The following is a 64,185-nucleotide window of genomic DNA, read 5'->3' on the forward strand; positions in this document are numbered from 1 at the left end:
GATTTGTGTGTCAAAAGGTTACAATTCTTGTCAAAGATTAACAAATGGGGGTAAAAACATGTTACGGCCAAAGCCAATATTCAATCTCAGTTTTTTTTTGCTTACTTAAGATGTTAAAGATCTATTTATTCCTTTTTTACTAAGTAATTAATCTTCAATCGATCTTAAGGACCATAGAGTACAGCAATAAGACAAATACACGGAAAGCTACTGATGGTATTTTTTTTTATGTACACCATTTTGGCTCTGGTGGTTGTTTGTAGCATTGGTGAGGATTCAAACTAATAAAGATAGAATTAACTTTTAGGCACTTCAAGAGATGCGTTTAAGTCGGAACGCTGAATTTGTAAAAGTACGTAAAACCCATTGCATTTCACATTTAATGGACTAAACCAGAGATAGTTGTTTTTGGTTACCAATATTTGAGAAATTGGGAACAACAGTGTACACTCCTTAATCCTTTATTATATCTAAGTTAGCTCTAGGATAGAAACAAAGCATTTCTTTCACCGCCCCCTTTGAAAATCAGTTATATTTCAGAGCCCCCAAATTTTTATTCAGCCCTAAAACTTAAAAACCACAATTTCATAACTTTAATTAATTTCAATGCCCCCCATTTTTTGGGCCTCATATCGCCCCCTTCTAGGTTTCAAACGCCCCCAAGGGGGCGTTATCCCCCACTTTGGGAAACACTGATTTAAGCCATAACATGCCTTAAATGTGTACAAATGTAACAAATCTTTGGAAATGCTAACCGAGTACAAGACTCTTGTACTTCTCAAATGTTCAGCATTTCTCTCCAAAATTTTGAAAATATATAAAGATTTATTAATTATTATGTACTAAGATCACGCAAATGAACACATGCTTGTCTATCTTGAAAATTTAATTTAAAATCTATAATATTTCAAATGCATTAAATTAAACATATTAATAACTATACCAGATATTAAGCGGTTTAAACATGTACCTTAAATTTATATTCACAATGAATAAACCACATTTCATTATAATTCTAAGAAAATATATTTAAATTAAACATTTAACTTGTTTGTGACATACAAAATGGACCAATTATTACGACACAATTTCACATTAAAATCCACAATTAAATATATAAAGATGGGAGATTAAGACCTAAAATTTTAGCCTAGTGTTCATATAAACACAGTTTGTAAGCACCTCATTCTTACCTTAGCACATTCGAAGGCAATCCATAATTTTCTAAATAATTTGTGCGGCCGTAATATTTAAATTAGACCGAAACTAGACAGATTAAAAATATTTCTTCAGGGATACCATATTTAAAAAATCGAAAATGTTTATATTCCGAAATTAAACACGTTGTTTTTTCAAACTACATTCACCCTGCACGGATTTAAAATGTAGTATTTGCTGGCACTTTTTGTTTTTAAGTTGGCATCACTGAATCACTGTTTCACATGTCACAATTTTTTTTTATGTCACTAACTATTGTAATCCTTGTCGCATCTATCATCATGGTCCCAGTACTTCTGGTTCCTGGGTACTTCGGTAGCATGTCTCCGGGGCGGAGTCTTCCCGGAGTTGCCTTGATCCTGACTGTCACCGCTGTTCCGTCTGTTCATTCTTGAACCGGTAGTACTTTGTCGTGATTCACGCGAGCTTCTTGATACTGAACGGAACTTCTCTCCTTTATCTTCATCATCATTGATATTATCCTTGGACCGTTGTCTGGACCAATTACGTTGTCTGTTTTTATTTGAATCTTCTTTAATATCGCTCTTCTCTTTGCGCCAGTTTTCTACAGGTTTATTGTTCCTCGTATTGCTTGTTTTTTGGATTTCATTGTTAACTTTTTCCGGGTTAGGTTTAGGTGGTTCCGTTGTATACTGAGGTACAAAATCCCCTTGTGGTGTAAAGTTTTGATTGTTGGAGTATTGGTTTTGTATGTAAGCGCCATCACCTTGTTGCAGGTAGTTGGCATAATTATCTTGGTAATTAAATCTAGTCGGAGGTGGGTAATCAGGTACTGTGACTGGGTATGTTTGCTGCAGGTTTGGCGGCATCACATTGGGATTGAACATTGGGTCAATTATCTCCTCTTGTTTCTCTTCCTCGGCCTGTCTCCAAGAATTTAAATCATATCTTTTGGAGAGACTCGTCTTGGCAACTCTCGAATCAAATGTTTCTTGGGATAACGCTTGTTCCTGTCTTAGGAGTCCAGCTCCTGCACCTAAAATTGGTCTTAATTTAGGCTTTGGGTCATCATCGTGATTGAGGCTGACCTGGGAGAGGTTCTGCCCCACTTTGTCAGTGCTGACATCGGAGCTGCCGTCAGATCTGTACTCCTCTTTCTCGGGACTCTTCTTCCAAGATCCATAGCTGACTTCACTGAAGCTCTCCTCGTTACTGAGGTCTAGATGTGCGGCGTAGAACTGCTGCAGCGTGTTTGGGAGTGGTAGGAACTTGTTAAGACACAGGTCTGCTGATAAAAGAAGCCAGATGATGTTGACTGGCGGAGGACTGAGCAAACGCAGTTTGATGGATATAGACAGTTCATCTAGTTCGTGTGACATAACTGATAGAAGTTCTCGACCATTTTGCATGAGCTGAAATCAAAAACATTTCATATTAATAAAACTGTTAAATCTGAAATGGATAGATTGTGTGAAAGAGCTGAAAGGCTGATAGAGATGTATGGAGAAGTACATACTGTGCCGACCCTCCATAGGGGTAAGGGCCAGTTGATGATGAAAAACCATTATATATTTATTTTTAATGCACCTACGCCATTATTTTTTTATAGCATTTTGCGCACAGACATCCACAATTATAGATCCATTGCCTACCTTTAATTAAAGAAGCAGGGGACACACAGAAAGAGAATATTTCCCCTTACTATGCGTCCCCTGCTCGGGTCGGTAGGGAAAGGGGACAAATGTACCTGTGTTGCCAGACTGCGATGTGCGCGTACATCATCAGAGGCCAACAGAGCTCGCATGTATTGCAGAAGAGGACTTGCCAAGATATGCACTTTGTTGCCATTACATAGACGTGCCTCTGAAAAGTTATAAAAATATAATTGAAAAAAAAAAAAAATTAACAATGTAATGTCTATTTAGGTTAATAAATTATACATCATCCATCCATTCAGCCTCGTAACGCCCACTGCTGGGCATAGGCCTCCCCCAAAGATCCCTACAATGATCGGTCCTGTGCAACCCGTATCCAGGATACTCCCGCAACCTTGACCAGATCATCGGTCTATCTTGCGGGAGGCCTGCCCGTGACCGGCATCCCAGTACTTTGCCCCATCGTCCACTTAAAGTTTACAAATCTTCGGGCAATATCTGTTATTTTGGTTCATTTTTGATGTGATCGCAGAGAGATTCCAAGCATTGCCCTTTGTGACTTTGAGCCGCCTAATGTCGCCCACAGTGAGGAGCCATATCTCAGTTCCGTATTATACATCATCATCATCAGCTCACTATACATCCCCACCGAGGGGCTCGAAGCCTACAATTTAGGGATGACTAGACCATAGTCAACCACGCTGGCCAAGTGCGGGTTGACTTCACACATATCATTGAATTTCTTCTCAGATATTTGCATCACAATGTTTTCCTTCATCGTAAGAAATTACTCATACGGAATACATCTTACGGAAATTATACATACCGGCAAAATAATCTCCCATTAAGTTGGCAGCATTTATCAAGTACAGTGGATTTGATCGTTCCAGAACATCCAATTCTAAAATAAACAAAAAAAAACTCCGTTATTATACGTATACTACGCATACTAACTATATATAATTGTATATATACGTATACTAACTTGTGAATGTCCCTTGCATGACTATATTGAGGAGGGCACCTCGCAGCAGCTGCTGACGCTGCTGGCGGGTGAAGGAAGCCCCAACAGCTGCCAGCTTGCGTGACGTCACCGCACTCTGCAACGCCGCCGCACGAAACGACGCGAACGCCATACTGGAAAGAAAAAATATTTACATCATAAATGAGCATACATATTTAAATTGTACAAATACAAATATACTTTATTGTACATTATCATGGAGTTACAAAAAAAAGTACAGGATTTTCACAAAAGGCAGTCTTATCGCTTAAGCAGTGATCTCTGTCGGACAACTTTTGGGTAGAAATTAAGCTCAGTAAAACCAAATCGGTATCCACACAAATAGTGCCAAAAATAAAAACAATAGAAATAGTAATAAAAATTGAATAAAATAATAAAATATTTCAGTTATTCCACTATATATATACAATCTTATATATATAAAAGAAAGTCGTGTTAGTTACACTATTTATAACTCAAGAACGGCTGAATCGATTTAGCTGAAAATTGGTGGGCAGGTAGCTTAGAACCAGGAAACGGACATAGGACAATTTTTACCCCGTTTTCTATTTTTTATTCCACGCGGACGGAGTCGCGGGTAAAAGCTAGTAATATATAAATATAATACCTTCATGAGAATGTTGATCATGTTATAGCCAAATTAGATCTGCAGATAGTTTATCGTGTGACATGTTTTATAAACAATTCAATACTTTCACTGCATCAAATTGTATTTAAGTAAGATTAAGAAACAATTTATTTATAGCTAGTTTAGTTTTTTTTTTTATATAAAAATATATCACTTTGTATTTCACATCAATAAATGATTATAAATTATAATTAAAGATAACAATAATACAATAAATGTATAAATAAAACTTACTGTAATCTTGTCTCATCTGTGCACATATTAGTTACTGTTGTTTCAAAGTTACGCAGCTTTCTATTGAATTGGATTCCATCTTCACCCGGTGAAAATTGTTCTAGCTGGAAAAGAACAAAAAATCAATATATATGTTAAAAATAACAGTTCATCATCATCATATGTCCCCACTGAGGAGCTCGGTGCCTATCCCAAGTTAGGGGTGACTAGGCCATAGTCAACCATGCTAGCCCAGTGCGGGTTGACTTCACACATATCATTGAATTTCTTCTCAGATATGTGCAGCATCACGATGTTTTTCTTCACCGTAAGAACGTCGGATAAATATACATATGTAAATCGAAAAACAAAATTGGTACATGGCGGGATTCGAACCCAGGACCTGCAGATTGCAAGTCAAGTGCTTAACCCCTGAGCCACAGACGCTCCAAAAATAACAGTTGCTATTAAGAAATGTTGCCACTGTAAAATAATCAAAGATGTCGGAGCAAAATCAAAGATAGGGCATTAATAAAGAAGTACAAAGTATTACGTACCAAGGCTAGCAGTGGCAGAAACTGTTCATCAATATGCAGCAACTCCTTAACTCCTGGATCCTCATCATCAATGCTCCGGCACAACTTGACTGGCTTTAAATCCATATCCTCTTTGTTATCAACCTCACCTTCCTTCGCCATTATTTCTACTTTGTTAATATCTATTTTTGTTGGATCTGAAATAATTAAAATAATATTAATTACTAGTATTGGCTAAATGTCATATTGATGCACTTCATACCAGTTTATTACTATACTAGCTGTCTCCTGCGACACCGTCCGCGCGGAATATATAAAAAAAACGTAATAAGTAGCTTATGTGTTCTTCCAGACTACATTCTAGATCTATGCCAGATTTCAAATATCCATTCAGCGGTTCCTGAGATACCCTCAAACAAACATCCATCCATCTAAACATTCACACAAAAAAATATGAAAAAGCAACATTGTGTAATATGGCATTTTAGCAGTAGAGAGTAGTTTTTTATATGATAAGGGATTAAAAAGCTGTGGGATCCTTCATAAAAAGAAGAACCCAACACCCATGTGCAAAAACACCAGAGGAATTGCAGATGTGTTGCCAGCCTTTAAGGAGATGTGAGTTTGTATACCTGTGGTCCTCGGGCTAAGCTCAGCGAGGGTACGCGCGTCGCGTTCGTCCGGGTCGCCGCCGGGCCGCGGCTCGCGCAGGTGGTGCCGCCCCGTGTAGCCCCGCCCGCGGCCCAGTGTCGACATCCTTTGCACCTGACAAACAACAACTGTTATCTGTACCCATACAAAGCGAAATATTTACTGTTGATTTCACCCTATCAAGATAACCCGGATAAAAGCTCCATCACAATCTCTTTTACGAGCCCAAAAAGACAAACATAAAAATACAGGTTTATAAAGGTGGATGATAAATTTGGAACCAAACCAACAAAAAGAGCCTCTGAATAGGTTACTTTTCATCAATAGATTAACCCTTTTTTTTCAGTCACCCAAAATAAATAAAAAAGTAAATCAGAATTTTAAAAAAAATTGCCATAGTTTCATGTTCCATAAGAACAAAGAAATATACTAGTATTTCAACATTGACATTGTAATGACATCTTCAGTGGTATATTAACTGATGGGATTTCAGAGAAGAGACAACAGATAAGAAAAAAAACCACTATACACATCTCCTGTGTATCCTCTATTTCATAGTTAGTATCATTATTTGTGATATTGGTTAATTAAATTTTTTAAATCTATATATATAAAAGAAAGTCGTGTTAGTTACACTATTTATAACTCAAGAACGGCTGAATCGATTTGACTGAAAATTGGTGGGCAGGTAGCTTAGAACCAGGAAACGGACATAGGATAATTTTTACGCCGTTTTCTATTTTTTTATTCTGCGCGGACGGAGTCGCGGGTAAAAGCTAGTTAGTTAAAAAAATAACTTAGTCATTTTTAAAGTTTTATTTTATTAATATAAAAAATTGTGTATAATAAATCAGTGATTCCTAAAGGGGTGGATATTGAACTTAAAGCATTGCTAATTCTCACCCTGTCTTCTTCTATTGATCTAAGTCAGAATAAATAATAATAATTGATCTTAAAAGTATGTAATTTAGCCATGGGGGTCTGAGGTAACAGTTCATTTTGGGAAAAGGGTCATTTGTCCAAAATAGTTTTCGGATCCCTGGTATAAATAATTGTGTCAGATATTTTTTTTATATTAAAGTGACAACTAACCTTATTAGATCCCAAATATGGGAAGAAAAAAGCCTATCATTTAAATTGAAATTAAATATATGTGAATACAATGCAACAATAATTTAATTGTACAAATGTTTTTAAAGTTATTTTAGATTGGAAGTTTTTATGAATGGGGAGATAAAATTCTGTAACTGTGAATCTTGCATAAAACAAAGCTATTGTGTGGCGCGAAAAAGGCTTTATTATATGACGTCTTTAAGATGACGTCAATCGTCATATGTAAAGGCCACGTGTCGTCATATGTTAGTAGAACATATTCCAAATACAAATAAACATACGCTGCAAAGTCACGGAGTACGCGTTATCACAACCTTCTATCGATAAACGGAACTTGACAAGAATTATTTAAAAGAGTCAATAAACTAATAAATTACATTTTATTACTTATAAAAACACAAAAACAAAACCTTTCCCAACTAATGATTTGACATGATTGCGTTAAAATGACAAAAATAAAGTATATTTATTCTGATGAGTCTTGGAACGCAAACACAACGATTGACGCAGATGAATAAATCAAACAGTTTATAATTTTCCATCATGTTTCATTTATAGCATCTCATTCTGTTGACATGCACACAAAATTTAAATCTTATTTAAATGCCATTGGCTTACCGGTACACGATTGGATGACGAATTTCGAAAATTACTTTTTTTATTCCCTTACACCTGGCGAAAGTTATATGTTTGGTTAACTGATTGAAAAAAGATTACAGTGTATGTTTTACATTAATATGAACGTTTTCACTTACCAAAGGTTATTAATAAAACAAAATCCGTTATTTATTTCCTAGCTGTTTCGTACGGTTGTCATGTACATATATTTCACTACCATATTGGCGACGCTAGTGACTCTCTAGTCACAAAAATGAAATCATAGACAAAACAAAGTTTTGACGTTTTACCGATTCCGGAAAATTATTCTATTTTCGGAAGCGCAGAATGCTGTTCGATTTCGCCTATTTATATAAGGCCAAATGACGTTTAGGATAATATATGCTACTTTCTTGTGTTCTGTTGTAACTGTCGAAGTAATATAAGGGCAATTAATCTGAACGACCAGTTTGGTGATGTACTTTTGGATTTTTGGTCATATAGTTTGCCAATTGCCAAACATCTGGCTCGATATTTAAAACTGTAGACCGACAGACTATTGGGCATAAGTAAAACTAAATTCGGACAGCATTTTTTTTCTTTGTCTGCAAAGGATTTTTTCTGAAAAAAATTAACTACCCAGTCTCACTATTCAAACCTAGTAAAAATATGTTTCTTAAAAGAAAACTAATAGAATTCTGAAGAACCGACGATTTTTAAGACATTGTTTTACGGTTGTTTACCGGTTGATGGTTGCCTTGCCGATCGAAAACGATATTGATGTTGACAAGTCTATGACACGGTAATAATAATACCGTGAGTGAGAGAGATACAGTTATACACAATTCCTGTGACGTGACAAAGACAGGGATAACTATCTTCCGTCCCTTTCTGCGTACCAGGGTTTGGGCTTTGTTTGGAACAAAGGTTGTCCCCTACAAACAACCTAGGTTGTCCCTAACAAAGTTTGACATTCGTGCTATTTTTCGAAAATTGTGAGTACTTAGTGGCTGTAATTGTGCAAAAATATTTTGATATTACAGTTTTAGTACGGTAAAGTTTATAAAACATGGTATACTGCTGTATCGTCGGTTGTAAAAGCCGTAGTGAGCGAAAAGAGAAAAACATAACCTTTCACTCGTAAGTACTGAAACTACGCACTTATTCACATGTATTCATACAAAATAAGGAAGAAAATACAAACTAGTTGTTCTTTACAGTCTTTGTAATAACTAATATGTTAAAATACGGGTAAAATCAGCTAAAATAAAATAGTATTTTTCGAACATTATGCGCCCAAACGCAGATGTCATTTGTGTCAAATAATATACTGTAGATCTGGGAAACAAGCGGCCATATTAAACTTCTTTTCAAATTGGTTGGTTATTACCCGTAAAAATAATACCACCATCTTGTTGTAAAAATTACCCTGAATTTAGGGGAAATAAATTATAGTATGTATAATGTATATAAATGAAACAATTCACATTTTTTATACTATTTTCAACAGATTTCAAAAGGAGTTTTTAATTCTGGTATATGCAGTGTTTTTAAATATTTGATACTTTCTTATCCCGTTGATTTTAAAGAGTATGCTTTTTAATTTGTCCCATGTAAATTTTGTTTCTTAGAAATTACAATCAAAATAGTTTAATATTAAGTAGTTTTACATGTAGTGTTCACTGTAATGATATACAGAGTAATTTAAAATTATATGACTATAATATTGGTATGTTTTTTGTAGCTTTTTATGAAGACTTAGGGCTTCGTGCATATCGAAGAAAAATAGGACATCGTTTGAATGCTCGTCTAATGGACCTAAGACTGAAGAGATGCCGCGCTTTGTTGAAGCAGTACGCGGGAAAAAAATATCGGGAAATTCTTTTTTTGGAGTCACTCAAGACATCCTTGATTAAGGCAGCCGCCGATATTGACATGGACCTCGTTCGTGCTGTGATAGACGACTGGCCGAGCAGATTGAAAGCCTGTATTCAAAATCACGGATGTCATTTTGAATAAACTTTAGTGTCATAAGAATCTATGTTTTGTTAAGTTCATTTTGGTATATAAATGGTCACATAATGAATAAACTTGTTTCAATTATTTTATATTAAACATGTAACAGAATTTATGACCTGACTAAGTATTACTAAAAAAATCTGTTTATGTAATCTTAGTCACATAAACAAAAACTACGCATTGTTTTTTATATTTATTACGTTTATTAATTACAATTTAATTGGGAATATAAAAATTGGTCTATATTAAATTATATCGTAATTATTCATTTTCGGGACAAAACAAATAACTGGTAACCCCAATCCTCTCACTTATATATAGGTATAGTCTATAGTACTCTCTATCTGTCCCTTACGGGTGAACGCGCATGCCATATCTATATAATTCTTCATCTGAGGATGTTGATGAAACGTTTGCTTTAGACCATAGACAGGGGTGAGGTAAATGTGTTGAAAGAGGGGGTGTGTTTCAGCTTTCAGATTCAGCCTTTGGTGAATGTGCGATTCTACGTTTTTCAAATGTAATATTAAAATTATAATCCTTATCTACGCAAGAAAGTGAGGTGGAATATTTTTCAATGTCCTCTCTAATAATTATTTCAGTCTCTTACGCCATTATTTAATTAGAAAATTAATATCAGTGCTGCTGGTGTTTGAATTATATATTTTAATATTGGTTCATATTATACTTTAGAGAAATATTTATATTTAAATCAATGTAATAATTATTTAGTGTCATCAAGAACGCAATAAAATATTTTCTAATCGAGCGTAAAAAAAATATTATATCTTCTTAGGAATTAAATTTCCTTTACCAATCGAAGGAGAAAACATTATAACGATGTCGGAAGGGCAAGGGGAACCGAATCAGAACAGAAAGGAGAGTGTGGCGAATGCTAACATACCAAGCGATAGTCCTGTGACTGATCCTGGCCATGTGAGGACCGGTAATGCCGATGGGGCCGCCGGAAAATTCGAGGGACAGCGCGGAAAGTCTGGAGCCTTAAAGAAGTCCGCCAGATATCGCAGCAGATCTCTATCAGCGTCATCCGCCGACTCTTACAGCTCTACCTCATATACTGGTAAGATTATTCTTGATATTTTTTTTCTTATCTGTATATGGTGCTGAAGAATTTTGTGCCAGTTAGCAAAACCTGGTAATTGCGTTCCTTTTTACATTGCTAAATTGTGATTTGGTTGGTTAAATTTTTTATTATTAAAACACTATCTCAAATACTATTAAGTGGTAAGCGTGGAACCAATAATAAATTTGGGTATATTTAACAAAACATCAGCAAATTGCTTCTCTTCATTTGTTCAAGTTAATGAGTTCACAATAACAAGAGTGCTTAGTTAAGTCATTTCTACTTGCTAACTTAGCTTGTGTCATATTTTGGATATAATAAAACTAAGTATAGATAAAAAACAAATACTGTTGCAACTTAAATAAGTTATTTTGCTCAAGCTAAAGTAAATACTAGAAATAGTTCAACATTATAGTGAGACCTAGAATGATACTCTTATGCCTAAGTAACTGGTAGAAATATATAACTGTGTAAGTTGTTATGGAAATGTGGGGAGATATTTAACTTGAAATAAAACAATAATAAAAATAAATTGTAACTATTTTTATTCAGTCTCTTTTGGGAAAATAATAAGAACTTTCATTTGGAAGATTCAATAATGAATAAAAAATATAATTTATATGTAATTCTTAAATCATTTAAGTAAAAGATAAGGAAAATCAATACAAATTTCTGTGTAAAACTCATTGCTTACTCACAAACTGTATAACTTCATCTTACTAATCTTATAAATGTAAATGTTTGGGTGGATGGATGGATATTTGTTACAAGGTACCTCCAGAAGGACTCAACGGATCTGGATGAAATTTGGCATAGATATATAACATAGTCTGGAAGAACACATAGGATAATTAATGTTTTTTTAAATTATGCGTGGATGGATTCGCAGGTGACAGTTAGTAGCTAAATAAATGTGATTTAATTTTTACTGCCTATTGTTTATTTTGCATACTGTTCAAATTATATACAATGAAACATGCAATTTGTTACGTTACTTATACAGAACTTAAGATTTTTGATTGTTTAAACACTGTATCAAAATAAATCTATACTAAAAGACTTCCTAAGTGAAGAATGACTCTGAGTATGGTAGTTAATGTTTTGAGGAAACATGTATTTATAGACATTACTAATCTCTACATTTGGATAGGTTGGTGCTTGGAAATTATAGTTTTTGCTCTGTGACTTAAACATGCTTGTTAATGTTACTGAGAGTTAATCATGTCTCTATTATTGGTTCAAATCCTAAACACTGCACCAATCGCGATCGTGAGCGGCAAAATGGCGAAAATTAAATAGGCACAAAATATCATGTCTCATAGCCTGTCTGTTTATATAGTTCAGTGCCCAATATTTTTTTTTTATTCTCAAGACATTCCAGCCAGGATTAACAAGATTTTCGAACCCTAATGTTATCTCTATTTTTTTCACAGGGAATGAGAGGAATAGTAGTATTGTAATGGTGACCACAGTATTAGGCTTAATGTTTAAATTCTAATTAGAATTATATCCAGTTGCACAATTTATACGTCTCTGCCTCGTATCCATAATACCACGTCAAATGACGTCGATAAACACACGATCTAATTTCGGCTCTATGGGAAGACGTTTCCGTTGAATGTCCTCGTGAATCAATTGCAGTTTTATGACGTAGTAAAACGCAAATCGAGTTGTAACAGAAATTTTATGTGCGTGCAACCAGTAGCAAAGTATTTATGCTATAACCGTATTTTATAGTCCGTATAATAAAAACACTGAAATGTTGTGTTCCTGAAGTTAGCTACGCATCTTCTACGCGCTTTACACGAGAGAGCGAGAGTGTGGGAGTGAGCGAGAGGTATTTACAATAGAGTACGAGTTGTGATAGAGATAGATAGTCTTGCTTATATGAAATATTGCGCTCCTTTTGATACTGACTTCATTAGTAGAGATACGTTTCTGTGTGTTTTAGCAAGTTATAGTTCGGGAAGAACACTTTGGTTTATTTTTATATAGGGATTGAATAAGCGTAGGTGATAATTTTATACGTAAAATTTCGTTCAAGCTATTACATATGGATTAAATACAGTGTAAACTCTTTATAACGTTATTCTTTATAACAAAAACTCCCTGTAACGTTGAAGTGAGCCCAATTTGCATGGTTTGCGTTAAAACCCACATATTGAAAAACTCTTTATAGCGATACGCCATTCTCTATTACGAAGAAATGTGTTCATATTTGTAGACAGTAAATATTTATTATCGGTATTATTGTTTATGTTACGTTATCTTGTTAATTTGGTTGTTTTTTGTTCACTCCATATAACGACAACTCTCTATAACGACAAAAATGCTCAGTCCCATCAGTTTCGTTATAAAGAGTTTACGCTGTATTAAACTCAACTTTAAATTCATGACTATGTACTGAAATATCTACTTTATGCATAAACACATCCATTTTTATTGAAGGTACTTATGCAATCGAGCGATAATAATGACGCCTGCAATTTATATCTTTGCGATTTATAACTTGTGGTTGATCATAATCTCATCGAATATAACCAACCATTATAGTTTCCCGTTGGGCCGATCGATTTACCGATCTATCGGTCCAAAGGGAATATTTATTTGATTCTACGTTCTCAATCGACCCAATGACAAATTGCCTAAAATGGCAAAAAGTTACCATTTGGCCGATTAGATCGATCGGCCCAATGGGAAACACCTCGAACTACTAAACTTAAATTTACCAAATGGAACCTATTTGTGAGTACAGTGACGTAAGCAAATCGTTTCGTTACGAGTAGCTTGTACGTATTATGAGAAAAACGTAACCTTTCGTTCAATGTATATATATATTCGTACAATATATGTACAAACATTATATAACAGTTATTACATAAGTCTTGATTATTCCAACAAAGATTTGTTTCTCAGATGTATTCCATATCTAAAAAACGTTTTAAGGACTTCATACACTGGTATTGAATTAAAAAAAAAAAACAAACTGGTTGTATCTCTGCGTCATTCTAAGGAATAAAACGGATATAAATTGATAATCGTGGATTTCTAAGACCAAAATCTCCGTTTAAAACATATTGCTATCTCTGTTTTGTCAAAAATAATGACAGGGATGACGATATGTTTTATACAGACATTTTGGTCTTAGAAACCAACGATAAGCCGTTTAAGACTACATCATTACCTAATGGAATGAATACATTGATTGATCTACTAAAAGCATTTCGCCTTTAATGGAGCATAAATAATTATATTTATTTATTCATATTATTTTCCACAGTTTAATAAATCCAAGGTAAATATACCGAGAGCTCATTGTTTAAATTACCATAGCGAAGCGAGGACGGTACAGAAAATAACGTAGCTATTAGGCGCTTCGTACACAAGTAAATCGTCGAAAGTCTCGAGAATCGCGTTGCGCTCGCTATGTACACGCAACGGTGAATCGTTGACGCCAGTCGTATATTCGGTCAGTACAGGCACAGCGACAATACATCAACTGTATAGATTTGCTAAACTATCTTGAAAATCGATCAGGGACATCCACGACGATCTTGACAAAGTGGTTGCGAACGACTGTCTTTGGCGATGACAGATAGATATGTCGGCGACGCGCGCTGTGTATGAAGCTCTATGTGTGTATTGCATATGTCGCTTAACGACTCAAATCGCCTGGTTCCACAGACTTACATTGCCTTGTGTACAAAGGGCCTTAGGTTTATGTGATACTAACGTTATTCTATCCGAGGTTATTGTATAAAGGCGATGGTTAAAGCAAATCTTTTGACAGTTTCTGTTACCCTAGTACAACTGCCGTAATCGTTTAAACAGTCTTTAGTTTTGATTTATCATATATGCTAAAGGCTCGCTTAGCGACTGTTAAAACAGCATTGAGTGTGGCCGTAAAACGTCATTTAGAAATGCCACAATTCCTAAGGTGACTTTCCAATGAACTTCATTGTGAACGAAAAGAGTTAACATGAAAGGTAAATACTACGAAATTGAAACGTTCGTTTATATATTTATATTAAACAGTGTACACTATACACAATTACAACATATAATTTACTAACTGTCGCCCGCGACACCGTCCGCCCGGAATTAAAAAAATACTTAGTTAGTAGCCTATGTGTTTTTCCAGACTATGCTCTACATCTGTGACAAATTTCATCAAGATCCGTTAACCCGATCCGGAGATACCTTCAAACAAACATCCATCCATCCATCCATTCATCCAGACATTATTAGCATTTATAATATAAGTAAGATTTACTTTTGCATATGATATGCTTTGATTTTTTGTTTATTTATAAAACTTTAACACTTTAAATTATTTGAAATAAATTTTAAAGCTGAAATCAATCTCCAGGAAATCTAAAATTTCTTCGAAGTTTTAAAAAGAAACCTTTTACGGAAAGAAACTTGAACCGTCAGTGATTTCAACCTTGGATTGACGAATGAGGGGGAAATAAAAAAATGTTTCCTGAAACAAATTCAATATAATTCAATTTGTGATTGAGGTCAGAGTCTTTAAGATGTTTGTTGACGCAAATACTAAATGTATTATATAAATTTACTCTTATATATATGTAGACTAGCTGTCGCCCGCGACTCCGTCCGCGCGCAGTTAAAAAAAAAAATTATAGCGGTATGAAAAATAGATGTTCGGAAGTAGAGGTCCGATTCACAGACCTACTGAATATGCTCACAAAATTTCATTAGAATCGGTCAAGCCGTTTCGGAGGAGTTTAACCACAAACACCGCGACACGAGAATTTTATATACGAGTATGAGATATATATGTATATGTACATGTACGCGTGTACCTTGTTCAATTAAAAATAAAACGTGTAACTAACTGGTGACCAAGATTGTCCAGACCTTAGCTAATCAATTTTCTTGCAAGCAAGCATTTCGTTGTGCTTGTTAAGCATGGAAAATGATTCTTTAAAAATCTCTTTATTTAATTTTTGCTTGACTAAAAGCTTTCTTGTTCTAAAATTTTCTTGTTTATTTATTCATACTTCCATAGCCTTATTTGTAAGTCAACCATCTTTGTCGTTATACGTTTGATGAAAAAAATTTCAAATATAGCTTGAATTTGCTAGAGCGTAATAATGTTCGTAAAATATATTAAATCTAAGTATGAAGCGTTTTCGATGAAAGATTTCGAATATCAATTTAGATAATTATATAAGACTAGCTTTTGCCTGCGACTAGGTCGATGCAGAATTTAAAAAAAAAACTTAATAAGTAGCCTATGTGTTCTTCTAGACTGTGCTAAATTTCATCAAGATCCGCTGAGCCGTTCCGGAGATACCTTCAAACATCTGCATTTATAATATTAATAAGATTTTGTATGTATTTTGCTCAATAATATGATGATTGAATCGCTAGTTATATGTTGTTTTTTGTAGGAATGAAAAGAGGATGGTAATTCGTTATATATCCGTCTAAGACGGTTTAAATGCGTTATTATCTGAAAGATCTTTAAGATGTAATAAGGTATTGGTACCTTTGTATATTGCTATTCGTGATGTTTAACTTGAGGTCAAATGTCGACGTAACATTGTATAAGCTCCCAGTACAGATCTTTGTACAGATTTCACCGTCGCATTGCGGTACTATGTTAAATTGATATTAAGAATTAAAATAAATATGTATTATAACTATAGTATTGAAGTTTTCCATTGCTTTGAATTCATTTTTATGTTGAAGTTAGAGGATCCACTTCATGTATTCACAAGGTCTATCTCTGTCTATAGAAAGTGTGTGGGTAGGTCGATACAGATATTTATTTATAGGATTTCTTTACTTATTAAGGCTGGTGGCGTTTTTCTGAAAAATAGATATCATATTTTAATGATTACACTTCTGAGAATAAATTATTTTTCAACACTAGTTGAAGATACCTTGAAAATACTATTTCATTTGTAGGTAGCATTACAAGATCTTATTCGGGGAACTATTTTTAAATTAACTTGTGCAACATTGCGTTGAACTGAACACACTATACTGGAGTTCTGGATAACTCAATATTGATATTTTGCTTATATCTGTTGCTGATGAAAACAAAAATGCTTTAAATTTATGTTTAGTTATTATATTAGAATATTCGTCTTCATCGTAAGAATTTCTTAATCACAATTTTGTCATGTATGTGTGAATACTTGTTTGCCTTCCTTAAGTATTTCATGTGAAAGATTATATCCCTTGATAGTTTGATATAAATGATGTGACGTATGTTATCTTTCTATCAACAACAGAAGACGTTGACCTCAAACTGTAAATGTAAAATGTAAATGTTTGTTTAAGGTATTAACTGTCAAAAGATTGGGAACATTAGAGTGGATGGTGGTTTTTTGTTAGCCCTTATGTTGGTTTTGCGAATATATTTCTTGTCAGTTATTAGAAATTAGTTATTCTATAGATAATAATCTGTAAATGATGCTAATGCAAATAATGTCAGAATATTATCTATGTAAATAAACGGCCCTCGTGCAAAGATCATTGGTCCGACCGTAACCGTCTAGTCTAGACGAAAATTGTACAGGTTTCTAAATTTGTCCACGAATTATTCTATACATTGAAGAAATGTATACTTTAAATAACTAAATATCGTAAAAGTAATACTCTAAGCTGTCTAGACACAAATTAAATTTATTTCTTTACCAGCTGCTTTGGGTTATCGAGCCCCGAGGTGAATGGTCTGATATTATACATTGCATTGAGCCCAACGTCTTTATATGTCTAAAAAGGGAATACTTATTAATTCTATAATTTATATGTTGCTATTGCCCGCGACTGCGTCTGCGCGGAATTTAAAAAGTATGTATGTATGTAGCGTATGTGTTCTTCCAGATTATGTTCTACATCTGTGCCAAATTTCATTAAGATTAAGTTGAACCGTTCCGGAGATACCTTCAAACAAACATCCATCCATCCATCTACACTTTCGCATTTATAATATCGGTAAGATTTTAATCTTCAGTTTCGTAGTTATTTTATGATTTTTGACTATTGCATAAGATGAAACTTAGAAGTTATTTTTGGCCATGATTTAGTTTCTATTTATTTATTATTATTTATTTATTTTGTTGTTTTTTCACACTTTCATGTTATTAATCATTTAGACCGAAGATAAAGTAGAGAAATGTTACCAGAATTAAAAATTTAATCACTGAAAAAATATAGCGTTTAAATGAAGATCTGTGTTAAACAATCCGTGACCTAATTACTGGCAATATGACGTTCTATCTTAGTATTCAGGGGTCAACCAGCATACACATATAGTAGACATATATAGTATATCATCGATCAGATAAGCTTTAGGAATCTCTCTAGGTACTGCAGATGCTTAAAATAGCGTATTTAACAACTTTATTTGCTGTGGTTATCGGCCAAGCGTAATCAAGTATGTACATTTAGTGTCAAGAGTTGGTACTGAGAGGGAATTGAGTGTTATTAATTTTTTTTTACTGATCTAAGAAGTCTTTTATGACACAAGATTATGAATCTAAAAGTAGTGTATTGTTAACGTCTTTTAATGGAATGTTTCTTATTCAATCATTGAAATTGTAAAATATTGCTTTATATTATTTTTTCTTGTATTCGTGCCAAAAGATTTTTTTTTTAGTTTCCATTGGTTGTTATAATAGATTGTTTAGTGCAGCCCACTCCATACTAGAGTAGCCGTAAGAGATATCCGCTGCACACAACTAGTCGGGCACACTTTCTGTCCGCGATACGACAGCGCTACACGTATATGTATATATATTTTTAAAGCAATTTAAAACTCAGTCAAGGACAACAAGTTCTAGTGAATAAAATCTGTACTCGCGCCAGTCTTATGTTTTTTTATTTTTTTATTTGAAAAGTGCCAGTATTTTTGAAAGCGTTATCTCTTTGATGGTTGTTTTTTAATGTTTATAATCTGTGATAATCTTTTAGTGATGTGCATATGTATGTGTCATTGCGGATTTTCTATCGATTTGTACCGGTTCGTGGAAATACGCTCGTCGACTAATTTTTCACTGACTTCTTAATACTTTGATATTGTAATATCTTATTTTCTTAACTGTTATCATAAAGAAGACTGATTTAAGACTAATTTATATAATATATGGTTGTTTTGGATGTTGACTCATACGTAAAATGTTTGTTCCTAAGGCCAAACTTTGACTCAGCCATCACTAGCTTTTACAAATCTATTCCTAAACATTCCTATGAAAGTGACCAAAAATTTCAATAGTCATGACTTTTCTTCCAATTCTGCTGATGCCAGTTTCTTTAATGTACATAAAAAATGAAGTGACGTTCAAGATGAATAAGTACGTAAAAAAAATATTCATAAACTTTGCAACACAATTTCAACGTGTACTTGATGTAACACATTTAAGCGAAACTAAACCAGATGAAGGTTATCGAACAGATTCAATTCCATATTCGGCGAACGAGTTTACTATCATAAATAAATAAATAAAAGTCTTGTTACTAAGAGAGTTAGTTGTGTAAAGTTAACAAATTTTTGTCACAATTATATAAATGCTAGTGAATCAGAAATATAAATTGCAATATAGAAAAATGAATAAGAAATGAATTAAATTTATTAAATTTTAATTACCCGATTGACAAAATCGGTTGTATATATGTAAATTACATTGTGACAGCTTAGACCCTAAACAACTGAACCCTAAACAACTGAAATTCTTTCCCGGAGGGTCGTAGTTTATATTATATCAGCACAAAACACATATAGTTGATTTAGGACATTGATAAATTAGTGAAAAACTAGTTGGAATCACACACGTCATAATTTTTTTTTTCATCGCCAAATATTTTTTTTTTTAGATTTTTCGTGTATATGTATTTTAAAATGAGAAAGTGTTACATTTAACACCAGAGTTTATTAAGTTACTAGCCGTCGCCCGCGACTCCGTCCGTGCGCAGTTAAAAAAAACTTAATTGCGGTATGAAAAATAGGCAGTAACCGACTCTCAGACCTAATGAATGTGAATATAAAATTTCATAACAATTGGTCAAGCCGTTTCGGAGGAGTGCGGTAACTAACATTGTGACATGGAAATTTTATATATAACTAGCTGTCGCCCGCGACTCCGTCCGCACGCAGTTAAAAAAAAATGAAAAATAGATGTTGGCCGATTCTCAGACCTACTGAATATGCTCACAAAATTTCATGAGAATCGATCAAGCCGTTTCGGGGGAGTACGGTGACGAAAACTGTGACACGAGAATTTTATATATTAGATAATAAAGAATTAAAAAATCTTTGTTTTAAAAATCAGTTAATAGATGGCGCTATATCAATCATGAGAGCTTCAGTCAGTTTTTTAAAATTAATGTTATGTTAGTTTTGAAATAATATAGATTGAAAAATCTACTATTGATATTAATATGTAATCACGAGGGGTAAAGTTTAAGTAAAAGTTACTTATATGAGTAAATTAATTAACAGATCGTAATCTCTTGCGTATTGCTACTAAAAATAGTATAGATGCAATTTAATTTAGAGATGTTGTAACATCGCGTGTTAAATTTAGCCTGCATGTGTCTTTTAATAACAGTCACTATACTGAATGATAAAATTATATTCAAACTAGCTTTCGCCCGCGACTCCGTCCGCATGGAATTAAAGAAAAACTTACTGAATATTTGCGATTCCATAACGAACTTCAAAAACGTATAGAACTGACAATAACGTTCTGTTATAACCCTACCCAGTATGGGCGTATCGATTAATCAGCAATATATTGAAGACGAAGTTTTCCATTGTTGTAATTACTGTTGCAATATCTGCCATCAGCAGATATAGTTTTCTTTATAAATGATTTATACAAAAAGTCAGTCGATTGCTAGAGCTCGAGGTGACAACCCGGATTCGGAGACCATCTAAGTTTTCAATTAAAAAGTGTGTGGAAAAGTTTTTGGGTTTTTTTTTAAAAAGAACCCCAACGCCGCCCGCAAAACAGTTCGATAACCCACGTGATTGTCAATGAGACTCTTAAATATGATTTGATATTCATTTTAATTAATAAAAAAAGCCTTTTCCATACTTAGGTGGCCAAGTTAATCATATAGGAATGATTTTCTTTGTTGCTTCTATTTTCAATGCATTTGTAGTCCCTTTACAAACGTAGTTAATATTTGTAACTTGTTTACATTGTAGTTGCAATAATCTTGGTGGTGCTGGAATCTGTTTCCGTTCCACAGTTAATTGCTTTTGGCGGTATACCGATGTTTATACAGTTGGTATTTGTCTATTTACAACCCTGTGGATCAGTGGTTAATGTTTCAACTTTTTATATCGATGTTCAAGGATCAAAGGACATTGAAATTTGAACAACTATATTTGAATATAAAGATACAGCTGTTTTTCATTACTTGAAATTCCAAGTAACATGTCTCTGTTTTTAAAGAGTGTGAGCGGGATAAAAATGAATAATATTTTTGTCTCTCTCTCTCTCTATATTAGTTCAGTCATAAACGTATCTTATCTATATTTATAAAAGAAAGTCGTGTTAGTTACACTATTCATAACTCAAGAACGGCTGAATAGATTTGACTGAAAATTGGTGGGCAGGTAGCTTAGAACCAGGAAACGGACATTGGATAATTTTTACCTTCTATTTTTTATTTTCTATTTTTTATTCCGCGCGGACGGAGTCGCGGGTAAAAGCTAGTCTTTTAATATTTTAGATGTTATAACTTTGAAATTGGACTTCAAGAACTTTTCGGAAGATAATTATGTAAAAGTTTTATTCAACTTACAATTTTCCAATTGTATAGCTGGTAGGATTACAAACTGATATAATTCACAATCTTACGGTGACACATACATTTTATCACGAACAGATCATTTTATGATAAAACAATAATCAAATGGCGACGACTGGTATTTTGAAGAACACGACAAGAGAAGAGAATGTAACTCTACAGAAGAGACACTCTATTATATCTGGGAAGAGTGACTTTTGTGAGTTTTAATAGTAATTAATTAATTTTACTAATAAATAATCATTAGATTAGGTTTAAATGGATGTTTTTAAAAGAAATAAATATCATGATAAAGTAGACCTGTATTGGATTTGTCAACAGGAGTATCTACTCTTATTTTGGATGTGCAAAATTAAAGGGAAGCTACTGTAGTTATTTCTGATAAGTTGTAACCCTAGGTATCCAGTGACGGAACACTTGTAAAATAACATTTTGTCGTCCTATGGCTTTCCTTGGAACAAATGTTTTTGTTTAGATGTTTTTGTATGAAACTGTCGGAAAATACTTTCTTTAATTGTCGTTTTATAACAGCTTATAATATCACTAGTTATTAGTGAGATTGTAAACTAACGAAGTTTACAATTTTATAGTGAAAGACTAGGTCCTAAATCACTTGTTGAAAGAGCTTTCCATAAATCATTCTTCACAATATTAATTTTACTGTAAATATGACGTAGGCATTTCATATTGCGTTATAATTTATTTCACTACAATATTTGTTTTTGATGATAATATAAATAAAGTACGTCACTTGTATACCATAGATTTCTTTATCCTAATCTCTGGCAAACATTTACAATGTTTGTCCGATGTTTGAACATGACGTTTGTCATTTATTTTATAACAAACGGAATAATTAAAGGAATTCCATGTTCTATTCCAGGGTCGTCATCTGACGAGGAAGAAGGTGTACAGCCTCATGAAAAGGCAATAGCCGCCGGTCAACCCAACCCGCCTTACTGCGTACGTAATGTAGAGCAGCACGCGTTCGGTAGGAGAGAGATAGAGATTGCAGAACAGGAGATGCCGGGCATCATGGCGCTGCGGGCACGCGCTAAAGACGACAAGCCACTTAAGGATGCGAAGGTGAGAAAGTATGTTAGTGTGCAATGCGTCAATCAATGAAGATGTTTCGTTCACTGTACAATAGATGGCAGTCTTATTAATTAAATAGTAATGGCGCTAGTGTCGCTTCTCCTATAATGAGATCTTAATTGTTTAAAGCAATCTTTTATTACCGTGACTTTCCACTACCCAAATAACTGTACTAGATCATATTGTCAACTTATTCTCTTTATTAAAACAGTGAAAGTAATAGATTTTTGAAGCGTAAGAGCAGTGAAAACTCACTTTGAATGTCAACAGATAGTCGGATGTACACACATAAATGCGCAGACAGCGGTCCTGATAGAGACTCTGACGGCGCTCGGTGCGACTGTCCGCTGGGCCGCCTGCAACATATACAGTACACAGAACGAGGTCGCTGCTGCGCTCGCACATGCTGGTAAGTTTGTAACTTGTGTGAAGTCTAGCTTAGTTTACATTATTCCAGTCCAGCGATAAAATCCAGCGGCCGAAAAAAACACTGAATTACATTTCTTCCAGTTCAACTGGAATAATGTAAACTTGGCATCATCTTGAATAACAGTATTTTCTTTCATCAAATTTTTTATTTACTAGCTGTCGCCCGTTCACGCGTCATTAAAGAAAAAACTTAATATGTAGCCTATGTGTTCTTCCAGACTATGTTCTACGTCTAAGCCATATTTCAGATACATACAGCCGTTCTAGATATACCTTCTAACAAACATCCATCCATCCAAACATTCGCATTTATAATATTAAAGTAAGATTTATATTTGGTCCTTCGTTCTTTTGTTAAACCATTTCTATAATTACTGACTCACTTAACGTGTTAAAAACTCATCGAAAACTCATAAAAAAAAAATGACAGGGACGACGATATATTTTATACTGAGATTTTGCTCTCAGAAACCAACGATGAAAGACTCAACTATTAAAGGACTTAACGTATCAACAACTTGACGACTCAAAGACTGAACTATAATTTACTCATTTCCTTTATAGTTTTTTGTTTTGCATTGTAGGATTTGCTATATTCGCGTGGCGCGGTCAGAGTGAGGAGGCTTTCTGGTGGTGCATAGACCAGTGCTGCACACCCACTGCCGCCTGGCAACCCAATATGATCCTGGACGACGGCGGAGATGCCACTCATCTCATGCTCAAGAAACACGCACCCGCTTTCAAACAGATCAAAGGTAGATAACATAAATGTTATACCAATGGCCATAGACATCTTCCTTCTTCTTGAATAAAGGTGTATTTACAGAGGAAAGAATGAACAGATAAAAGATATTTTTAAACCACTGCTCAGTCAACTCAATAAGGTTTGATGATTGGTACTTACCAACTATTCCTTACTAAAATAGGATGAAATGAGGGTCTAGAATTAGTCCTCACTCATCAGTGTCACTAGTCATTCAACATTTAATTATCGCTTAACATTCAATTATAATATTAAAGTAAGATACTAAACACTCCATCGTCACCGAACACTTCATCGTCACGGAACACTCCATCGTCACGGAACACTCCATCGTCACGGAACACTCCATCGTCACGGAACACTCCATCGTCACTAAACACTCCATCGTCAATGAACACTCCATCGTCACGGAACACTTCATCGTCACTGAACACTCCATCGTCACGGAACACTCCATCGTCACGGAACACTCCATCGTCACGGAACACTTCATCGTCACTGAACATTCTATCGTCACTGAGCACTTCATCGTCACTGAACACTCCCTCGTTACTAAACACTCCATCGTCACTGAATACTCCATAGTCACGGAACACTCCATCGTAACTGAACACTCCATCGTCACCAAACACATCGTCACGGAACACTTCAACGTCACTGAACATTCTATCGTCACGGAACACTTCAACGTCACTGAACATTCTATCGTCACTGAGCACTTCATCGTCACTGAACACTCCCTCGTTACTAAACACTCCACCGTCACTGAACACTCCATAGTCACGGAACACTCCATCGTCACTGAACACTCCATCGTCACTGAACACTCCATCGTCACTGAACATTCCATCGTCACTGAACACTCCATCGTCACTGAACACTCCATTGTCACGAAACACTTCATCGTCACTGAGCACTCCATCGTCACTGAGCACTCCATCGTCATTGAATACTCCATCCTTACTCAAAACTCATCTGATGCACTCTTAATGGTCACTTAAGTGCTCTGAGTGTGGCAATAATGTTGTGTTTGTTGCAGGTATAGTGGAGGAGAGTGTGACGGGCGTGCACCGGCTGTACCAGCTGAGTAAAGCCGGGAAGCTGTGTGTTCCCGCTATGAACGTCAACGATTCCGTCACCAAGACTAAGTTTGACAACCTCTACTCGTGCCGGTCAGTGACAATGTTTATTATGAGTTTACACTTACGAAACACTGTATAAAACATATTTTTAAAACTGTTAAAATTTATTGGGAAAATAATAAAATTTTAGTTTATTTTTTTTTTACAGAATAAATGTGAAATGGTATCCATTTTAGTTATTTTTCGGTCAATTTGTTATTTATTTGATATCTTATGATAATCTTATAACTATGCTATAATTTTGTTTTCTAGATTTTCACGTAAAAATCTTACTAATATTATAAATGCGAATGTTTAGATGAATGGATGTTTGTTAGAAGGTATCTCCGGAACGGCTCAAGGAATCTTGATGAAATTTGGCTCAGATGTAGAACATAGTCTGGAAGAACACATAGGCTACTTAAGTTTTTTTTTTATTCCGCGCGGACGAATTCGCGGGCGACAGTTAGTCATATAATTTTTCGTCTAGTCTGTAAAGTTTATAACTACTATATCGAATGTGCTGTTGGCGTAATAAAAACTAATTATATTCGACTAGATCAGTGTTTCCCAAAGTGGGCGATGGTTTTTAAGTTTTAAGAATAAAAATTAGGGGGCTCTGAAATATAATTGATTTTCAAAGGGGGCGGTGAAAGAAAATAAGTTTGACAATCATTGGACTAGATGCCTGCGACTCTGTCCGCGCGGAATTAAAAAAAACTTAATAAGTAGCCTATGTGTTCTTCCTAACTATGTTCTACATCTGTGACAAATTTCATCAAGATCTGTTGAACAGTTCTGGAGATACTGTCTAACATCCATCCATCCAAACATTCGCATTTATACTATTAGTAAGATTGTTATCTTAATTATCTAGAATCAGATATTGTAGATTGTCTGTACGATAGCTGTTTACAATTGACGGCGCTTGTTGATAATATCTACAATTTAATGTGTTAATCGATTTTTTATGTAGATTTTTAGATATAAATAGTACTTAAAAATTCCAATTAACTAACAATTAAAAAAAGATAGCGTTACTCTATTGGTTTCTGAGACCAAAATCTCTGTATGAACATATCGTCATCCTTGTCATTATCTTTGAGAAACCATATGTTTTATACTGAGATTTCAGTCTGAGAAAGCCACAGTAAGACATACAGATGTAAAATATATTCCATGTCAAATAAACTTTTAAATTTTGTAAAAAACAAACGCTATTTAGGATATTTCTATACTAGCTATCACCTGCGATTTCGTACGCGTAGAATTAAAAAAAAATACTTAATAAGTAGTCTATGTGTTCTTTCAGATTATGTTCTACATCTGTGACAAATTTCATCAAGATCCGTTGAGCCGTTTCGGAGATACCTTCAAATAAACATCCATCCATCTAAACATTAGTAAAGACGAAAAGATAATTATCCTAAATGTTAGAAATTATAAATTATTTCAGAAAATGTGCTTTTTCTTATTAATATTATAAATGCGAATGTTTGGATGAATGTTTGTTTGAAGGTATCTCCGAAACGACTCTAAGATCTCGATAAAATTTGGTACAGATGTAGAACATAGTCTGGAAGAACACATAGACTACTTATTAAGTTTTTTTTAATTGCGCGCGAACGGAATCGCGGGTGACAGCTAGTCTGAAATATTTACCAATTTATATCTATTGTTTACGAAATGAATTTCTTTTGGAATAAGTTAACAAATCGATTGTCAGTTATATATAAAAAAAAAAATGTATTACAGGGAGAGTATAATAGATGCATTAAAGCGAAGCACAGATATAATGTTTGGAGGTAAACAGTCTGTAGTGTGTGGATATGGCGAGGTCGGGAAGGGATGCTGTCAGGCTCTCAAGGCGTTAGGATGCGTGGTAAGTAACTACAATTAGTAATGGTTTAGCAAATACTGTAACAAGATTTATATGAGCTAAAAATTTGATTAAAAATGTGTATTTTAAACGGAGCGTCGGTGGCTCAGGGATTAAGCATTCAACTTGCAATCTGTAGGTCCTGGGTTCGAATCCCGCCATGTACCAATGTGTTTTTCGATTTATATATGTACATTTATCCGACGGAATGAAGGAAAACATTGTGATGCTGCACATATCAGAGAAGAAATTCAATGATATGAGTTAAGTCAACTCGCACTTGGCCAAAGTGGTTGACTGGTCATCCCTAACTTTGGGGTAGGCTCCGAGCCCCTCAGTGGGGACATATAGTGAGCTGATGATGACGTAAAAATACTTGTATGTTATTTAAATTGATGTTTTTTTTTTCTTAGGTGTATGTGACAGAAATCGACCCGATTTGTGCTCTGCAAGCTGCGATGGACGGCTTCAGAGTCGTGAAGCTTACAGAGGTAGAATTATTACACTTACTTAGGCTTACTACTTGTATGATGTAAACACTAACTAGCGCCAGTCAGCCCGTACAATCTATTCCAGGCCAGTGGAACTTTCTTACTATACTGACATGATGTAAACCAGGCATAAACTTTTGTTACCTTTAAAGTTTTTTATAACCCGTTTGGCATTTCTGTACCGCACTGTTCGGCACTGTACAGCACTGTACTGTACTGTACAGCACTGTACTATACTGAACAGCACTGTCCTGTACTGTACAGCACTGCACTGTACTGTACAGCACTGCACTGTACTGTACAGCACTGTACTGTACTGTACTGTACAGCACTGTACTGTACTGTACTGCACTGTACAGCACTGTACTGTACTGTACTGTACTGTACAGCACTGTACTGTACTGTACTGTACTGTACTGTACTGTACTGTACTGTACTGTACAGCACTGCACTGTACTGTACTGTACTGTACAGCACTGCACTGTACTGTACTGTACAGCACTGCACTGTACTGTACAGCACTGCACTGTACTGTACTGTACTGTACTGTACAGCACTGCACTGTACTGTACTGTACTGTACAGCACTGCACTGCACTGTACTGTACTGTACTGTACAGCACTGCACTGCACTGTACTGTACTGTACAGCACTGCACTGTACTGTACTGTCCTGTATATGTATTTTAAAATATTTTCTCGGCCCAAGGTCATCTGCGCGCTGCGCAGTGCCTTCCTGCCTGCCACTGCTGCCACTACATCTAAAATTGTGTTAAGCGCAGTGGCTCGTGCAAAGTTTTTTCCTTATATCATAAGTTGGTAAACGAGCGAGCGACCACCTAAGTTCGCTGAAATAGCGAAGCGACCTTCGCCTATAGACATCCGCAATTGCAGATGCGTTGCCTACCTTTAATCAACGGAGAAACAGACGCACAAAATGAGATAATTTCCCATTCCTATGCATCTCCAACGAATCCAAAAAAGGGTGGGAAGGGAAAGAGTAAGTTTAGGCCTCCAGCACCACACTCATCAGACTGTACGCGGTATTTCTTCTTGACGCTTGTCTTCTGTGTGATCGTGGTATTTCACCTGGCGAGCCGGACAATTTGTGCAACTGATGTTGTTGTTGCTGTCGTCTACCACAGTTAAAGTTCCGAGCCGCAACATATGACAATACCACACTGCACAGTACCGTCTAAAATGTACTGACTCATGGAATTATTCTCGAGCAGGTGATAAGACAAGTTGACATCGTGATAACGGCGACTGGCAACAAGGGAGTGGTGACGCGCGACCACATGGAGCGCATGAAGAACGGCTGCGTGGTTTGCAACATGGGACACAGCAATACCGAGGTGGACGTGCACGCGCTGCGCACGCCCGACCTGCTGTGGGAGCGCGTACGCAGTCAGGTGAGATGACGTCACTTGTCAGTATGACATGTCGTAACATGTTAATATGACATGTCACTTGTCAATATGACATTTCACAACTTGTCATTATGACATGTCGTAACTTGTCATTATGACATGTCGTAACTTGTCATTATGACATGTCGTAACTTGTCATTATGACATGTCGTAACTTGTCATTATGACATGTTGTAACTTGTCAATATGAAATGTCGTAACTTGCCTGTAGTTTGTCGGGAAATGTCCAGATTTATGTCGTAATGTATCGTAAAGGTTATAACTGCATGTTACTATTTCAGCTGTGATGTTTTTATTGTTTTGAAGTTGGGTTTTGTTTGTGTAATTTTTATGTCTTGTCGTTTGTATGTGTGAATATTTACATGAGAAATTGATTACAAGAATTCGCTCAAATAGCGAAGCAACCGTTGCTCATAAACATTCGTAATCACATATGTGTTAGCTACCATTAATACGAAGGGGACTCACAGGAAAAACATATTCCCTTTTACTAAGCGTTCCCTCCTCCGTCAAATCCCCTTCCCCTTCCCATCATTACAAGAAAAGGGTGGGAAAGAAAGAGGATTAAGCATCAGGCACAAAATTCTTGGTGACGTGTACTTTTAGTTGTGTTGTGTAGCTTGTTTAAGTTTTCTAAATAAGTTATTCTTTCAGGTTCTTTCTCTTTTCTTGGTCAATATGCCCAGTTTCCTAAGCAAAGGCTGGCAACATAGTTAGTTAGGTTAAAGTTTTTTTTTTCCGAGAACAATAGTTGAATGATTATTCTTCTTGTTTTCCAGCCCGTCAATAGTTCACAACCTAACACGGGCCTCCACCAAAAGGTGGGTAACCGCATTTTGGTGTTGTAGTAGAATGTTGCCCGTGCTTTTATTGTAAATTTTGTTGCCAGTTATAAAATCATATAAACAATACTAGCTGTCGACCGCGACTCCGTCCGCGCGCAGTTAAAAAAAAATGGGGGGGGGGTATGAAAAATAGATGTTGTCCGATTCTCAGACCTACTGAATATGCTCACAAAATTTCATGAGAATCGGTCAAGTCGTTTCGGAGGAGTTCAAGTTCGAACCCCGTGACACGAGAATTTTATATATTAGATGTGTTGAGAAATTCCTTGAATGGTTTATCTATGATCCATAAAAATAAGGCCCAACCTTACTGAAATAAGGAATGGCAAACTATTTCTGTTCCCTTCTCTTCTCCCTATTATCTTCTCACAAAATGCTGCCTGTTCGTTTGCGTATACTAAAATTGATGTTTCGTCTCCCTCAGTATTTAGTTGTCTTATCTTTGGTTTCTGAGACTAAAGTCAAAGATAATGAGAGTGATGTTATGTTTTCAAAAGGGATTTTTGGTTTCAGAAATCAACGATTAGTTGATTGAATATTCCTTTCTTGATGTTTTACACTACTTAGGGTTTTGACAGCGGATATATCGATACAAAAACTAGCTCTTGACCGCGACTCCGTCCGCGCGCAGTTAAAAAAAAATGAAAAATAGATGTTGGCCGATTCTCAGACCTACTGAATATGCTCACAAAATTTCATGAGAATCGGTCAAGCCGTTTCGGAGGAGTACGGGAACGAAAACTGTGACACGAGAATTTTATATATTAGATATGTCTATCTCAGTTTTTTTCAGTGACTTTGAGAGTTGCAAGTAGAAGCTCATTTTATTCTGTACCTTTAGGTCTTTGTTTGGTGTTATTGATGATTTTTTTTATCGAAATTAAATCCGATCGGAAATAAATATACGTATATTGATTGATTTCAAAGCCGTGGATAATTAAAAATTACTTTATCTGTACTACGTAATGCAGATTTAAACTTTATCTTTACGTACTACGATTATTATGTAGTATTGAGACATATTTTTTAATGTATAAGTACATATTTATATTCTTACTTGACTGTGCGTTGTGACATTTCTCTCTGAAATATCGAAATCAGTTAAAATATGTTTTAAACCGTGTAGCGAGAGTTATAGTCCGGTCCTGACGGACGACCCATAACCAAGAGTCTCGGGTTAAAAAGAAACCTCTATAAGCGAGAGGAATATCACCTTCCCTTGCACTCTTGCTTATCTAGTTTTAACAGTTTCGTAAAGATTTTAATGAAGTTGTTATTTTCTTGTGGTACGAAATGTCACTGCTGATACACTTTTACCAAATACATTGCTATCACTGTTGAACCAAAGACAATGAAAGATTAGACCCCACATTAGAGTTATTTTGTATGTATTTTTTCCCGTCTACCCCACAAATGTGTTGTCCCCAGGTGGACCACATAATCTGGCCAAACGGGAAGCGCATAGTGCTGCTAGCTGAGGGTCGATTGGCCAATCTCTGTTGCTCATCTCTACCGTCATTCGTGGTGTCGGTGACCGCGGCCACGCAAGCTCTCGCCCTTATAGAGTTATACAATGCACCGCAGCATAGGTATAAGGTGGGTAATTTGGTATACAGTCCGAAATTGTATAAGCGAAAGTTAATGGCGAGTCCTGATAACTTCCATAAGCGAGAAACTAGGGTAAGAGAGACTTCTATGAGCGAGAGAAATAATGCAATTCTGTCGTTTCTCGCTTATCTAGTTTTAACTGTAGTTGTTTCATTTAGTCCATACATTATCATCAGCTCACTATATGTCTCCACTGAGGGGCTTAGAGCCTACTCCAAGTTAGAGGTGACTAGGCCACAGTCAACGCTGGTCAAGTGCGGGTTGACTTCACACATATCATTGAATTTCTTCTCAGATATGTGCAACATCACGATGTTTTCCTTCACCGTAAGAAATGGATAAATGTACATATGCAAATCGAAAAATATATAGGTATATAGCAGGATTCGAACCTAAGATCTGCAGATTGCAAGTCAGTTGTTTAACCCCTGAGCCACCGACGCTCCATACATTTGAGTGAGTGGATTTAAGCTTAACTATCTTAGATCCATACAAAGAATATATCTTGCAGGCGGACGTATACTTGTTACCAAAGAAAATGGATGAATACGTAGCGAGCCTCCACTTGCCGACATTCGACGCTCACTTGACGGAGCTGACGGATGAGCAGGCGAAGTACCTGGGCCTGAACAAGGTGGGGCCCTTCAAGCCCAACTACTACAGGTACTAGCAGAGACGACGAACTCATCGCATCTCACGGCACTGAGGCTGGGCCTTCGACAAAAATAGGGCATTGTAATTGGCTTTTTAAAGGAAATGGATGAATGTGGATGGATGTAGAGGTAAGTGAGAAGTGAATTCAGGATGTATGAAAGGGAAAGGCTTGATGAAGGGAAGGGATGATATGTTTTTGTACTTGTTTTGTAATGGAAACTTATGGTGGTGTTTAAATTATTGCAGGACAAAAAAACAGATGTTTTAAAGTTAAAGTCTTAAATATGTTACAGTGCCCTGTTTTTTTAGTGCTTAGTGTACACATAATTGGTGTAGAATTAAAAAAAAAGAGTATTTTTAAATCAGTTCCTTACGCCATGGAATCGATTAATAATATTAAGACTGTCGATAATAGTGATGTGTTTAGTTGCAATCGATGTCGATAATCGATTTTTGATATCAATTAATTTCAGATTAAAAATATATATTTATTTATCTGACCCTAAAAATCAAGTTATTCCTAATTTGAAATCTATTATTGACAATATATTTATGTATTTTTAAATAGTTACTAAATTTCTTAGTATATATGTCTATTGAATATATGTATTCTGTATTTACATATTAAAATTATATCTATGGTCGATGATAGACCAATTACTTTTCAATATGTTCTGTATCGATACTTGATCGTTTAATATAAAATTCAAGCATTTGTATAATTATATATATGTATATATTTAAATCGAACATATAATAATTGTATTTTAAATAAAATCGATATCGATAAAAATGAGATCTTAATTCAGAACTCTAATATCGATAGATTTTTCCCATCACTAGTTACAATGTATTGGCTTAATCCAAAGTTATTTAATATTGAATTATGTATTTTATTTATAAGATTTATGTATATTTATCTATGTTACTTATTTATTCGCTTCTAAATTAAAAATGTTATAATTTTGACTGTACATTTCAAATTAATATATGACATTTCTTTAATTAAATGAACTAGAGATGTAAGTATCTTAGTATTTAAATGCATTTGCACAATTAATTGTCTTTTTTCTTAATTTCCTTCTTTTTTATTATTAACGCGTACGAAATAGAAATATATACGGATCTGACGGTAACGTGCGTATTTAATCTTGTATATGTGTGTGTTGTATATGTATTTGTATGTGTGTGATACCACGGCTTTTGCTGTTCTGTTTTGCGAACATAGTGATATAAGAATAGAGAAATTTAAAGCCACATTCGAAGTTAAACTTGCCACAATTAATTATTATCAGAAAGGTACAAGAGATAGGATTCTTCGAGTCAAGATTCTGAGAGTGGCAACTTAGTTTACTTACTACCGTACAAGCTTTTGCAGCAACTTTGTACTCAAGTAACTTGTTACTTTACCTCTATATCCGAACGGTAAAAATTACAAAGCTTTAAAGTATGTCAGCATGATATGTAACAGTGGATTTCAATTGCCTAAACATTCGAACTTGAATAAGTGAGTTCAAGAGACCGCGATATTTTTCTCGCCCGTAGAGTAATTTCGCTCTAACGAGTCTCTCGCTCATGGAGGGGGATGGAACCGGACTCTCGCTTGTAGTGGTATCTCGTGTGTCCAGTTCTCGCTCATCAAGGTTCGACTGTTATATAAGGACATAAATATATTATTGAATAATAAAAATCATTGTATTACTATTTTATGTTCCGGCTGTAGATATTCAAGGTAAATGTTTATGTATGTTGTACATTATATGGTTTAAAATGGCATGCGAAATAAACGAAACAGTATTTTCATTGAAGTAATTTACATTCTTGAATTATATGTACGAAATATAAATAAAATAATGTATGCGTGTAGTTGTATGAGTACTATGCGTGCAGAATAACATGAAGTGTAAAGTTTTACTTCAGAGACAAACTTATGTATTTTCCATACTTTGGCTGATGACGTCAAACTGTGGTGCAAAATCTTTACAGCATGAAAAAAATCTCAGTCATTTAAGGGTTATATCAGACATTTATGGAGGGGAGGGAGGTATTTCATTCGTGTCTCGTGTTATTGTGCTCGCGTTGTAGATACTGCACGTTTTGTAGCAAGCTAGCAAATTGAATGCATTAGAAAATAACATTAATTGTATTTGTGATAAGGTTGTTTATACTTTGCCTTAGATTTAACGATTTTTTTTTTTAATTTTAGTTCGAGTCTTTATTACAATAGCTTAGATATTGTAATTCAAACTAAGTCAGAAATGTTTACTTTTTTATATATGAGTATTAAATCAGTATTATTGTGTGGGGTTAATAAAACTGCGATTAAATAATTCGACTTCATTTTGCTGGGGTATTAGACTTTTATAAAATTTGCAAAATAGAAAGTATAACTTTTAAATTGAAAGAATTGTGATGATTTAGGTACAACTTGAATATTATATGCCCTACGATACAGTTGAAATTTTATAAACGAGAGTCCAATGCACCGAGATATTTATCTCGCTTATAGACGTTTCTAAGCAGAGTTTCTTGTTTATAGAGTCATCTATCGGCTCCGGACTCTCGCTTGTAGAGGTGACTCTCGCTTTTAAAGGTTTCTCGCTCATCCAGCTCTCACTTATTCAGATATCGATCTTTATATTAACGCATGAAGTGCAAAGCTTCGTTACCATTTCACCAATGAAGTAACACTTACTGTGTATAATTTTTTTTTTATAATAAAAAGATGGTAAATGTGCAAGTGATTACTTGGTTACCAATATTTTCGTGTATTTTTTTTATTGGTAGTTATTTTTTTTTGTTGACATTGTTTTATATTTTTTTTTTCAAAAAAAGTGTTAAGTTTTTAATTTTAAGTACATATACCTTTTTGGAGCAGCTTTGGAATTGTTTTTCTATTTTATGTTTCGTTATTTATTATTAAATTATATGATTATTATTTTGTTAATCTCTTGTATAATTTTATTGTATTATTTCGAGTCGCCGTAAAGTTTGAATAGATTTATACGACAAATATTCGCTTTTTTATTTATATCAGTTTAAATTACGTATCCAAAATAAAAACTTATACGAAACATTTAATTCATAAAGTGTGCTAAATGTTTCCATCTAAAAATTTTTCTTCATTTCGGTAGATTTTTTTTTCATTTTTCATTTATATACAAATGTGTGTTGAATGGTTTATAAGTATATTAAATAAGTAAATAATAAAATAATATGTAATTTAATTATCGTCCGACAAACATATCTGATGAGGGGCGCTACTGTCGCGGTTAGTACTTTCAGAAAATGTGTAAAACCTATATAAAATTACATGACATGACAGCTACGGGATGACAAAAGACAATTGACAATAACAGGAGGGTTAATTTGACTTTTGCCCAGTATGTCAAATATCCTTGTCGGTCTATACAGTACCACAAAATTCTTATGACATTTTTTTTACAGGAGGGCGCTACTGAGCTATTTTAATTTAATAGTCAAATATCCTTGTCGGTGTACGACAAGAATCTTGTGACACTTTTGTGTGAGCTAATATAATTTAGTGCCAGTTATGACCATCTGTCAGATAAATAACTTCAAACTTTGGTGGTTTTTACTAATATACTGTTCGTAAGAAACATGATTCTTACCAAGATTAGGATGTTTGAGGTCCCGATATTTCGACACAGTTGCATTCGCCATGTTCACGGGTTGACTGGTGTAAAAAACACATAAAAACAGTATATCTGTCAGATAGGTTTGTCGGTCTATAAATGATGTTTTTTTTTCTATTATCTGACGTATAAATGATATGCCAAATATAGAGCCAATGGTCAATGCTAGTTAGCTTATTTTACCATAAAAATGCTTGTACAAATAAAATATAAGATTTCTATCAATATTATGGCCGTTTTGATTTTTTTTTCCCACCTCATGTGTGCTAGGAGTGTCGATCTAAAATCTAGATAAAATTGTAATAAAGCCTAAACTGTATGTAGTGAGAAATGAAAATATTGTTGCCATGTTTTTAATAAATTAATTTGAAAATAATTAATTGTTTTAATTCATACCTTTTTAAGACATCTTGTATACCCTAAGTGCTTGTTTCACAATGTCCATAGAAAATTCTAGATAGTTATCTAACAAATAAATTACACAGCTTATTTGGAGATTGTGAAAAGACTTTGACAAATTAAGTTCCAAGTAGCGTATTCAGAACTTATGTACTTGAATGTTGTGGAACAGACCCTTTTTCCACTGGTGGCATTTAACGCTTTGCCATATAATTTTTTTAAATAAACCGAGACAAAATGACGCAATACAAGTATTACGGCAGTAAAATTTATTATTAACTATTATTTTTAATCTTCGACGAATTGCAATTAAAGAAATATCAAAAACAAATTTGATAAAAAAATAATTTTACGGATTTTAATCGAAAAATTTGTAAAAAATTATTTTAATTTACTAACAAAATCATTATTTTTACAATTTTCAATGAAGACAGCTGTAACAATGTTTCTATTTCTACAATTTAATATATTATTTTTATTTTTTGCAACGTGTTTTGCACAAAATGGCTGCCCGGCTAATTCTAATATCAAACCATTGCGAGCCCACGAAACAGATTGCACGAAATTCTACCAATGCAGTAACGGACATGACTTCGAAATGACCTGCGGACCTGGCACTGTATTCGATGAGAATTTACAGGTATTTTAGTATAACGTCTAGAATGATCACCGCGGTTAAACCGAGAATAAAAAAAACCTTGACTCTAGGACCTAAGTATGATGGTTTTTATGTATATCAAATTCTATTTGTGACCTGTAACCGAAACAACTGAGCCGAGTTTTCTGAGTGAGGTGTTAACTATTCAGATCGTATGCTCCATAATCTGTCGGACATATTATTTTAGTTATATCCTTTCTTTGAGGATGTATAAGGGGGCGTACATAAAATGAGATGTTTAAGGGGGGGAGGGGGTCGAGTCAAATCTTACCTAATCTTACGTTGGAGGGAGGGGGGTCTCTGGAATTTCAAAAAAACACCTCACGTAATTTATGAACGCCCCCTTAGCATTATTTATTACAGACCAAATTAATTATATAAATAATTAAAACATAATTGTTAAAATCTTAGGTTTGCAACTGGCCCTCCGCGGTGGATTGCAAAAAGAAATCAAGTCCAAAGCAGCCAGCGAAATCTCAACCTCCGAAGAAGGTTTCTAAACCACCTTCAAAAGCGCCACCTGCTAAAGGTGCTAAAAAACCAGCCGCTCCAAAAGCTGCTGCGAAAAAACCGGCTAAAGCCTAAAAATTATTACAAAATATAACAACACTGAATGAAACAAATATATTCAATGGTTCTTTTATATTCACAATTTCCGTATTTGTAAGTTAATAGCATGTATGAATTGATAACATCAGCACGGCACGTTGTTAACTCGTGCTCGTGGACTTCCCGCGCGATTCTCTTTTTCTCATCTATATTTTTTCTTAACTAAATAGGCAAAGGTCTTAGTGGCCAGTATGCCACCTCTTTGGCAGAACGCAAATTCCTTGTCTACCAAAGAGATGGGATACATAATTATTTACACAACAAAGCAACCTTAACGTTATTAAATATTTTATCTTTCAAACAATGTAATCTTCGGTCTTTCTTCTATATCTAAGAGTACAGATGATACCCAAAAGGGTCCACGGTTGACCCCCGGGGGTGAACGATGACGGTAATAAGGTTTAGGTTAAGAGATTGAAGAGGGAAAGTAGTCAGAAAATTTTTAGAAGGTTTGGAATTTTTAATAGAAGTTACATAATAAATACCACACGTGATTATTTCAGTGGTAATGCTAAGTAAACTCAAATAAGGTAACGATTGATTCTGTTAGTGTTTTTGTATGCATCTTATCAGATGTAAATGTGTTTGTGCATAATCATTGAATGAATCAGAAACTATTGGAAATGTCCGTCATTGTGATATTGCAAGAGTTCGGTACGGGTACGCTTTTAAAGAATCATCATCATATCGCAGGCGTCATATTTATATAGGCCTTTAAATTGTATATTACTTCATCAAGTACCAAAATAAAAAACAGTGTTGATGTTTCTATGAAATTCTGAAAGGTCAAGCACGAACTTTTGTGGCAATCGTCATTGTATCGCATCGATAACATTTGGTATTGAAAATTTTGCAGCGCCTCTACCGGACGTAAAATACACCAAAAATCTCATATTAATCTTACTTCTTACTAATCTATATCTATATCTATATATATAAAAGAAAGTCGTGTTAGTTACACTATTTATAACTCAAGAACGGCTGAATCGATTTGACTGAAAATTGGTGGGCAGGTAGCTTAGGACCAGGAAAAGGACATAGGATAATTTTTACTCCATTTTTTTTTTTTTTATTCCGCGCGGACGGAGTCGCGGGTAAAAGCTAGTTATTAATATTATAAATGCGAAAGTTTAGATTTATGGATGTTTGTTTAAAGGTATCTCCGGAACGACTCAACGGATCTTGATGAAATTTGGCACAGATGTAGAACATAATCTGGAAAGACACATAGGCTATAACTTATAACGTTTTTTTAATTCCGCGCCGATGGAGTAGCGGACGACAGCTTTTAACATAATCGACGATGACGATTCAAAGGCAATTATCAAAAACTAGCTTTTACCCGTGACTCCGTCCGCGCGGAATAAAAAATAGAAAACTGGGTAAAAATTATCCTATGTCCGTTTCCTGGTTCTAAGCTACCTGCCCACCAATTTTCAGTCAAATCGATTCAGCCGTTCTTGAGTTATAAATAGTGTAACTAACACGACTTTCTTTTATATATATAGACTAGCTTTTACCCGCGATTCTGTCCGCGCGGAATAAAAAATAGAAAACGGGGTAAAAATTATCCTATGTCCGTTTCCTGGTTCTAAGCTACCTGCCCACAAATTTTCAGTCAAATCGATTCAGCCGTTCTTGAGTTATAAATAGTGTAACTAACACGACTTCATTTTTATATATAGACTAGCTTTTACCCGCGACTCCGTCCGCGCGGAATAAAAAATAGAAAACGGGGTAAAAATTATCCTATGTCCGTTTCCTGGTTCTAAGCTACCTGCCCACCAATTTTCAGTCAAATCGATTCAGCCGTTCTTGAGTTATAAATAGTGTAACTAACACGACTTTCTTTTTTATATATAGACTAGCTTTTACCCGCGACTCCGTCCGCGCGGAATAAAAAATAGAAAACGGGGTAAAAATTATCCTATGTCCGTTTCCTGGTTCTAAGCTACCCCGCCCACCAATTTTCAGTCAAATCGATTCAGCCGTTCTTGAGTTATAAATAGTGTAACTAACACGACTTTCTTTTATATATATAGATATTCATGCTGGTATAGGTTACGTTATTGTTATACATAAAGCAAAAACTATGTACTTCTTTTTAAGGAAATTGACAAAGTCTTTTAAATAGCTTAAAGCATGTTGTAAGTACAGGGCTTTTTTTTACAAATAGAAATATTCAAAAATATTCCGTGATTGCTTCGATCCTGCGTAATATGTGTGTGTTTGCTTTATTATATTGGTGTAGATTACTTATAAAATTAAATCTTTACGAAAAACCGCACCTGAATATAAAAAAAATGATTCGGCTATAAACTATGAATCACGGTATATTGAAGTCTTTAAAAAATTATGTATCAGCCATAAATAGTGTTTAGATAAGCCTCTATGATTTCGTGCAATATCTCAGTCTTTTTTTTTTTTTTTTTATAAGAGAAGGGGGCAAATGAGCAGCAGGAACACCAAGTTGTTCATCGACGTCCATGGACATCTGCAATACCAGAGGAATCGCAGATGCGTTGCCGGCCTTTGAGAAGGTGATACGCTCGCTTCTTGAAGGACGCTACGTCGTAGCGGTTTGGAAATACCGCCGAGGACAGACCATTCCACAAACATAACTTTTTAAATACCTAACGCTGAAATTACAACATTGTAAAATTACAACGATTTTTTCTACGATGACCCATACTACAGTTACCTATATTACTTCGAATATTATTTTTGGTTCTTTTTTTTTAAAATAAATTTATTAGTATTTTTTTTAAAGTAGCGGCATTTGACTGGCAACTTGACGACAATGTAAACACCCATTTTTAATTAAAAAATGATTTTTTAAAATCCATATGTATTTATCACGGGACGAGATCTAATACTATATAGATATAAGGCGATAAAATCTTATAATTGCCGATATCTTAAAGATTTTTATCAAAAACATCGATTTTAAGTGTTACTTGTCAAAATTTTCGACAGGAACTAGTTAAATGTCGTGTTCAAACAATTAGCTTTGACATGTATGACAATTTAAAAGATAAACGCTTACTGTGGGTTTCCACTGTTAGAAAGATATATCAAATAGCCCCTTTGTTCTCTTTGTAAAAACAAAGAGAACAAAGGGGCAATAGCATAAGCATGATTACATATAACTATCTTCAATTTGGAGAGATGAGAATAAAAAAAAAGTTTTTATATGAATATTGATAACTAGCTTTTACCCGCGACTTCGTCCGCGCGGAATAAAAAAAATGCGCACAAGATAAAAAAAATCCCATGTCCGTCTCCTAGTTCTAAGCTGAGGTAGCTCCCATCAATTTTCAGCTAAATCAGTTCGACTGATCTTGAGTTATAAAAAGTGTAACTAACACGACTTTCTTTCATATATATAGATGATAGTGGAAACGTAGTCGTAGTAGTAAAAACACTAGCATTTATCGTAGGTTTTTGAGACGAAAATTCTTGTATAAAATATATTGTTATCTCTGTTCAGTCAAAGATAATGAGAGGGATGACGATATGTTTTATACAGGGTATTTGGTCTCAGAAACCATTTATTGGGTTTGTAAGATATATAATTTCTTCATCCTTACATCCTATAGATTTATAACAAGTAAGCATAAAAGTGAGACGAAAAGAAACCTCCGGAGGCTTTTCGTTGGGGTAAATTTCCTCAGTGTATTACAAATACAAAATGACATTATGAAAATCGAGTCTCGTAGCTATTTATCTATGTCTTGACCCTTTAAAATCTTTTTAAGAATTCCTTTTTAAATATAATTTTTTTGAAGACATGTAATTGTCACTTAAGTATTCGATAAGGTATGAAATAATCAATGTAACTTCAATTTTATTACTTAAAAGAATGATATCATTTTACCAAAGATTCAATTAATATAATCAACATTATCGCGTATTAATATAAATTCCAGATAATTAGACATTTCATTTGTTAAACTGCTAAGCGACAGACGCTACTGCTTTTTTGTTCAAGAGAACTATGTGAATAGGTGAGTTTTGTTTTTTATTTTTAATTTTTCAGCAACGGAATACAAGAAAAATGAACAAAAGATTTTAATGTGCTAGTGTTTTTTTTGGATTCAGATTACGATATGATATTGGACAGTGTTATTGAAATAATGTGACGCATATTTTTAAAGATAATTTAAGTCTTCAACTGTTTTCTAAGATTTACAACTCGTCCCGGCTTCGCACGGTTTTTCACACGTATATTATAAATATATTAAATATAGAAAAGCCTAATGTTACTTATAGATTATGTAGAATTAAAACGTTGAAAGAATTTTTCAAATCGGTCCAGTAGTTTTTTAGTTTATTCGACACAAACATACAAATATTTATTCTTTATATTTCTACTAGCTGTAGCCCGGGATTCCGTTTGCGCGGAATAAAAAAAAATAGTAGACTATGTGTTCTTCCAGACTATGTTCTATATCTATGCCAAATTTCATCGATATCCGTTGAGCAGTTTTGGTTTTGCAAAAAACAACCATCCATCTAAACATTCGCATTTATATTATTAGTAAGACTATTAAATGTTAATAGAATTTTCGCTTCCGAAACTATTTTGGACAAATGAATTTAGTTGATAATTATTACAATGCTTATATAAACAGTCTTTTCTTGTAAGCTGCAAATAAAAACATTTTTTTTACTCAGGAAAAGCCGGAGATAAATACATAGCTAGCTTATGTATATATAAACGTAATATAAATAGATATCATTCCGATATAGTAGCTAGAATCAATTAATCATTTTATTAAGCCACTTTAATACGAGATTTATTGTTGTGGAAAATTTGGCATTTAATTTTGTATATAGCTTTTGCCCGCGACTCCGTATGCGCGGAATTAAAAAAACTTAACAAGTACCTTATGTGTTCTTCCAGACTGTATTCTATATATGTATCAAATTTCATCAAGATTTGTTCAGTCGTTCCGGAGATACCTTCAAACAAACATCCATCCATCTAAACATTCGCATTTATCTATATCTATATATATAAAAGAAAGTCGTGTTAGTTACACTATTTATAACTCAAGAACGGCTGAATCGATTTGACTGAAATTTGGTGGGCAGGTAGCTTAGAACCAGGAGAAGGACATAGGATAATTTTTACCCCGTTGTCTATTTTTTATTCCGCGCGGACGGAGTCGCGGGTAAAAGCTAGTCTATATATATAAAAGAAAGTCGTGTTAGTTACACTATTTATAACTCAAGATCGGTCGAACTGATTTAGCTGAAAATTGATGGGGAGGTAGTTTAGAACTAGGAGACGGACATAGGAACTTTTTTATCTTGTGTGCATTTTTTTTATTCCGCGCGGACGGAGTCGCGGGTAAAAGCTAGTTTATAATATTAGTAAGATTAGTAGGTAGAAACTATTTCGTCTAAATATAATGATTATTTTGATAAGCCTATTTTTATCTATGTTTATACAATTCTAATTCTCTTTTTCGGTTGATAAAAGTTTTCAAAAACACTACGGCAATTTTTTTTTAACCCGTGTAACATTTTTTATGAGCATATGAGAAATAATAGAGATTTATAAATGGTCTTCAAAAAACACTTTTGGTAAAATTAGATAAATAAAGAAAGATGTGGTAATACATTGATAGTCATTTTCGAAGAAAAAAAAAATAGATCTATTTTGTTAGTCAAAATTCACCATGTTAGATAGGTGATGAAACAAGGATATGTGAACCAGTGAGAGGCGTTGCTATCGCGGTTGGTTGTATCAGAATATATACTTAGACATAGTTAACAGTAACAATATAACTCACGACCGTGACCCAAAGATGTAGGCAGAGATCATGGACCATTTGGCGTGGTCCACACTTCTCACACATAGAAAATGACAAAAGAAAAATACTGTTATAGCCACAGTTAAGGTTGCCAGGTCGCCATACCTACTAGCCGGACAGACCAGCCAGTTTAGAGAAAGGTCGGATACCCTATATTATTTAGAATGTTGTCTCAGTATTAATAGGTACACTCTCGTTTGGGAAATGTAAAAAGCCTAACAAAGCCAGAAAACTGTTTATTTTGGCCGGAAACGCAATCAAAAAGCCTACCTATGTCCGGCTTTATCTGGACGCCAGGCAACGCTAGCCACAGTGCAATAAGATTCTTGTGACATTTTTAGCGTTGACAGAGGGGCGCTAGTGTGCTGTAATAATTTAATTTGACTTGTGGCCGCAGGTTCAGATAGCCTTGTCGGTCTGTAAACCTCCTAAAGGTGTGATAACACAGATAAAATATAACTTTCACACATGTATATAGATTAACATGGATTACAGTTCTTAATTAATTCGATGATAATAATATTAAATCTAATTTGTATTTATTCTACAGTTTCCATGTAAGGTAAAGAGCTACGTCAATTTTTTATCTACAGCAATATTATGAAATGATTTTATTGTTTGTTTGTACCTGGTAAACTCAAAAACTACTTAATCGATTTTGTAATTTTTTACTGAAATAAAGCATTTCTTTATGTGAATAACAATAGGTTATTTTTTATCTGTTTATGTGATCAACTGCCGAAGCACACCTAAAAAAATATATTTTCAAACCTTTCATCTTCTTAATAGTAATTCAATTGTTTCAACTGACGAAATTCTATACAAAAATATATCGTTGTCCCTTTTTATTTTTGACAAAGTGATAGAGATGAAGAATGTGGTGTAATATGTTGATGAAAAGGCCAAGGAGAAGTATGGATTATGTGAATGGTAAATGATTAAAAAGGGAGTGGTGATCAAAAGACGACAGAATCTATCTGCTGATTTGGAGGACGAAAACGTAGTGTGTCGACCCGTGAGTGGGAAAAGGAGTTGGTTGAAAAAAGACGACAGTATCTTGGTACAATGTAAACGCATAAGAAATTTTGTCGGTGCATCCGTCTTTAATGTTGGCAGGAAACAGATAATTTCTTTGTTCTAATCTTGTTGAGTTAATTATGACATGATTCTTAAATTACTAATACTTATATTTTATTGATTTTATTACGGCACAATTTAAATTTTATTGTTATTTTACGTTGTAAAGATAAAGTATTTTGATTCATGTTTAATTGACGATGATATAGTGTTATTTAAATTGCACTTTGAAATTCTATGTCAATATAATCAAAGATACCAACACGACAAAGGTTATTTTTAAATACAAACATTTTTATAATGGACATATCCGAATTTGAGTTATAAAATCTGAAATTGATTTGTCAATGAGTCCCAATATCAAAAAAAAAAAAACTAGGTATATTTTGCACTTTAGTATTCTATTAACCGTTCTATCCTTTCTAAGATACAAGTAATCAGAAAGAAAATAAAAGTATTTTTTTTCGCCCATGGCGCCTAGTCTTTCGGAAAAATCTGGAAGATGTCAGTACTTGTATACTCCGACTAAATGTGATTGATATTTTATTTGTTATCTAAGATAGTTATCTAGTCACAATCTGAAAATTGAATCAAGCACGTATACGTATCAAATAAAGAACGTAATATTTGGATTTTAGCCTTATTTTACTTACTTAAATAAAAAAAAAAAACAATATTATGTACTTATAGTTCAATAAAAAAACCACAGACATAACAACAATAACATACATTCAGCGCTTTTGGCACACCTTCTCTACATAAAGGATTATATGCATGTCGGTTTCAGATATCTTACTAATATTATAAATGCGAATGTTTAGATGGATGGATTTTTGTTTGAAGGTACGTCCGGAACGGCTGAACAGAATCTTGATAAAGTTTGGCATAAATGTAGAACATAGTCTGGAAGACCACATAGGCTACTTATTAAGTTTTTTTTAATTCCGCGCGGACGGGGTCGCGGGTAGCGTTGCCAGGTGTCCGGATAAGCCGGACATAGGTAGGCTTTTTGATTGCGTGTCCGGCCAAAATAAACGGTTTTCCGGCTTTTGTTAGGCTTTTTACATCTCCCAAACGAGAGTGTACTTATTAATACTGAGACAACATTCTAAATAATACTTTTGTACTCAAATAGTGTGCGACTTTTCTACCCAAATGTCCGGCCAAACTGGCTGGTCTGTCCGGCTAGTAGGTTTGGCGACAGCTACTTTTTAATAAATTCTCAGTAGTATTACCGAACTCGGAGCTATTTTTTTAAATGCAAAAAAATATAGGATATAAAATTCATATAGAGTTTCAATAAATAATGATCATATTTTATTTCGATAATCTTTATTAGTTTGCACGTTCAATAAATTATAAAAATATAAATATTGATAAAGGGAAAGAACATATGTTGATTCTATGCTAGTATTTAGTTAAAAAAATATATTTCATTTTATCCTCGGAATTGAGTTCTAGTCTAAAATACGTTGAAATAAAATGTGTGTTAATCCTTAATTTAAATGAATTATCAAAATCGGTCATCACTACAAGATTCCCAATTTGATATTTCTGAAAATGAAAGATGTTTATGAAAAAAAAAAAATTATGCTTAACCTAATAACCCTTTTAATAAGCCATTCATTTATATGCAATTCTTTACTTATTGTTGAGTGAAGAATTAATTTCCCATCTTTTTGGTAGACAAGGAGTTTGCATTCTGCCAAAGAAGTGGCATACTGTCCACTACGACCTTTGCCTTTTTGTTCAAGAAACATTTAGATGAGAAAAAGAGGATCGCGCGGGAAGTTTTGACAACGAAAACTACGAGTTATTAGAGTTAAATGGATTTGTTAAAATAATTATGTATATCAACGCTGGAAAGCGTAAACGCTGTAACCCCGAAAGTATGAACTTACAGGAGAGCCAAAAAATCATAACTCGTGAGCTGATACGCCTACAAGCATGCGGTATTTAGCAATGTTGTGTAGTTTGTGCTAGCCTATAATAAAATCATAATCGTTTGATAATGGTTGAAATTATTAACGTGTGAAAAACATATTTGCGATTTCAAGGGTTACAGCGTTTATGCTTTCCAGCGTCGATATAGTTTTAATATAAGTATGTTAAAAACGTAATCAAAGCATTTTAGCTGCCTTATGCTATATTTTTAATCGTATTTGATACTAAAAGAATTCGTAATCTTTACATCTTTAAAAAATCACGTGCGCACTTTATTTTTAAAAAGATCAAGATTGCCTATTTAAAGGTTACTGATCCAGAAACATTTTTTAAGCGTTTTAATTTTTTTTAAGGATACGAAGATTTGTTGCTAAGATTGAGTCAATTTTTCTGTAATTTCACGACAGCGAAGGCGACTATAGAAGAGTGAATTCCAAAACAATTTAGGCATAGTTAAGTATAATTTCTTTTCTTGTCTATGATTTTGAAGGGCGCCGACATTGATTTGTCTATGATAATAAATAGATAAAGATTTCTATTCGATATAAATTTGAATTTGTTAATGTAAAATAAGTGTAGTGAACGATATCAAAAAAGATTAGAAAAATATAGACAATAAAATAATAACTATTCCATAAGATAAAATTATATTGATTCGCTTTGATTTAATTGTCTATCATTATATCTGACTTAATCTAAAATATGTTAGTACTTTGTTCCATTTTGTAAGTCGGCAATTTTTTGATATATTTACAATGAAAATAATATGAGTCATTTTTTAGTTATGTAAGCACAAGTTATGTAAATCTCTAATTTGAACATTTAATATTGTTCCTTATAAGATCTATAGCTTCATAAGATTTCAGAAACTGCAAATTAATTTCCAAATTAAATTATAATTGTACTTCTAAATGAACTTTCTGACATACGAAAGAACAATATTAGTGGTGTAATTTTTTGCAGATGATTTTAAAGTTTTTTACTGCTAAATTCAGGATTTAATTGAAGATTCGATGTTTAGATTTGATGAGTTTTTAATCAACGCACTTATATACATAGTTCTAAAGTTCAATTACAATGATTGCTAAACGAAGTTTTATTTATATTGAAAAAGCTAGCACTTGACCACGATACCACCCGATGAAGTGATGATGTGGTTTAAAGATGGTACGCGCTAGCTTTGTAAATGCCTATTCACTCTACTCTTGAAGGCCCCCGCGTCGTACTTGGACGGGGAAACTGACGCCGGCAACTTATTCCAATCCTTTGCATAACGAACGATGATTCAAATCAAAGACTTCAAAGAAATATAAAGCTCACAATATTCTATTGTATTTAACTGATGTTCAAAGATTTCTTTACTTATTAATGTATATCAACATTTAAAACAGTTGAATGCGCGTTGAAAAAGTGATTTTACAAAACATACAAATTCGCGGTCGATCTTCGCAATAAATCCGTTGAGGCCATTACTACCCAGCCCAAAGTTATCGCTAGATAAAAAACAAATTAGAAGATAACTAATCGAGTAAACTATATAAATTGAATATGAATCTCTTTGTCTTTTCACCATTTGTTCAACTGACAGAAGGGTAATCATTATGGCGGGAAAAAAGTCGGTAATATTACGTCCTAAAAAGTTTACCATAGAATTCCACTGCAGTGATATTGTCATGTCTTTTATTCTTTTTAATAAAACAAATATAATAATATGTATTATTACAAGTGTTACGACTATGGAATTCTACGTTTATGGAAACTATGGAATACTTAAAAACTTTTTGTAGATCCGCGCTTGATGCTTTTGTTTAATTTACTTGTATAAAAAATCCATATTTATGGCGCCAATTTTATATCTAGATATATTATTTGTTTGCCAACCGTTTGTTATCTAAGCCACAGATTTCTTAGAAATACTGACGCAATTGATTACAGATAACGTATAATTATGTTAAACACATTTTTTTTACTGTTTTACTACAAGATAACATTTTATCCTCTCATCTACATTTCTTATTGAAAATTAGATTACGGATATGGAATGTGTCGAATTGTTATACGATGTAATCATTTTTTTTTACATTATGTACCAACGTAATTTTTAGCCGACTTCAAAAAGAAGGAGATTATCAGTTCGACTGTATTTTTTTATGTGTGTTACCGCGAAACTCCGCTCCTGGTGGTCCGATTTTGATAAAAATTATATTAATCGAAAGGAAGTGCTTGCAGATGGGTCCCATATTTTTTTACGATTAAAGTCTGGAATAGCGCATAGTCTTTAAATTATATAGAAACGGCTAAAACACTCACGTATATATATCCGGTGTCGTCACCGACTAGTTTCGAGCCCTTCGGGGGCCCTTCATCAAGGTAAGTGGGACTGGTATTATTTCGCGGACGCGGCCCGTCGCCCACTGATAATGTCTCACGAAAGTTTGAATAATTTAATAGCGCATAGTCTGCTTAATTAAGTCTTTTGTAATTATCAAATTAAGGGAGATAGTTAGATTTAATAGAAATAGTAATACATATAGAAACTATGAAATTGAAAAAAAAGTATTCAACACACTTAAAAACTTGAATGTTAGCCTAGGTTGTTAAAAAATAATACAGAGTAAAAGAGATATGTACTAATAAGTAATGGATTAAGGAAACCCCATTATCAGTAGATTTTGCAAGCTGTGATAATTCAGTGGCTTAATATCTATCTGTATGAAGGATGTTGATACACGCTACGGATTTTGTTTCCAATACACAATTATGTTACACAATTTTATAACTTGTTACACAATTATGTAAATACATTATTATTTCAAAAATTGTTGATCCTTGAGATCGATAATTGATCCTCTAACCGTGGGTTACTGAGACCAAAATATCTGTATAAAACATTTCGTCAACCTTTGACAAAACAGAGATAACAATATGTTTTGAACGAAAATTTTGGTTTCGGAAATCCACTGTTAGTTAAACAATACAAGATCTTTGTATTGGTTAAATTTGATTATTTGGTTTAGAGCATTTTAAGTGTAACTTATTTCATCTATATATTACAGATATGTACAGTGCGCTTCTACTACTATTTGTTGTGACGTGTTCAGCGCAATTTCTTCCCAACGGCTGCCCAGCTGACTTCAGCGTACATCTCCTGCTACCTCACGAGATCCACTGCGATAAGTTCTACCAGTGCAGCAATGGACGTAAAATACTCATGCAGTGCGGACCTGGTACATTATTTGATGACAAACTACAGGTAATTATAACTAGACCTCGGCTTAAAAGCTATACAAAAAAGGCAAACAAAATATCAAAACAAATAACAATTTATCATTCTAGGTGTGCAATTGGCCTTCACAAGTAAACTGCAATAGAGTTACTGAAACAACAGAAGCAACGGTTACCACACCCTCTACTTCTGGAACATCAAAAGGTGAAACGACTTCTGGAGGAACAACAGGAGGACCAGTTTTTACTACTGAAAGTTATACCCATGAATCTCCGCCAACTCCTACTCAAGAATTAGATACCACCACACTGTTGGATACTACCGGAACAACGGCGAGCTCAGATAGCAATACATTCCCAACGATTACATCTACAGATCGATATCCTACTGTGATTTCAACAACAACAACTGAGAGATACACTACAGTATCATCTGAAAGCCCCACTCAACAGTATGAAACCACTCTTCAAACAGATGCTACAAAAACAACAGACAATTCAGATAGTTATACATTCCCGACAACAACGTCTACAGACCGATATCCGACTGTCGTTTCTACAACAACAGAACATGAGACCACAGCAACTTCTGGGGATCCAACGGAAGCGTACGAAACGACTACACAGTCAGATGTTACTGAAACTACAACTAGTTCAGATAGTACAACAACTACGTCTACAGAACGATATCCTACTGTGATTTCAACAACAACAACTGAGAGATACACTACAGTATCATCTGAAAGCCCCACTCAACAGTATGAAACCACTCTTCAAACAGATGCTACAAAAACAACAGACAATTCAGATAGTTATACATTCCCGACAACAACGTCTACAGACCGATATCCGACTGTCGTTTCTACAACAACAGAACGTGAGACCACAGCAACTTCTGGGGATCTAACGGAAGCGTACGAAACGACTATACAGTCAGATGTTACTGAAACTACAACTAGTTCAGATAGTAATACATTTCCTCCAACAACAACTTCTACAGACCAATATCCTACTGTGATTTCAACAACAACAACTGAGAGATACACTACAGTATCATCTGAAAGCCCCACTCAACAGTATGAAACCACTCTTCAAACAGATGCTACAAAAACAACAGACAATTCAGATAGTAATACATTCCCGACAACAACGTCTACAGACCGATATCCGACTGTCGTTTCTACAACAACAGAACATGAGACCACAGCAACTTCTGGGGATCCAACGGAAGCGTACGAAACGACTATACAGTCAGATGTTACTGAAACTACAACTAGTTCAGATAGTAATACATTCCCTCCAACAACAACTTCTACAGACCAATATCCTACTGTGATTTCAACAACAACAACTGAGAGATACACTACAGTATCATCTGAAAGCCCCACTCAACAGTATGAAACCACTCTTCAAACAGATGCTACAAAAACAACAGACAATTCAGATAGTAATACATTCCCGACAACAACGTCTACAGACCGATATCCGACTGTCGTTTCTACAACAACAGAACGTGAGACCACAGCAACTTCTGGGGATCCAACGGAAGCGTACGAAACGACTATACAGTCAGATGTTACTGAAACTACAACTAGTTCAGATAGTAATACATTCCCTCCAACAACTACGTCTACAGAACGATATCCTACTTTTAGTTCAACAACAACAACGCAAGTTTATACAACAGTAACTTCTGAAACTCCGACTCAAGTATACGATACGACCACACCATCAGATGACTACGGAACTGCAACAACAACGGAAGGATACTCCACAGTTTCTTCTGAAACCACTCAAGAGTATGAAACTACTCCACAACCAGATACCACCAAAACCACAGAGGGTTCGGATAATAATACAACTCCGTCAACAATATTGACTGAAAGTTATCCGACTCCTGGTTCAACAACAACAACCGAAAATCACACAACGATATCTTCTGAAACCACAACTCCAGAATATGAAACAACCACGCGGTATGAAACTGAAACTACTGAACGATATCCAACCGTTGATTTAACAACAACAGTAGGCTACACCACGGTGTCTTCTGACAAGCCAACAGAAGGTTATGAAACTACCACATGGTCTGATGCCACTAAAACCACAGATGTTACGGAAAGTAATACGTCCTCTACATCAATAACATCTACAGACCCGACAAGCGATTCATCGACGACTGCTGAAGGTTTCACCACAATATCTTCTGAAACCTCATCGGTAGAGTACGAAACGACTACACAGGCAGATGACATCGATACTGCAGCGACTTCTGATAAAAACACGTTTCCAACTGTAACAATAACAACTGAAAAATTCTTCACTGAGGAATCAACAAAAACAACGGAAGGTTACACAGTTACATCTTCTGGAACTCCGACAGAAGAATATAAAACGAATCCACAAACTGGAACAACAGAAAAATCAGTTAATACTGATAGTACAACCATCGAGCTTACCACTGGACCTTCTTTATTAAGTACAACCGAATCAAATACCAATCCAGATCAAGGTGCTATAACTTCAAATGCTCCTGATGATGATCAAACAACAGTAAACCAGGATATAACTGAGGCTCCTATGTTTAGCACAACAGAACAAGTACCGACCACTATAAGCTATCCAACAGTACCTTCGGAGTCAAACACAACAACTATTGTTACAACAAATAGTGACGGAACGAAATCAACTGAAGATGATACTACGATGCCTTCAGAAATAACTTCAGAATATTTTACAACTACAACTGAAAGCACAACAGTATCTTCCGATGTAAGTACAATTAATGATACAACAAGAAGTGACTCAATTGCAAAAATCAAAAACACATTGAAAAATATTGCACGATTTAAGTTTCAATTATTATATTGAAAGATGTTCATTTTTTTAGATGACTACAGATAAAGTGGAGGTAACTACAGGTAACCCATCTGTGAATATTTGTCCTCCAGGGACTTTCGAAAATATTCCACACCCGGAACTTTGTAATTCATTCTACATGTGTGCTGGTGGAATTCCTATACAATTATTCTGTAGTGACGGATTTGAATTTGATCCTGTTACAAAGGTGAGTAAAAGTGTAAATAACAAAAATCTTATTTATTTGTATTAATAGAAAAATATGAAGATATAATTTGATATGTATTTCAGCAATGTGTAATTATATCGGACAATGGCTGTACTGCAATGCAGGGTAAATAATTATTTGTTATTTAAAGCTTCCGCACTTTCTGCTCCTGCTCCTTAAGAACTGTGCTTAATAGAGCTTCGCAAAAATTTATTAACATCAATACGAAATATAAAATTGCCATTAAACATTTCAGGCAGATCCACAACAACAGAAGATGTTTCGACAACCATTGCAACTGATAGAACACCCAATGACTTGGAAACAACCGTTGATATTGATACAACTACAAAATCTGATGACTCGAATGAATATCAACCGTCAACTATAACTGACAACGTAAACGAACAATCAACAACAACTATAAAAGAAATCAACACAGAGACAACTCAGACATTAGAACAATCAACAACTGATATTGTAACATCAGATTACACGGTCCCAAATGATAAAATCACATCAACGTTTAATCCTACTCAAACAGAGAAAACAAGTACGACAGATATCCAAGATCCCGAAACAACCACAGAAATGTTTTCAACAACAACAAGACCAAGTGATACAACATTAGAACATAAAACAACAATTGAGACAACAACAGATGATTTAACAACTGTATCATATGATATTACAACAGAAGCTATAGATGTAACCACGGATGATGATAATAAATCTACAATGCTACCAGGAGTGTGCCCTGAAGGTTTCTTTGGGAATATACCGCATCCAGAACTGTGCAATTCATTCTTCATGTGTACCGGTGGAATTGCCATACAATTATTTTGCAGTAATGGCTTTGAATTTGATGAAAAACTTGCAGTAAGTATTACAACTGTTTTTGTATATTTGAGATGACAGATGTGATATTAAAAATTTTATAAAACCTAAAAAATATTTATATAGTGTAATAGTAAAGTGCTGTAAACACATTTAATAAGATTTGCTTTTTGGTTTTCAGTTTTGTGTTCCAATATCTGAATACGGATGTACTGCTTCAAAGGGTAAGGAATTCATATTTCTAAAGAATTTTAGAGTTTTAATAGCATTTTATTAGTTATCATAATTTTAATAATAAATATAAAACTCAATCAACATATGTTTCTTTCAATCTAAACCAAGATCAACTTTACAGGTCAACAGACAACTGAGACTTTTACTGAAGATTATACGAATACGTTGGCTACTGATGAAAATACCCTTTCAACTAATTTAGATATTTTAACTACTCCCTCGGATTCCGACAAAGAAGTTTCTACTAGTAATGTGCCTAATGAATCAACAAGTACAGTTAACGCAGAAAGTACAACAGGGACTCTACAAACGTCCACATATGTAGATACTACAAAATTAACAGAACCTCCAACAACTTCTTCAACTTCGGAGGACATATTTGAAACAACTAAAGTACCAGTCACATATAAAACAACCGAAGATTCCACACAATTTACAGAATCAGATACTTCAAAAATAGAGTCGACAATACAAGATACCACATCTTATAAGACCACAGAAGTTTTTGAAGAAACAACGCCCACACAGAATACGGATTATTCTAAACCATCGACAGAAATATTCAATGACCCATCAACAACAGGAATTCCTGACGAATTCAGCACAACTCCAGATTCATTAGATGTAACTACGATATCAACAAGTATAAAAACAGATGGGACTTCAACAATTTTGTCTACAGACACCACAAGTGGCTATGAAATAACTACTGAAAAGACATCGTTGTGTCCCGATGGGTATTTTGGTAATATACCACATCCAATATATTGCGATTCCTTCTTTTTGTGTACTGGAGGTATTGCTGTACAACTCTTCTGTCGAGACGGGTTTGAGTACAACGAAGATGTAGCTGTAAGTAACACTATTATTTAAAGTATTTATTATTCCATCCAATACAGAAAATTTAAGTTAATCCAATCTCTTCTATTTCAGAACTGCGTCCCGATTTCTGACAATGGATGCACAGCTTTAAGAGGTACGTGTCTAAAATAAAAAAAAACTGCAGTTTTTTTTTTTAAATCAGAATGTGGCTTACGAGAAAGCGAACATCTGATTCGCTGAAATATCGAAGTGACCGCTCCCGATAGACATCCGCCATTACAGACGTTTAATTCACGGAGGAAGGGACGTATAGGAAGAGAATGGTGGGATATAAGAAAATGGTGGGAAGGGGAAGAGGTCTAAAATTAGGTCTGGGGCACCACACTCATCGGACGAAACGCGGAATTGCTTTCACTTCACGCCTTTCTACTGTGTGATCGTGGTATTTCATCGGGCGAGCCGACCCATTCGTGCAACTGATTTTGTTTCTGGCGTCTACTACTGTTAAAGTTATTTTGTGTTGCAAAATAATAAAATTCCAAATGTCAATAATTTCAGGTACAACTACAAGTTTATATACGAAATCTACTGAGTATACTGTATTACCAGAAGAAACAAAAGTAACAGAAAATGAACATTCTACTGAGACAGTGTATGAGACGACGAGTGAAATGATTGAAACTACTGCATCAGACGAACAAGGAACAAAATCTACAAGCATCGTTACTGATTCGGGACAAACTGATTCAACCACAAAAGATTTAGGAACAACTACAGGTGAAGGAGAAGTTAAAGAGACCACAGATGATCTAAAAACTACATCAAATGAAATAACCTCAACAGTAGCATCGATTACTGAAAGTACACTATTTACCGACGAACCGCAAACTACTTCTGATAAATATACAACGACGGAAAAGGAAATTACGACGATGCAAGATACACAAACAACTCTAAACCTTGGACAATCTACTACAGGCGATTCAGAAGTATCTAGTACTGAATCTGTAACAGCCGAGACAAACACACTGTCCACTTCAGATTGGATTGTAACAGATTCGACGAAGTCTACAGTTGAAGAAGCGGAAACATCTGCCCAAACAACAAATAATGAGTCGATAGAAACAACTACGGAAATATATAGCCCAGATTTAACATCTACAACACAAATATCATCCAATATTTGTCCACCGGGTGTATTCGGAAATGTTCCTCACCCTACTCTATGTGATTCATTTTACTTATGCACAGGCGGTTTCCCCATACAGCTATTCTGTAGCAGTGGATTCGAATTCAGCCCTGAAATAGGTGTAAGTATAAATATATAAACAAGTTCATATACTTGAATGCGAGTATACACCAAGCATAAGTCTAAAGATATTTTACATTTACTATAATTACGTTAACTTTATTACAGTCTTGCGTGCCTATTTCTGATAACGGATGTACAGCATTAAGAGGTAATAACTTGTAACTTTTTTTTGTTTGCATATGTTTGTGAATTTGATTATAAATACATTATTACTTTACAGGAACAACGACAACTAAAATTAATACAGAATTTGAATCTACTACAAGCGGTGAAAAATCAACTTCTGTTATTGGAGAAACCAGCCCAGATGATACTCAGACATTGTCTACAGTTACATCGAGTTCAACTCAAGAGAACGATGTAACACAAACATCTCAGTATACTGAGACAACTTCAGAAAAAGATGAAACTAAATACACAACATCGAAGATAACCGACATTACTACAGATGGTAATAATGACAGTACGTATCCCGTTACAAAGGACCCGCAACTTACTGAGAAAACAACAGAAAATCATATAACAACTGAAAATGATTTAACAACGTTACATAATTCTGAGAGTGACTCGACTTATTTAGTCACCAAACCACCTGCTACATTATCAACTACTGACAGGATAACAACAGAGGATAACTTAGAAGGAGACACAACAGTCAGCCCTGAATCGACAATATCGGAGACTGTTACAACTAGTTCATCAATATCATCTTCTATGTCGTCTTCTACTTCTAATTCGATACCTGAGAATTCACAGTCAAGTACAGTTAATTTACAAACGACAACAAATAACGATGTAACTTCTAATGAGGAAACGACATTCCAAACAAAGACAAGTGAAGATGAATCAACAAAACCAACGACTACAGCCGATAGAGAAACCTCAACTGAGACTACAAAACACGTGGAAGTACCAACAGAAAAGACTACAGTTGAAGAAGTAGAGTCTACGACGAACTTCTCACCGACTACAGATGAAAGTGTAATGTCTAGTGAAACAGGAGTGTATACTACTCCCACAAGTGGCAGCAGCTCCACGACTACAGTGAAGAGCACTGAAACCACAACCCAGGCAGCAATTTGTCCGCCAGGAGTGTTCGGGAACGTTCCTCATCCTACTTTATGTGATTCATTTTACTTCTGCACCGGAGGAGTTCCAATACAACTATTTTGTAGTAATGGATTCGAATTCGATCCTGATGTTGGAGTGAGTATTTCATCTCTTTTTTTTGTAAAATAAGGTGGCAAAAGAGCAAGCGGCCACCTGAATTCGCCGAAATGGCGAAGCGATCGCTGCCTATAGACATCCGCAAGTGCAGCTACATTGCCTATCTTTAATCGACGAAGTAGAAGACGCTCAGAAAGAGAATATTTCTCCTTCCTACGTGTCCCCGACACCATCAAATCCACCTTCCCTATCCATCTTTTCCTTATAAGAAAAGGTGGGAAGGGAAAGAGGACTAAAATTAGACCCCCGAAATGCACACTCATCAGACAAAATGCAGAATTATTTCCACTTGACGCATGTGTTCTGTGTGGTCGTGGTATTGCACCTGTCGAGACGACCAATTCGTGAAACAGATGTTGTTGCTGGCGTCTTCCACTGTTAAAAATAATGCTCATAAATGTTGTGTTAAATATATATTTATTTTTAAATTTCAGCACTGCGTTCCAGTTTCTGATAGTGGGTGTACAGCATTAAGAGGTAGTGTTGATATCTTTTAATATTATACTTTTAATAGGAACTGTTGTTTCTATTCTGTAATATACTGTAAAATTTGTTGTTTAATTATTTGAAAATTATCAATTTACAGGTACCACAACTAGTTTTAATGACTACACAACAACTGTCCAGTTCACTACTGAAACTAGTTCTAATTATCCTGAGGGAATTGCAATCACAACGTCAACTACTGAAGTAATTGATTCAGAAACAACTACTGAACAAAGTAATACTTCAGATACAATAGTGAACACAGATTCGACAATATCTGGAATCGTTACCGAACCATCTTTATCAACTTCGCCTACGCCTTCGTCTTCAACTTCTGAAGACATTTCGACAAGTGACAGCTTACAATCAAGTACAGTCATTTTACAAACGACAACAAATAACGATGTAACTAATAATGAAGAAACAACTTTACAAACAAAGACAACAAGTGGAGCAGATGAGTCAACAACAAATCAGAGCACAGATGATTATGAAATAAAGACAGAGACTACAAAAGTCATAGATATATCTACAGAAATGTATACGACAGATGGTATCACCTCTACAACAACAGCAATAAGCACGGAAACAACATCAGAGACTCCAATATGTCCGCCAGGAGTGTTTGGAAATATTCCTCATCCAACTCTGTGTGATTCATTTTACTTGTGTACAGGCGGAATTCCAATACAACTATTTTGTAGCTATGGATTTGAATTCGATGCTGCCGTTGGTGTGAGTATTTTAAACCCTACTACTGTCTGTTAGGCGGAGATATTAAATTCACAATATTATTTACTACGAATATTTTTAAAAGTACATGAAGCAGAATCATCTACTTTTTTAGTAACATTTTTGTTTATGAATTCATTATTAATTTCAGCATTGCGTCCCAGTTACTGATAGTGGTTGCACGGCAATGAGAGGTAATTATTAATTTACAATCTTTTTCCCGTATTTAAATGTATGATTTGTATAGTTATCAATGATTAAATGAATTTTCATATTATATTGCAGGTACAACAACTACTATAGACGAGGCATCGACCACAAATGAAGAATATACCAAGTTCACTACTGAAACTAGTTCTAGTAACTCTCCGGTAATGTCAAGTACAACATCATATTCTGAAATAACAACCGAAGCAGATGACTTAGGACAAACTACTCAGCAAAATGTTGTCACTTCTGATGATGAAACAACAGTGAATTCTATTTCAACGATATCTAAGGAAACTACTGTTAAACCACCCACAACTGAGGTGTTATCAACAACGCAACAACCAACGACCTCTAGTGAAGAATTTAAACCAACAACCGATAATTCACAAAATACAGAATACAATAGAACATCAACAGATAATACACAACCTATAGAGACATCTACAGAGTTGTCTTCGACTTCTAATGATGGATTCAGCTCAGAAGGGCTAACTTTTACAACCGAACAAGTTCAAACTACTATAAGGGATACTGAAACTACAACATCAGCTCCAATATGTCCACCTGGAGTGTTTGGAAATTTTCCTCATCCAACTCTGTGCGATTCATTTTATTTCTGCACCGGAGGAGTTCCAATACAACTATTTTGTAGTAATGGATTTGAATTCGATCCTATCCTTACTGTGAGTATTATATACCTTTAAAATATCGTACTAATTGATACTTATGCATCCCTTTTCTGTTATTATAACAACGTTTTCTTTAATGGCTTTAATCATTGAACCCTAATTATTTAACTATTCTTAAATTTCAGCAATGCGTAGCACTTTCTCAAAATGGTTGCACAGCAATGAAAGGTAATTTTTAAAAGTTTACTTTAAATTGTGATGATATTATTTTAAACAGATTTTTAAATATATACGATTTCAACATCAGGTATGACTACGACCAGTTCTAATAGCGAATCGACGACTACAGACATGGAATATACCCAGGAAACTAATCCAACTAATGTCGAGGCAACGCAGAGTCCTGGTTTTACCACTGAAGTTATTGATGCAGATCAAACAACTCTCATAGTTAACCCTGATGCAACAACATCAGAAATTGTTACAAAACCACCTGTTTCATCAACTATGTCTACGGCATCGTCTTCCAATTCTGATAAAGTTACAACACCTGATAATTCTCAATCAAGTACAGTTATTTTACAAACGACCTCAAATGACGATGTAACTCCTAATGAAGAAACGACATTCCAAACAAAGACGACAAGAGAAGAAGAGGAATCAACGACAAATGTCACACAGACAACAGATGACGGTGAAGCATCAACAGAAACTACTATTTCTACAACGAACAACTCACAGTCGAGTACAGATAATTTGCAAACGACAACAAATAGTGATGTACTTAGTGATCAAACGACATTCCCAACAAAGACTACAAGTGAGGAACGTGAGTCTACAACAACCTCGCTGGCTACTGATGATAGTGAAACGTCAACGATTACTACAATATCCATAGATACATCCACAGAACTGTATACTACAGCAAGAAATACCGAAACCACATCGGAGACTCCAATATGTCCACCGGGTGTGTTCGGAAATGTTCCCCATCCAACTCTATGTGATTCATTTTACTTGTGTACAGGCGGAATTCCAATTCAATTATTCTGTAGTGATGGATTCGAATTTGATCCTGGATTTGCAGTGAGTATATAATACGTATTTGAGATACAATATTAATGTTACTCAGTCTATGCATTTTAGTATATATTGTGTAAAAATAATTTTTATTACATCTAATTCCAAACATTTTAATTGAATTAACCAGTTATTTATTTGTATTCCGTTTGATCAAATTATTTTCTAATTTCAGCATTGTGTTCCCATTTCCGACAGTGGTTGCACAGCGTTAAAAGGTATTTTCTTTAATTCTGACAATTTGAAAGGTAATTCGTAAATATCCATAAAATGATTAACATACTTTCATTTTTATAGGTATCACTACAACCTTTAAATACGATTCGACAACTATGGAAGAAGTATTTAAAACTGATACGACAACGATTCCTGATATAACAACTAAAGTAGTTGATTTAGAACAAACTACTTATCAAGACACTACAAATCCAGAAGATATCACTGTACAAACAGATTCAACGAATTTTGAATCAACTTCTGTAACTGATTCTGAGAGTACATCAGAAGGAATTCACAAATCAACTGAAGATGTACTTACTACAATGGTTTATCCTCAAACAGTTGGTACGGACACAACACAATCTGAATCAACGAATTTACCCACATCAACATCTCAAAATATTGAAACAACCTTTGATTTAACAACTAGTAAAGAAACAACATTAGACGTGACCACTAGTAGAGAAGTAGAGTCTACAACAGATAATTCTCCGACCACAGAGAATAGTCAAACGGATTCTACGAAAGTCACAGATACGTCTACTGAAACTCCATATTCTACTGATGGAATAACCTCTGAAGGTCTAACAGTAACAAACGAAGAGGCTCTTACTACAGTAGCAAGTACAGAAACTACAACTCAGGCCGTTATTTGTCCTCCTGGTGCGTTTGGAAATGTTCCACATCCAACACAGTGCGATGCTTTCTACTTATGTACAGGAGGACTTCCAATTAAATTGTACTGTAGTAATGGATTCGAATTTGACTCTGCTGTTGGTGTAAGTTTCTAAAAATTATCTATAAACTTCTCTTTTAGGATCTAGTACTATATAATTATGACTTTTTTTAATGTTTTTGGTTTTATTCATTTATTTTGTAATTTCTTTTAGAACTGCGTGCCGATATCGGATAGTGGTTGTACTGCAATGAAAGGTAATTGAAATTGTAATTTTTTACATTAAGATTTAATGTTTTAAACTAAATACTATTAAAAACATTATCGTTTCGTTTCAGGATCGTCTACAACTATTCATCCATCTACAGTCGATCAAGAAACATCAACAAATAAATACTACACTACATCAGAACTATTTACAGAAACAACATCACCTGAATTAGAAACTTCCGAACAAACTACAACTAAAATTCCAAGTACGACTGCAGATGCTGAAACCACAAATGAAATTAATCTATCAACAAAGATAACTACAATTACTGAAGAAGTAACTACCAGTGAAGAAGAAAGTACAACAGTAATTACTAATACGACCCCTGCTAATGCTGAAGAAAATTCTTCAGAACCGACATCTAGTGATTCTGAAATTGATAGATTAACAACAGAAAGTATTGATGCAACAGAAAGTATTGATGCAACAACTGTAGCTCCAATTTGTCCTCCCGGTAAATTTGGAAATGTACCACATCCATATCAATGTGACTCATTCTACATGTGTGCTGGTGGTATTGCAATCCAATTGTACTGTAGTACAGGATTTGAATTCGACAAAAATGCAGAGGTAAAACTATTAAATGCTAACAAGTTAAAACGTAATTTATCTGACTTCATCGCAAAGATAGTAATATTTTTTGTGTTTAATTTCAGCAATGTGTTCCAATATCAGAAAACGGTTGTACGTCTCTAAAAGGTTTGTTAAAACATACTCAATTACATCTCATACACCTTTCAAAGGTCTTCTTAATTATTTATGAGTTTTTAACCGTAATTTAACAGTATTTATTTGATGTTATTGTTGTGTTTGCAGCGGGCACTACAACTATATCCGAGGATAAATCAGAAAAATATCCAACAACTATAGCAGAAGAAGGAAAATCTACAACAGAGCTAGATGTAACTCTAAATTCAACAACGGACAGTACTGTTGAAATAGAAACGACTACGGAAGCGGTTTTATGTCCGCCAGGTTATTTTGGTAATGTACCGCATCCGACTCAATGCAATTCATTCTACATGTGCACTGGAGGTTTCCCCATACTTTTGTACTGCAGTGCCGGTTTCGAATTTGATCCCATTGTTGCAGTAAGTATTACGAACCCTTAAGATTCAAAATTAACATCGTCTTTTTGTCTTATTGACTGGTGGATGTTTTTCCTACGTATTTTATTTTCTTATGCAGGTTTTTTTATGATATAAGTTTCATTTAGAACTGAAGCCTAAGCTACTGAACTGATTTTGACAAATGAGATGTCATTCAATACGTATTTTTTCCTTCTTCTATTCTTATATCAACAGTGGTAGATCCCGCAACAACAATATTTGTTGGGTGCACGAATTGGCCTTGACCGGTGTAATACCACGACCACACAGAAGACAGGCGTCAAGTGGAAGCAATTCTGCGTACAGTCTGATGAGTGTGGTGCTGGAGGCCTAATTTTAGTCCTCTTTCCCTTCCCACCCTTTTCTTATTAGGAAAGGATGGGAAATGGAAGTGGATTTGGCGGAAGAAAGAAATATCGTCTTTCTGTACGTCCCCTTTTCCCTTGATTGAAGGTAGGCAACGCATCTGCATTTGCGGATGTCTATGGGCAACGGTCGTCTCGCTATTTGGGCGAATCCAAGTGGCCGTTTGCTCGTTTGCCACCTTGTGCTATAAAAAAATATATTCATAAGGATAGTCAATTGTTTTTTTTAATAATTTTTGTTTATATTGTTTTGTTAACTTTAATTACTGTTATAATAATCGCTTTAGTTTCTTGGGAGATTTTTTAAAACAAGATCTATCTTTCACATCTGTAATGTAGTAAAAATTCAAAAAAATCTGTATTTGTTTCAGCAATGTGTCGCGATATCTGATTATGGATGTACAGCAAGGGGACAATAAATAAATAGATATGAACGAAACGAGGACGACAGTATTAAAACAAAGGCTGTGTTTTATTTATTTTATTCTATATCCGCCTTCTTTATATTTTTATACACTATGGCTATATAAAGCCAACTGGGAAATGTGACGAGTTGCAAGTAGAATGGACAAAGCATTGATAGTTAAGGAATAAAGACCGTGTTGAATATTTGTTTGTTTTAATTTCATTGTATCCATATTAAAGTAAATACATTGTTAGTTAGTTTTTTATACAACTATCTAGACCCATCATCAAATAAATAATAGAATTGATTTAAAATATTTCTTTTGTTAAAATTATCATTAATTTATTTACCATATTATGGTATACTTCAATATACAAAAATCTTACCGAAACTTACGGAATTAAACTGTCTTTTCATAACTATTTATATTTGATTTCCGATGTCATTTTGCGACGGCAATTGTATTAATAAGTCTAATTTTATTCGAGCCGATAATGGATTCCTAATATTGCTAGGTATTGCCTGTTCTTCGTAGACTTTCGAAACTTTTAATTCTTGTTCAGGTGTTTCTATTTCTTCTTCAATAGTCGAGATATCAATTGATCTGTTTATTTCTTTATTCATATCTTCTGTTACACTAATATAGTTCATTCTTCGTGTATCTTTACCAACTAAATTATTCACGATTTTTGAATCCACATCTGAGACACGGCTTTCTTCAACAATCATATTTATAGGTTCTCTTTCACTTACAATGTTGTCATCATTAGCTATATTTATACTTTCTTCTTGAGATATATTTCCTGTTTTTTGGTCATATGATATAGTACTTTGTACATCAGGGTTAAAAATAACAGATTCTTGAATATTCTCCTCACTATCTGTTTCATTAAATATATTATCTTGAACTTGAAAAACAGAGGCTTCTTTGTCATTGTTATCATTTGTTTTTGCATTCACATTGTTTATCAGTTCAGTATCATCTTCTTTTTCTACTGGTTTTTCATCAGCAGGTATTGCATAAGTTACGTCAGTTTGGTAGTAATTGAATGAAGGAGTTCGAACTAAATAAACTGTTTCTGAACTGTCTTTTCTATCATTGATTACTGATACAGGCGTTGAAGTTGTATAGCTATTTATTAATGAAATCTGTGAATCTCTCTTTGGTATAAATTCGTGTCGTAAAACACTATCTTGAGTTTGATTTTCAACAATTTCAAAGCTGTTGAGTTGTCTTTCTGGACGGGAGTTATTCCTTTTGGTTTGATGCCTTCCTTTATTCTTTCTTTTATGTTTACTTTCATTTT

At 34.5% G+C, this 64,185-nt stretch overlaps 5 protein-coding genes across 8 annotated transcripts; 4 read left to right on the plus strand and 1 right to left on the minus strand.

Annotated features, from left to right (window-relative positions):
• Positions 1 to 1,029: 1,029 nt before the first annotated feature.
• Positions 1,030 to 7,852, minus strand: LOC106709512. Of its 2 annotated transcripts, none has more exons than XM_045682493.1 (8): positions 7,755 to 7,852; positions 5,868 to 6,000; positions 5,257 to 5,432; positions 4,721 to 4,824; positions 3,820 to 3,971; positions 3,661 to 3,735; positions 2,927 to 3,042; positions 1,030 to 2,591 (listed from the first exon to the last, which is right to left on the minus strand). In XM_045682493.1, exons 2-8 carry the CDS (start codon positions 5,989 to 5,991, stop codon positions 1,467 to 1,469), a joined length of 1,872 nt encoding a protein of 623 aa, XP_045538449.1. In that variant the 5' UTR covers positions 5,992 to 6,000; positions 7,755 to 7,852; the 3' UTR covers positions 1,030 to 1,466. The 2 variants fall into 2 exon arrangements, with proteins under 2 accessions (XP_045538449.1, XP_045538450.1); XM_045682494.1 differs by lacking the exon at positions 7,755 to 7,852 and adding an exon at positions 7,281 to 7,400.
• A 2,519-nt stretch (positions 7,853 to 10,371) lies between these two features.
• Positions 10,372 to 32,302, plus strand: LOC106709499 (adenosylhomocysteinase-like 1). Of its 3 annotated transcripts, none has more exons than XM_045682415.1 (10): positions 10,372 to 10,696; positions 22,377 to 22,579; positions 22,859 to 22,997; positions 23,602 to 23,772; positions 24,820 to 24,952; positions 26,657 to 26,783; positions 27,194 to 27,271; positions 28,502 to 28,681; positions 30,973 to 31,140; positions 31,664 to 32,302. In XM_045682415.1, the coding sequence occupies exons 1-10, from the start codon at positions 10,456 to 10,458 to the stop codon at positions 31,820 to 31,822; spliced, it is 1,599 nt and encodes a 532-aa protein (XP_045538371.1). In that variant the 5' UTR covers positions 10,372 to 10,455; the 3' UTR covers positions 31,823 to 32,302. The 3 variants fall into 3 exon arrangements, with proteins under 3 accessions (XP_045538371.1, XP_045538373.1, XP_045538372.1); XM_045682416.1 differs by lacking the exon at positions 10,372 to 10,696 and adding an exon at positions 21,511 to 21,692; XM_045682417.1 differs by lacking the exons at positions 30,973 to 31,140; positions 31,664 to 32,302 and adding an exon at positions 29,479 to 29,576.
• A 3,992-nt stretch (positions 32,303 to 36,294) lies between these two features.
• LOC123722110 (peritrophin-1-like) lies at positions 36,295 to 37,219 on the plus strand. Its single transcript, XM_045682699.1, has 2 exons — positions 36,295 to 36,501; positions 36,931 to 37,219. The coding sequence occupies exons 1-2, from the start codon at positions 36,304 to 36,306 to the stop codon at positions 37,102 to 37,104; spliced, it is 372 nt and encodes a 123-aa protein (XP_045538655.1). The 5' UTR covers positions 36,295 to 36,303; the 3' UTR covers positions 37,105 to 37,219.
• A 3,862-nt stretch (positions 37,220 to 41,081) lies between these two features.
• LOC106709500 (mucin-22) lies at positions 41,082 to 58,991 on the plus strand. The gene is made up of 18 exons (XM_045682657.1): positions 41,082 to 41,135; positions 49,028 to 49,224; positions 49,308 to 50,047; positions 50,207 to 51,968; positions 52,087 to 52,263; positions 52,347 to 52,389; positions 52,520 to 53,142; positions 53,282 to 53,324; positions 53,456 to 54,186; positions 54,268 to 54,310; positions 54,715 to 55,466; positions 55,574 to 55,616; positions 55,689 to 56,674; positions 57,130 to 57,172; positions 57,282 to 57,916; positions 58,065 to 58,107; positions 58,199 to 58,806; positions 58,938 to 58,991. Exons 2-18 carry the CDS (start codon positions 49,030 to 49,032, stop codon positions 58,989 to 58,991), a joined length of 7,521 nt encoding a protein of 2,506 aa, XP_045538613.1. The 5' UTR covers positions 41,082 to 41,135; positions 49,028 to 49,029.
• A 72-nt stretch (positions 58,992 to 59,063) lies between these two features.
• Positions 59,064 to 63,108, plus strand: LOC123722111 (serine-rich adhesin for platelets-like). Its single transcript, XM_045682711.1, has 8 exons — positions 59,064 to 59,838; positions 60,008 to 60,050; positions 60,130 to 60,830; positions 60,942 to 60,984; positions 61,066 to 61,568; positions 61,655 to 61,697; positions 61,815 to 62,089; positions 62,844 to 63,108. Exons 1-8 carry the CDS (start codon positions 59,104 to 59,106, stop codon positions 62,889 to 62,891), a joined length of 2,391 nt encoding a protein of 796 aa, XP_045538667.1. The 5' UTR covers positions 59,064 to 59,103; the 3' UTR covers positions 62,892 to 63,108.
• The last annotated feature ends 1,077 nt before the right edge of the window (positions 63,109 to 64,185 follow it).

This window comes from Papilio machaon, chromosome 19, assembly GCF_912999745.1.
Source record: "Papilio machaon chromosome 19, ilPapMach1.1, whole genome shotgun sequence".
NCBI lineage: Eukaryota > Metazoa > Arthropoda > Insecta > Lepidoptera > Papilionidae > Papilio > Papilio machaon.

Excerpts from the sequence above, each read along its gene's own strand:
- LOC106709499 (XM_045682415.1), top strand. The coding sequence starts at position 10,456 with ATGTCGGAAGGGCAAGGGGAACCGAATCAGAACAGAAAGGAGAGTGTG. Across the intron at positions 26,784-27,193 it reads TCAAGGCGTTAGGATGCGTG|GTGTATGTGACAGAAATCGA; the intron begins GTAAGTAACTAC and ends TTTTTTTCTTAG. Across the intron at positions 28,682-30,972 it reads GGGAGCGCGTACGCAGTCAG|GTGGACCACATAATCTGGCC; the intron begins GTGAGATGACGT and ends TGTTGTCCCCAG.
- LOC106709500 (XM_045682657.1), top strand. The coding sequence starts at position 49,030 with ATGTACAGTGCGCTTCTACTACTATTTGTTGTGACGTGTTCAGCGCAA. Across the intron at positions 54,311-54,714 it reads TGGATGCACAGCTTTAAGAG|GTACAACTACAAGTTTATAT; the intron begins GTACGTGTCTAA and ends CAATAATTTCAG. Across the intron at positions 55,467-55,573 it reads AATTCAGCCCTGAAATAGGT|TCTTGCGTGCCTATTTCTGA; the intron begins GTAAGTATAAAT and ends ACTTTATTACAG.
- LOC106709512 (XM_045682493.1), bottom strand. The coding sequence starts at position 5,991 with ATGTCGACACTGGGCCGCGGGCGGGGCTACACGGGGCGGCACCACCTG. Across the intron at positions 3,736-3,819 it reads CATGCAAGGGACATTCACAA|AATTGGATGTTCTGGAACGA; the intron begins GTTAGTATACGT and ends TGTTTATTTTAG. Across the intron at positions 3,043-3,660 it reads AATGGGAGATTATTTTGCCG|AGGCACGTCTATGTAATGGC; the intron begins GTATGTATAATT and ends ATAACTTTTCAG.
- LOC123722110 (XM_045682699.1), top strand. The coding sequence starts at position 36,304 with ATGTTTCTATTTCTACAATTTAATATATTATTTTTATTTTTTGCAACG. Across the intron at positions 36,502-36,930 it reads TATTCGATGAGAATTTACAG|GTTTGCAACTGGCCCTCCGC; the intron begins GTATTTTAGTAT and ends TTAAAATCTTAG.
- LOC123722111 (XM_045682711.1), top strand. The coding sequence starts at position 59,104 with ATGGAATATACCCAGGAAACTAATCCAACTAATGTCGAGGCAACGCAG. Across the intron at positions 60,831-60,941 it reads AATTTGACTCTGCTGTTGGT|AACTGCGTGCCGATATCGGA; the intron begins GTAAGTTTCTAA and ends AATTTCTTTTAG. Across the intron at positions 61,698-61,814 it reads CGGTTGTACGTCTCTAAAAG|CGGGCACTACAACTATATCC; the intron begins GTTTGTTAAAAC and ends TTGTGTTTGCAG.